General features: G+C 34.8%; 3 protein-coding genes across 3 annotated transcripts in view; all 3 read right to left on the bottom strand.

The window, feature by feature from the left end:
• Nucleotides 1-34,040: 34,040 nt before the first annotated feature.
• On the bottom strand, nt 34,041-54,911 carry LOC131952503 (ankyrin-3-like). Its single transcript, XM_059315190.1, has 4 exons — nt 54,716-54,911; nt 51,817-53,817; nt 50,417-51,459; nt 34,041-34,154 (listed from the first exon to the last, which is right to left on the bottom strand). The coding sequence occupies exons 1-4, from the start codon at nt 54,909-54,911 to the stop codon at nt 34,041-34,043; spliced, it is 3,354 nt and encodes a 1,117-aa protein (XP_059171173.1).
• A 160-nt stretch (nt 54,912-55,071) lies between these two features.
• On the bottom strand, nt 55,072-57,964 carry LOC131952502 (putative ankyrin repeat protein RF_0381). Its single transcript, XM_059315189.1, has 2 exons — nt 57,799-57,964; nt 55,072-55,889 (listed from the first exon to the last, which is right to left on the bottom strand). The coding sequence occupies exon 2, from the start codon at nt 55,879-55,881 to the stop codon at nt 55,072-55,074; it is 810 nt and encodes a 269-aa protein (XP_059171172.1). The 5' UTR covers nt 55,882-55,889; nt 57,799-57,964.
• A 13,690-nt stretch (nt 57,965-71,654) lies between these two features.
• The window catches only part of LOC131952501 (ankyrin-3-like), a 5,810-nt gene continuing 5,375 nt past the window's right edge, over nt 71,655-72,089 (bottom strand). Inside the window, exon 3 of the mRNA XM_059315188.1 lies at nt 71,655-72,089. This exon is cut by the window's right edge and continues 74 nt beyond it. Coding sequence (XP_059171171.1) covers nt 71,655-72,089 — 435 coding nt within the window.

Here is a 72,089-nt window from a genome sequence, read left to right as displayed (position 1 = left end):
TGGCTTCTTTAATTCTTTGTTTTTTCTCTTCTTCTGTTATTTTTCTTTGTTTAAACAATTCGTGTATCTCCTTGAACTTTGTTTTTGCAACTTTAGATTGTTCGTTATCTTCCTGTTCAATTTCCGAGGACTTTGAAGTTATGAGAGCTGTACCATACTCTAAGACAGCGTCCAGCTGTTCAAATCTCTCAACAGATAATTTATTACCTATTTCAATTCCAAAGTTAATTAGCGTTGGGTTAAATTTTTTACACGTGTCGTTAAGTATTGTATACAGTCTGATTACTTGATGAGGCTTTAAAGTACTCAGCAAATCTCGATCGTTCAATAAAATTATGTTCAGCCTTTCAAGGTTCTCGCGAATTATTTCTTTCTTTTCCATTAGCGCTTTCTCAGAGTAGAATCGATACAATGTTAGTGTTTCTTTAAATTTTGATTGATTATTCTCATTGTCTAGAATGTACATTTTTTCATCCTCAGTTACTTGGACAAAAGCTATTGCATTAAGTATAAGAACATCTGCAATGTTTAGCTTTGAATCACCACATATTTTTATTTTTTCAAATGAGCTGCTATAGTGTAAAATATGTTGAATGTCTTTAACAAAATAAGCGTTGCCAAGATCTTCACGAAGCTCGCCAGTCACTTCTTTGTAGCCTGTCAACAGTGCATCAAAAACATCCTCGTTTACTTGTGTACGTAAATTGTTGATAATATTAGAAACAAAATCTGAGTTTATCAAATGCTGCAGGAACAACAATCTCACCAGTTTTTGGGTAGGTTGCCAGGAATTACTTAAGTCCTTACAGGTTATATTTTCAAAACACTTTTTTAGTTCATCAACAGTAGGTGCGTTTTTATCTTCGCAGACAAGATCCATAGAAATAAAATTATAGTTCTCATTTACGTTACCAACGCGAAAGCAAATATTTGTTTTATTTTTGTTTCCGTTATTACAGTGATAAGCCGCAAATCCACCACAAATATAAACATCATCAGTATCATCCCATTTATCGTGTACTTGCATGTTTTGGTCCAAAAAATAATTAGCCTGTTCTGATAACTTTTTAAAACGAAACAGTGGTGTCAAAAAAGCTTTGTTAGAATTCTCATCCAGTCTTTCATACCTACAAATTAATGACACACACACTGCTTCACGAGATTCGTTTTTATATGTCATAAATTTCAAAACAATATTTTCAAGCGATTCTTTCTCATCTTCAGTATATATAATTTTTGTGTCTGCAAAAATTGAAAATGCTAACTGATCACACAAAATACTTATGGAATCTTTGCATACTTTCCATCCTTCACTGTTTTCCTCCAAATATTTTACAATATCATTTATATTTTTCCAGCCATTATTATTAGTTGCCATTTTATCAAAAGTAATTTTTTTGGAAAATACCGAAAATATTTTCTTACTTTTAAATTTAGATGCGCATGTTTCTTTTCACAAAATTGTGCATATAATTTAAACAACCGGATCAAACCACCAGCTATGGTCAGCAGGAATTCCTTCAGGCCGTGTTAGTTGATCGTCTGTGTGTGTAGCATAGTTTAAAAAATCTTCTGAGCCCTTTTTGTTTTTCCAGCTTTCCATACAGTCAGTAAAATATTGAACAGTTTCTTTAAATTCAGAGCATTCATCAAAATATTCACACTGCAATGATTTAAAATCATCAATCATAAACTGAAGTCCAGATCTGAGAATTAGGTACTTTGGACCATGATCAACACAAAACGTATCGCCGTGATAGTAAATACAGGATTGGATAGAACCGATGCATTCTTCAGCTAGTGGTTCCAGCTCTTGTTGTTGTGTTTGGTGTAATTTAATTTTTCTGTCTCTAAGTTCAAAAGCTGCCTTCAGAATATCCTCTGCTAAATGCCGTTTGTGATGTAATGATGTCTTTTTGTCATTGTTTCTTATGTAATCACATAAAATATGTAGTCGGTTACTTAGACGGTTATAAGCATTATCTGAAAATAAAAATGTAAGAGGTTTTTGATATATAATAAATGTTATTAATAAATACAAATTATACATAGCATTCAAAAACAAATGTTGTTTTCTTTTGTATTATTTAAATAGATAATTTCGTAGAAATATAACATTTCTGGACAGCTTTACACATTTTAAAAAGATTATAATTCCCATTTTGGATTAGAATATGAGCAAAACATTGCGAAATTTACTTAGCTTTACTAATTATTAAAGAAACGCTGTTATTTAAATTAAGCTCCTTAATTTTATTTTATTTGATTTTGCATCTCATTTGAAATGGGTGCAATTTCAAAAATATTAACGACTATGCCGATGCTAAATATTACAACCATGGAATTACTAGTCATAAATTATGTTCTATCTCTTCCGTTGTCCACAATTAGTCTTTTTTTTTCTTGTATTTATCCTACATTTTATCTCACTTAAATAAAGCTGGAATGATCTCCCTTAAAAAAAAACATTCTGAGGCTATTTCCGATAACACACATAAAGGTAAAACTTTCTTAAAATATATTTTATGAAAATATGACACTCAAATTTTAAAGTTCTAATTGGGATTTGAGAAATCGAAAATATAATAAAGTACTTGTTATTACGCACAAATAGATAGAATCTACGTAAAGTAATTAATAGTTATTTAAGAAATATCGTCTATCTAACTGAAAGGTTACTAAAGTTACGTTTTCTTATAGGAAATCGCTTAAAGGTTTAGAGAAAACTACCAATTAGATATAATTTTTGTATTTGAAATATGATAAACTTAACTGAAACGGTTTTTGAGTTATCGTGTTAACACACTCTCTAACACATACACACAAACTCCTGCACACACAAACACAGGTAAAGAGACAAAATTGCAAAACTAAGTTTTTCTCTAACTTAGGACAGTGTAAAACTTTAAAATTTTATAAAGCCTTAATTTCGATAAAAAAATGTATTAATATTATCATTAAAAAAACTTAATGTGATAATCAACTACCTAGAAACATTATTGAGATCATCCGCTTTATAATAATAAGCCATAAGAGCAGTGCTGTTATTGACAGCATACACACAACACACATCAACAGAGTATCAGAGACGACAGAAAGAAACCTTAAAACTCCACTTTTACAAAACAATCCTTATAAGTACTGCTGGTTGTTTACTAATGTAGAATGAAGCCAAACGTATATTACATCTACATGTATCAGACTTGTTTAACAGTAGTAGATAAAACTCGCTATTATATTGCCATTAAAGAAGCTAATAATCGTCACTTATATTAATATTTTGGATTTCGTTTGTGCTTTCATTCGAAAATTCATTGATAATGTCTAATTTTCACTTTCCTTAGAAAGGATATTGTTTATTAACAGAAAAAAAGAAAATATTTGTAATACCATACTTACAAATGATTTATGTTTATGTTTGACAATCTAAGAACGATCGCGTATTTGCTGCAACCCTGAGCTAGGACTTCATTTTATGTATAAATATGTTCTACGTAATTTTCATTCAAATAGGTTTATACACTTGAAACAAAATCCATGAATGCATTATAAAAATGGGCATATACATACACACACACATACACATACACATGCACATGCACATGCACATGCACACACACACACGCACACACACAAACACGCACACACACAGACACAAACACACGCATGCACACACATATGCACATACACATGCGCATACACATGCACGTACCAATGCATATACACGTACACGTACTCGTACTCGTACACGTACACGTACTCGTACACGTACACGTACACGTACACGTACACGTACACGTACACGTACACGTACACGTACACGTACACGTACACGTACACGTACACGTACACGTACTCGTACACGTACACGTACACGTACACGTACACGTACACGTACACGTACACGTACACGTACACGTACACGTACACGTACACGTACACGTACACGTACACGTACATTCAAATTGTGTATTTTTATTTAATTTCTGAATGTAAAGAACGCGGACTTTATATTCTGAGCTGGTTTGTCATCACTAACGTCCAGACGCCCCATTGCATTAAGTATTAAAATCTTTAATCATGTTACGTAATAGCGATAAATACACCTTTTGGAGAACGAGAAGTGTCAAGGGCGTCTCGGCGCACTAGGTTGCCATGGCTTACACTACCGTGCCTCTGTCGTATGGTGCTGTATAAAATAAAAGAGTCGCCAAATTACCACCTGTTGGGCGCCGCCCCTTCAAAAAATTAAGTCCGCAGAAACTCCCATGATGTATTCTAAACAACTTTCCAAGGGAAGAGTAATATATATACAAGACACACAGATAAAAAGACATACATTCAGTTTTATATGTATAGACACATTTAGAAATGCAACTTTTCTGGCGAAACTGAAGATTTATATTTAATGTATCAGGAATCATCATGTTTAGAACAGTGGGCCCATTCCACTTTTTGAATAGAATTCGTATGGACAAAGGAAAATAACCAACGTATTATTTTTTAAAAGTCAAACCATGTAAAGGCTATATATATATATATATATATATATATATATATATATATATATATATATATATATATATATATATATATATATATATATATTAGGTACTTTTAATTAACAAAATCAACAAATAATTTGCTAAATTTTTACCTATGGATAAGCACTCAGGAGCATTTTCAGGGCTTGTTTCACTATAATCTGGATTGAACGAATGTGAAATGTCTGTCTGATCACTTAAAGAAACATTTCGCGCCACAGACTCTCGGCCAATGGGCCAGTAATGCAGTAAAGGCTGAGGTCTCGGCACGGTTTCATAAACCAAAAGAGCAACGCGTAGTTGAATGTCAGGCCATTTACTGACAGGAATAAATGACACTGGAGTTTGGAACATCAAAAGTTGTTTGAGTTCATTAGCTAATTCGATCTGTGCGAGTCTTTTTTCTCGCTCTGGACATTCTCCTAACATTGTTGACACCGTGATGAAAGCAAGTTTTAAAAGTGGCCATGGTTGAGAAACCGCTTCGTGAATTAGAGTTTGAATATCGTCATTTGAAGAAAGGTGTTGTTTGCGTTCTCCAACAAGCAAATCACTTAAATCTTGTGGAGACTTGTCAAACTGACGAAGTTGTCTCAGATCATTTACTGTCACACAGCCAGTTGTTAAAAGATATTTTGTTACGTCCACTCTCCGATACATTATAGACAACATTAGACTGGTCATTTGGACATTTTTATGTAATGTTATTTCCCGTGTTTTGTATTTTAGAACTATTCCGTTACAAACCAGCAACCGTAAATATTCAAAATGTCCTTTGGAGAAAATTATTTCAAGTTCGGTTTCTTTCAAGATCTCTGACTCACCAGTGTTTAAAATCTGAAGGTCTGACAAATATTGTCTATATTTTTTATCTAACAATGGATTAACACCTAATTTCAATAAAAGCTCTGTATTGTTTATCTGTTTCTTTGATACACAATAGGTTAGAGCAGAAGCATTATAACTGTCTAGAGCGTTGATGTCTATTATATTTTTTACCAAATAATCTACTAAATATGTACGAGTTGTTCGAGATAAGTATTTGCTACAAGAAACTTTATGTAGTACGTTCCTCCCAAATTTACTTTTCATATTAATATCCGCACCTACGTCACACAATATTTTAAAAACATCCGTACTTCTAGCTAACATCAAAGGCGTTTCTCCATCGTTTGTCTGCTCATTAACATCAGCTCCAGCGTGTATTAAATGTTCTATTATTTTTGTACAAGATCCCTCTGCTGCGATATGTAACGCAGTGTAGCCTTTTTCATTACAGATATTCACATCAGCTTTATGTTGTAACAACATGTAAACTACGTCCGTATTTTGATCTTTTACAGCAATCATCAAAGGCGTTTCTCCATTGTTTGTCGGCTCATTAACATCAGCTCCAGCATGTATTAAATGTTCTATTATTTTAGTGCAAGATCGTTCTGCTGCGATATGTAAAGCAGTGTAGCCTTTTTCATTACAGATATTCACATCAGCTTTATGTTGTAACAACATGTAAACTACGTCCGTATTTTGATATTTTACAGCAATTTTCAATGGTGTTTCTCCATTGTTTGTCGGCTCATTAACATCAGCTCCAGCGTGTATTAAATGTTCTATTGTTTTAGTGCAAGATCCCTCTGCTGCGATATGTAACGCAGTGTAGCCTTTTTCATTACAGATATTCACATCAGCTTTATGTTGTAACAACATGTAAAGTACGTCCGTATTTTGATATTTTACAGCAATCATCAAAGCAGTCGCAGCTTCAGCAATTGTCCTATAGTTTCCGTTTTTATTTGCCTTCATATCAATGACATGCACAACTTCTTTAGAATTTAAAAGATTCGTCATAAAAAGAATGCACTTATTTTTAGCAGCCTTGTGGAATACAGTTTTACCCTTAATGTTTTTGACAGTAACATCAGCCCCTGCATCAACTAAACGTTGAAATATCTCAATTTTCCGACTTTGTACAGCGTAATGTAATGCTGTATTACCTTTTGTATCACGTATATTCAATTGAGTTTTTGGAGTTATCATAGACAAACAAATGTTTGTAACCTTTTCAATGATTTCTTGTAGATCACCTTGATCAAGGGAATTAATGCGAGAAACATCACGATGTAATCGAACAGCTAAGTGCAAAGGTGTCTGAAGATCTGCATCTTGTAAATTAACATCATCACCAGCTTCAGCCATTACTTGAAGTAGGTTTAGATCCATAAATTGAATAAAATTGTGTAAATCCTGTTTTGATAATTTTCGGACATCAACATCTTTATAAAATGAAGAATTACTGCTTGTACTTATTGTATTTACTGACCTACATGTATCTAATTTTCCGCCTTCGAAATCTTTATAAAATACAAAACCTCTGTTTATATTTAAGGTATTTATTGAGCTAACAGCAACTGTTGATTTTAGTTTACCAATTTTGGGAGCATCGTAGAAGAGTTTTTCGTCATGTAAGGAATGTATTGCTTTGTCTGCAAACACTTTGGTATCCATGGAAAGTGAATAGGGAATTCTTCCACGCGTTGTAGTGATCCGTGTGTGAGCGTTAGTTACCATTTGAATAGGCCTATCAGTGGATTCTTTGAGACCACTGATATCTGGTTCTGAATACGTTCCTGTGATTTTAGAGATTATAGGAGGCATTTTGCCTCTTGGTTGAATCGTTCCCTTTACATTTTCCCTGAAAAAATCTTCAGTGTCTTTAGCAATTGTTAATTTTAAATTACCACTATCTTGAACATCTTGAAAGGCTTGTTCGTTATTCATGGAATGTATTCTTTTGTCTGAAATTCCTTCGGTATCGCTAGAATGAGAATAAGGTATTTTTCCACTTGATACTGTATACTGTTTGTGAACTTTAGGTATTTCCCTGAATTGAGTATTAGTTGATTCATCAAACACGCTGATATCAGGTGTTTCATAGAAGTTAGCAGCTATTCCAGTGACATTAGAGGCGATAGGAAGTGTGTCGTTGTTTACTTGCGTCGTTCCTTCTTGTTTTTCCCTCAAGAAAAAGTCAGTGGCTTTTGATGGACCCCCGTGGTCAGTTACTTGATTGATCTTAGCCACGTTTAAAATTGTCACATTTTTATAAAGATCCTCATCTGCCATGGCGCTTGTACACTTCAATATTTACCAACCTGTTTTGGGTTTACGAATAAACGCTAAGTTTCAAGAGCTTTTACTTTTCCTTTCCTTCACCTCCACCACAATCTATGTTCTGCAATATATATATATATATATATATATATATATATATATATATATATATATATATATATATATATATATATATATATATATATGCACACATGTGTATGCAGATAAATAAATAAATAATAGTTTTGTAACCATATTGACTACGTTATAGTTTGACATGTTCTCATATAGTTTTTATCACATATCGTCACCAATATTATAGATGCACGGGCTTTACACTTCAAAAAATTAACTGTGTTTACCTTACGGTCCCTAGAGCAATAACAGAACTTTGGTAAGGAAAAAACATGTGTTCATTGCTTTACCTTAAGCCGAGCGATTCAAAGCGTGTATAAAGGTAATTATTATATATGAATACACACTGGTATGTTTTTCAAACGGCTATATAACACAGCGAATATATATATATATTCACAAATTGCTATGTAGATATAAAGGTCTTGCAACTGTATAGGCTAGATTATAATGTAATATATTCTCATTATTTTACTCTTTGAGTACGATTCTTTCTCTCATACACACACAAACACACCTTTTATATATATATATATATATATATATATATATATATATATATATATATATATATATATATATATAAGGTAGATCTTGCACATTTAACTATTTCATTTAACTATTTATAAATAAGAATGACAAATTGTCTCTGTAAAATAGTAATCTGATGGGTTTGATCTAACTTTATCAGATAATACATTTTTATAAGCTTTCATTTAACTTGCTTTCTCTGTCTAGATCAAAACGCCCGAGCGAAATTTCGGACACTTCTAACTGACAAATCCGGTTTAAAGTTGGCACGTGAATCAAGACATAAAGACAATGCAATCTGACATTAAATTTAATTTAATTGGAAGCCTAACTAATTTTATATAAAATAATTAAAAATCTCATCCAACTATTGCGCACTATTATACACGCGTTATCACGTTCATTAGTTGTTCAGCGGCTGTTTTAGTCATGCAACTCTATTGTAAAGGGAAAAATATGAAAATACTGAAAAAAAACGTTGTAATAATAAGATTTTATGTTGAAATGCACTAACAAGTAGAAAATAAATTATACACAACTATTTAAATAACTATAACGATAAGCGTGGGTCACTTTAGTATCTATTGGATACCTTTACTCATACTTAGGAAGAGACCCACGCTTTTCTTTATAGTTATTTAAATAGTAGTGTATAATTTATTCCCCACGTGTTAGTGCATTATTACATAAAAGCTTGTTATTAAGAAAAATATGAATTTTTTTGCCATTATCATCATCTTTCCCGCTTGTGCCCAAGCCACATCAGGCATATGAAGAAGAGTTATTCTGTTTCAGAGATCTCGGCATATGAAGGGATAGTGTGGTCAGCACTATGCCAGCAGCCATTGTTTTCCCTATGATGCGTTATATACCTATCAGAGATGCATGAAATCAAGGATATTCCAATTACTTCCTTCCTTATACAGAAACCGGCTCAGAAGGTTCACTTCCATTAGCCAGGCAGGCCTCAATGTAGCAAACTCCGACCACTAGAGTTTCCCACACATCGGTCGCTACTTCCGTCGGTTCTCACCGGGCTTTCCTTCCCCACCCACCAGACGCGGGACGTCGTCCTACCGCCTGGTACCCAGCTTGATCGTGGGGGGCATTCCGTCAGATCAAAACCCTCTAGCGGCTGTTATCTGCCACCGGCCATTCCGCATCCACTTAATATGGGTTTGGTCGGACCAGTGGCATTATTCCGAAGCCCCGTTAAGGCCGCCGCTTAAAGTCAAAAGCGAGATCTGGCGACGGGCTCTTTTGGTTCCCGGCAGTCTTGCACCTCTCCTCCCCCACGCTATTATGTAGGGGACTTGGGAGACCGACGTACCAGGCAATTCGGAAAGAGCCAAACGCATACAGCAGTTCCACTCGACAAGATCGAAAACCCTCTAGCTGCTGTTCACTACCACCAGCCATCCCGCACTCACTAGGGGGCTCATGGGTTTGGTCCGACTAGTTGAGTTCTTCCGAAGCTGTGTGAAGGCCGCAGCTTAAACAATATAATATTCCAATGACTTGAACCCGGATTCGAACTCGAGACTTTCGGATTTGGAGCCTAGCTCTCTCATTTTCGGTATAATTAGTAAAACTGAAATTAAACAAGGGCCATAGTATCATTTCTAAAGATTTTTCTTAAATTTAAGCGTTTATAATGCTTCACAATACTTAAATCATCTAAATAATCTACATGTGAAAAAAGTCTTAAAAATATTTTTATTCTAGTGCATGTAGATTACATCGCTCTATTTATTTTAAAATGGTTATAACCACTAAAAATTGTTATAACCACTAATAATATAATAATATAATATTTTCTCTGTAAATATCGATATGCATCAGAGTATGACGAGCGATTTCACAGCAACATTAACGGATGTGATACTTCTCATGTAACCAGAATATACATAATTCAAATACGATAATACTATTTTTATCACACTTCTTCACCAACATGATAGCGGTACGTGCTTTATTTACAAACCTAACACTTCGCCGCGAGTACACTTCAAAAGATTAACCTTGTTTACCTTACAGTCCCTAGAGCGATAACAGAACTTTGGTAATGAAAAAAATGTTCATTGCTTTAAGCACAGCGATTTAATGCGTCTTCGTGATAAATGGTACATAAGCAAACACGTTAGTATGCCATGTTTTTCGATCGATTATATCAAAAGATAACTCAGGATAAAACACCGCAAAGCTAAAAATAAATGAGTAAAATATGGTCTGACAACTTCAACTGTACTTGAAGACATAATTATAACACGATTCATGTCTTTTTATTGAATTTTATTTTCCATTAAATTGTGAGCTTGTCTTACTATTTGTGTATATGTCTATTCGTAATGTCATTCTCGCAGATAATTTTGTCTAAGGTATGTTATACCAGTGGCGTAGCGAGGTCGGGTGTCACCCGGTGCGGCACTTAATGGTGTCACCCCCCCAGAGGCATAGAGACCCTTCCCAGGGACAAACTTTCAAATTTTCGATTTGCACCCCCCCCCCCCTCAAACTTTCGATTTGCACCCCCCCCCTCGAGCTTCCGATTTGCACCCCCCCCCCCTTCAAACTTTCGATTTGCACCCCCCCCCCTCGAGTTTTTCTCTATATATTTTGCTATTTTTTGCCTTGGTGTCACCCCCCTAAATGGTGTCACCCAGTGCGGTCCGCACCCCCCGCCCCCCCCTTGCTACGCCCCTGCTGTTATACTTAGTATATCCTTAAGATTAGATACTTCTCTGTGGGAAGATTTCTCTTGGTATATTTCGTACGTCTATAAAATATTCAGTTAAGCGATTTTATGTCGAGACATTTCTTTCTTTAGATATATTTTTCATACATAATGTCTGAGTTATCTTGCTATGTATTATGAATAGCATGAGCGAATTTATAAATAAACACCTCAGTTCGAAACACTGTAGAAATATAATAAACTTATACATGATAATAATTCTACATTTATCTAATTGTGCCCTAATAGGACATTTGTCATGAAATATTTATATGTGTTTTGCATATCAGTATGAAAGCGCCTTGTATTAACGTATTCATATAACAAACTAGCGTCTTACAAAATATATAAGAAGCATTGCATCAATACGTTACCAATCATATGTTCTTAGACGTTTAAATTTAGATATAAAAAATGCCTGTACTTGGGTCATATTTATCCGGGCACGGGTTTACCTTCCGAATGAAATCTTTGAGTGCACGTTTATCACTGACCGTAATGGTGAGGTAGAACACACTTTGGTGATCGCTCAGGTGTCACGGACTTAGAGGTGCGTTCTCGAGAGCCCCGGTTAAACTAACCTCGCGCGACTCGTACGTTCCCTGGCTGTTTAAAACTAACGTAAGCGCTCTGGTGCTCACAAGATAACACAGAGCGCCAAATAGCACCCTGAAACAATGATGCAGATTACGTCATTCGCTAAAGTGACAAAAATCTTTAACACGTAGAAAAATATTATACGTGTTATAATCATTAGTGTAACTGATGCAATTTGGATCGTCTAAAAGTAGATCCTAATTGAATCATTCGCAATGTGACGAAACTGTACAAAAGGATTTCCTCGCGTTACAAAATTATTTTTATAAGTGTGACTTTTTTTAGATTTCAGTTGCCCTCCGATACTTAATTAATTTTTTGGGGGAAATAGTTTCATTATTTCGACAACTGTCGGCTTTGGAATTGTTTAAAAAAAATTTTTGTGGACAAAAGAAAACAACCCAGTTCATTATCTAACCTTGGTTAGTTTATCTGATTATTCAAACATTTTTAATACAGGAATCTCAGCGGCCCATGTGAGCCTTTTGGGGCCCTAAATTGATATTTTTTTTTTGCAGTCGAATCGCACCCTACCAGGGCGCCGGCGGACACGCCTTACTCAATTTAGTAAGCGACTGTAACGCTCCATCTGATCCATTGTCTTTCGCACTGTTTAGATCGAACGTAGGCGCCATTGCGCTTACGAGAAAGCCCAGGGCGCCAAATCGAACCATGCAGGGCGCCGGGGGACGCGCCAAGTTCGATATAGTCTACAATTGGTGTTGCCAATCGTGTCTTTAGTGAATTGCGTTTTTTTTTAAATGAACGTAGGTGCCATAGTGCTCGAAGTGGAGCCCGGGGCGCTTTGTATCGTGCAATCTATGGGGCGCCGGCGTCTGCACCTTTTGAAGTTTTAATGCTGAATATAGTAGTACACCTTACCCGCTATGCATGACGCACAATTACCGGATGTCAAGTACTAACATAGATGCTCTGGAACACTGGGCGCCAAGTTGTGTATTGACGAAAATCGAAAATATTGACGAGGCGCCCTTATCAAATTTTTAATATTTTATTTACATCAATTCTACAAGGTTTTTTGGCACTCGGATTAACGGTGTCGAACCGCACCCGACTTTTATTTATTTTATATACCGTAAAATAGAGAAAAATCGCAACCTCCCTGGCCGCCGCCCTTGCGAATTAAAAAAAAATACTCATTTCAGAACCCTTTCCTGTATCTTTCTAATTAACTCCCCAAAGTTTCATTGCGATCGGGTGAACGCTGTGAAACCGCAATCAACTTTAATTTTTATACTGTATATAGAGAAAAACAAATCGCTTTCTGCCGGGGCGCCACCCCTACAAATTTGAATTTTCTTCCGCAGAAGTATGTTGAACAACTTCATAACGTTTCATGGTGATGTGATGAAAGGTTTAGTAATGCATAAAAGACGGAAAAACAAATAAACAGAAACACATACAATGCATTTTATATAGATAATAGTAATTTTTAGAGAACGTAGAATGAATATTAAACGTCAATGTTATTAAAATTTGATATCTGACGCCATTTCTCGCAAAATAACTTGACGAACCACACCGTGTCACATGATATCCACCATTTATTGATTTTAAGGTGTAATAGAAGCGACAATTGCTTAAAGTTACATTTTTGTGAAAATCGGACCAGACAATGATGATCATTATTCTTTTGATATGACTTTAGCTTATTTTCAAATATTAATAATGAAGGAATTTTTAAGTGCTTCATTTGAACAAACAAATAAAACCAAAACGATATGTTTTATCTCAGATTAACATTTTAAAACTTATTCATCACAAAATGCTTTTGTGCCTTAAGTACTTTAGCACTTAGTTCTTCAAATGGAAAATACACTTTAAATGTAAATAAAAAGTTAATCATTTTAAAACATGCTATTATTCATACCTTCTGACAACGCAAGGTAAGTTTTAGACATAAAAAATGTCAATTGTATATCAGCAATATTATATAAAATTATAAAATAATACTTACTCTGTTGGCCTACACACTTTCTGGTGAAATGTTTTTAGAGAACTAAATTTACGTTATGTAATATATAATTTATAATCTAGCCTACTAGTCAGTAATCTTTCTACAATAGTAATATTAGATCTATAAACAGAAAAAAAAACGTATACTCACACATAAATCAGAATTAGCTTTTATCGAACAGGTTTTATAATACTTGTTTCATATTGAAATTTTTTTCGTAATTCAGTAACGTAGGTGTCAAAGAAAGAAATGTTTGAGTTTTATATTTGTTTCGCACCTAGTCATACATTGTGTTATGATGACGTGTTATCTGCTGAAATACTGATAAGAGTTAGTCAGCGAGACACACCGTGTAGCGATGTACTTGGCCATTGTTAAATCAGCTACTCGACCAAAGCAAATACCAAATTATCACATTATTGATAACCAATGCTGTCATATGTATCTTGCTACCATGAGTTACCGTACTGATAACATAGTACATAACTTGTTTTGGTGTTTATGGAACATGGAATGCCTGGTAAGGTGCCACGCACTCAGCCATATGTACAATTAGACTGATTCAGCGTTGTAGAACAATTTTGGGTTAATTTAGCGTGGTAGGATAATTTTAGACTGATTCAGCCTGGTAGAATCATTTTGGAATGATTCAGCGTGGTTTTGGATTTGAATGTGTCATGTTTATACGGAAAGTCCCAGATCATACTCAGTGGAAAAATAGTCTACTGGCTATTTTATTGCCGTTGTAAACAAGCGTTGTAATTTTACAATTATTTATATAGGCCTATGTATTGCCATTAAGTATTGTTTATAATAATTGCTAACAACCTTCAGTTAATAAAGCAGAGTTAATTCTAATGGTATATTACTTTACAATGTTTTGATTTTCGCCTACCATGGTAATTGCACATTTCATGATGCCTATTTGGAAATATTAGTGACATATATATTACGACAATTCACGTTCTGTTTTACCTGTCCTTTTGTATGCATGATTTTTTTCTTGATCCTCTGGAAATAGCGTTACCATGATTTTTTAGCGTGGAGAGTGGATGTGATGGTAAACTATACCGATCTTTTGCCTAGGAACCTACCAGCTACATGTCTTTCAGAGTTTCTTCCAGGCATCTCTTCGGGGAAAGGGAGGGGGTAAAGCCTCCCCCTCCCCAAAGAAACTACCGTCCTCCCCCCCCCCCCCCAAACGAAATGGAATTTACATAGAAAGTATGTACTTTTAACAGTCTCCACTCACCCCCCCTCGGAAGTTTTAGTCCGCACCCACCTCCACTAAAATTTTAAGTACCCCCCCCCCCCCCCCCCCCCCCGGAGAAAAAAAATCTGGAAGAAACACTGATGTTAATTTTGTCCATGCTAAAAAAATGATAAACAATTTTAGTGTTTTGACATAAATTAATGCGAGAGTAACCTCCCCCAATACCGTCATGTAATGATGACCGTCGAAAATGTCGATTCGTTTCCGTTTTTAACAGATTACATGGTCGTTTCATCAACAACAACATAGGCCTAGTTATAAGTGTTTTTTTTGTGTGCTATTGAAGAATGCCGATGTAGTTTTAACAATGTGAGATAAGTGTTTGATCCAAGCGTGTTTGTTCCTGTTTGTTTTTTTTTTTTTTTTTTTTTCTATTTTTTTTTTTTTTTACATTAGTTTTTAGCCAAATAGCTGAGAATTTTGAGTAGAACATTTGAGAAAAAACGGTAATTACTGCATTCAATACCCATGTGTCCCACACTCAAACTTGTTTTGACATATAGAAAATAATAAAGCTATTTTTTTTTAATTTAAAAAAATTTGTCAAGTTAAAAAAAGAATTTAAAAATAACATGATCGAGACAACAGACAACTCAGCCCGCCCATTTAGCCCGTCGTGTATTGGAGTGGAAGAACTCTAGCAGACGACACATTTCTACTGAGCGGTTAATCGCGTCACAACAACACTCTTTAAAAACTAATCACCGTATCAGTAGTAGCATCCAGGGGCGGAACTACAGTGCCGCCAGACCCCGCAATGCGGGTGGGGCCACGCCATTTAGGGGCCCACAGCCGACCATAATCAATTTTTATAGTTACAAAAATTAAATTTCTTGCATTTTCGACTGTATGGTTTTTTTGTAAAAAGAATACTGCAGCTGCGGTTGGATTATCTTTATTCTATAGACACCATCCCACCCTCTTGTAAATTCTTTTTTCCATTTGTTTTTAAACCATAAGCTGTAGTGTATAAGATAGGCTAACGTTCAAAACACTTCCATGACTTACTTCCCTTTTTTAAATAGTTAAATAGGTGTGCTCATAAGCTTCTTTTAATAGGTTTGTACTAAACAAATTAAAAAACAATTACTTCTCTTAATTATTTTTAAAAAAATATCTAATAAAGAATGACATAGTATAAAAAGGAAATGTATTTAAAATTAATAATATACATACCAAAAAAACATAAAATAAAACACTAAAAAACGAGAACACGAAAACCATTACACATACAAAGCTTTCACGTTTTATATTCTGAAGAATTACAGCAAACAAAATAAAACAGATTTTCAAAACAGACTACTTCAAATCACACACATAGTTTTTTTTTTTTAATTTTTTTTTTATAATATAAAAAAAAAAAAAAAAAAAAAAAAAAATCACACACATAGTGTTGTAATTTGACTTTTTCGATAGCTTTAATCATGTAAAATTTATTTCAGAACTTTTAAATATTTAAGTTGCTAATATAGGAAGATACAGAAATGACACTTTTTAATTGATAGGAACCACATTGTTTTAATAACCATATGGATAAAGAATAATACATGATTATTATATACAGAAACTAGCTTGAGATGACGAACCTAAGAACATTCATATAGGTTAACCAATCTATTTCCTTTCGTTAATTATATATCGATTAGGCTACCTCTTCTTCTTCTTCTTCGTTCTTAATTTTTAGTGTTGAAGGGGATTGAGATTTATCTGCCAGTGGGTTTGAACTCGAGACTGTTCGAATTTATCAACCATGAGCTTTTTGCCGACTCGACCACGACTCCAACACAATTAAGCGTTACGTGTCAACTGGTTATGCGCCATTGAGGCCATTGACTCCGATTTCAGCCTGCTTTTCTTTTTGGATTTGCTTTCATAGCCTTTGTCCAACCAAGAACAAACTACAAGGCAGCAGTTGTTTTAATTTTGGAGTTGTCTCTCCTAGATAAGTGGTGTCCCTAGCTAACGAGCCTCATCTGCCCGAGGGTTCGAACTCGAGACTTTTCGGTTTAGCAACCATGAGCTTTACCGACTCAACCACGCCGACCCTCTAGGCTACCTCAAAAAAGATTCTATTAACCACTCTCGGAAAAGAACTATGTACGGAGACTCAAATAAAGGCGATCTGCAACTGCAGGCATTTGTTCCCCCGAGGCTGCACGGGATTAAAAAAATGTGCAGACTTACATCGGTTCATGTGGGTTCTCTGATAAATCAAATGATGGAAAGAAAAAGTACAGTACCGACTCGCTTAATTTTATTGTATTCTAAGCGTATTTTGTGTATTTTCCTATAAAGCAAAAAAAGAAAAAAGATTACAATTTTAAAAAATTCACTGTTTAATGTTTTTCAAGGCTTAAGGAATTTTATGGTTTGTTTGCTTTTACATTTACACAGTTTTCCATAAGTGATGGAGTAAAGTTAAATGCATGAATTTGTTTCGTAGTTTTCTGTTCCTCAATATTGCTTTGAAAATATATTTTTTTCCATTTGGTATACATATTCTAAATTTCATACTTATGGACAATATTGTGACGGTAAAGTTATTGCACCGCCAGTTTTCCAATGACCCTCCCCCATCTACTACCAGCTACATTCATTCCTCTCTTCCCCCGACCCGTGTTTCTCTAACTAATTCATCTGAATGCTCATTATATCACAGCATAGGATGACGGGACATGTGTACTGAAGGCTAGTTTCCAGTCAGAATGGCTAGATTGTCTACTAGACACACTGCGAATAAACGCATAAAGTGGGGAGGCAAAACCCTTGCAAAGATAAGAAGTCTTTAAACTTGGCTATTGGTACTGCCTGCAGCTACTAGCTACTGAAATTCTACTATTATTTGTAAATCTAATCCTGTCCGTGATTAGTTTCATTTGGCAGTTGATAGTTACTAGATCTGTTTTACTTTACTTGATCGGCTTAGATTGTCCTACCGGTTGAATTAGTTATTTTATTAATTATTATTAGCAATTATTTTATTTTCCGTTGACACATATTTTTATTCAAAATATCATATTTTCATTCAAAATATCATATTTTCACAAACTACAGATTGATTTGAACTTAACATATTATTTACCTAAAGGCCAGCAATTTAATGAATATTCAGGTCCTGCTTCGTCAACAACAGGATCAAAAAACTGAAAATTTGGACCACTAACAAACAGGAAGAAATGCAACTGGAGATTGGAATTTCAAATGTTGTTTTAGTTTTGGTGAGATATTAATTCCAGACAGCCTTTTATCTCGCTCTGGACCTTCTCCCAACATTGTTGACACTGTGATGAAAGCGAGTTTGACCAGTGGCCAGGGTTGAGAAACAACCTCATTTATTAGACTTTGAAGATCACAGGTTGAAACAGTAGGATGTTTTACTATTTCACAAAGTATGTTATGTAATTCTTTATGATATTTTTCAAACTGTCGAGGTTGTCTCAGATCTCCTACCGTTAAATAGCCAGTTGCTAGAAGATATTTTGCTAAATCAACGTGTCAATATATATATATATATATATATATATATATATATATATATATATATATATATATATATATATATATATATATTTCTACTGCATAACTTATTATCACATAAAAACGACATCAAAAAATCAATTTTAAAACCAAAAACTTTTAATTGAGAAGTGATAGTAAAATAACAAAATTAGTTTACCACAACGACATTTTAATAAAAATCGACAAATTTATTTTTTTACAAATTATTTAATAAACACATAATATGAAAATAATTAAAAACGAAATAGCATGAATATTGTTCTAAAATTAAATTTTCAAACAGTTATATTTTTGTAGGCCTACATGATGTCAAAATGAAAGGTACAGTAGAGTTCACCTTTTTTGTTAGTTCGAGGAGTAAAAGATGTCGTATCGTACAGCCCTATGTCCAGTCGTACATTGAATAATGTACCCATAAGCATTGTGTTGTTTGAGCGAGAACTCTCTGACACGTATCTAAATTATACTCGAAACATATTAATTCGTCAACTAAACTAAATGGTAACATAGTGCACATAAAAGTGCTCATTTTAATTTTTAAAGCGCAATGCTTTTATACATGTTTCTTAGTGATGCTCTAAATAAAGTGGTAATTTAAATCAACATTCAATTATAGCCACATTATACAATAACTCTTGGATCGTTATAGTTTAATGACAAATGATCTGTCATTACCAATAATATGTTCATTTTCTGTTCAATCAATCATAAATATAGAGATGTCGAATATGCATGTAAAACGTCCATCTAATTTTATAATACATTGATTTAGTTACATCGTCAAGTAGGCTATATACAACTAACTAGATACCCTCGTATATCAACACCCTAGCTCTGGTTGTGAAAACTTGTAAATGTTAATTGGTATTTTTTCTTGGGATTGATTAGATTTTGGTGGTCGGCGTGGTTGAGCTGGTAAAGGGCAATCAAATGCAAAACACAAAACAGAGAAATGTCTAAATAAAATACTTTCTACACAGCGACAATAATTATTAAAAATGTCAAATAATTTATTGATATTAAGATTCATTACTGTGATGATCAATATACATGAATCAGTAAACAAGTAATTTCTACTCAAGTAAACGATATTATTTAAAATTAAATAACCATACAATGTGTAAATTAAATTAATTCACTTTGTTATTAAAGTATTGTTAAAATTATTTTTTTCTTTTGGAATCTTGTTGATGTATGACAAGAGTTATTGTTTGGCCAGTCAATAATTATTATGATGAGCAATCTAAAGAAAAAAATGATTGAAGAATCAAGTATCAGTAAAGTATCTACGAGTATATCTACTATGAGGCAAAAAATTGTAAGTGTTTGCTGTACTTTTTGCCTAGACCTACTAACATGTACCCAGTCCAAGCTACCAGCTTCTTGCTGTAGATTTACCTACGATGTAATGATGGTTTTTAAAATAGTACCACAATTAGGGTAAAATTGTATTATGTTTAAACACATAAACATTTAAGAGCATATTAGAATTTAATTAATCTTGTTTGAAATATAAATACACATTTCTACAGCTTTTATTACAGGTATTTTAAGTAATGTATTTATATACTTAACAATGGAAAAATATTAAGCGTATCTATGTACAGGCCTACATTTTAAAAAAAAAAGGTTGTTTATAAACTGCAACTAAGAATATACATTTATTGATATTTTCTTTAAAAAAATAGTTCAATAGACTCATAAAGGAAGTTTAAGTAATGCGTCGAAAACAAATGTAATTTAACAAAAAGATATTTTGTTTCCAATAAATAATTTTAATTGATATGCCAAAATAAGAAGCAGTCGTTATAAACGTTTGTAAAAAAAGTGTGAGCAAACATATTTTAAAATATTTAACAATTTAACGGTACAACAATGATTAGTTTTTGTAAAAGTCATACAGTATCATACACTCTTTAATAAAACTCATTGTAATTATTGAGCCATTATTAAAAAGGAGTTATAGTACTCAGTAAATAGACAGAAATGCAAAAATGATTTATCATAAAACAACATTAATATTCATCTTGGTTTATGCATTTAAATATTACTATATTTAAATATGAATTCATTTAAATATTAATTCATTTAAATATTAATTCATTTAAATATTAATTCATTTAAATAAACTCATTTGCGTTACATGCAATAAATAACAAACATGAAAAGGTGTTGCGGTTTTGGTGTAAGTGATCATGCAAATACAGTATATTATGTTTTATGACATTAAACGTTGCAAGAGATCCCTTAGTGTACACAAATATTCTAGGAACCCCAACCACCTAACAAAACCGTAATGAGACTTGACAGGCCTACAACAACAAATATTTTTACAATCATTTTTTAAAATGTTCCTGTTTTGTAAATATTATAAACTAAATATTTATAACCTAAATAAATGTACAGCTTGAGTTGAATTTGATAACAAATTGTGCTATGTTGGTTGTAAAGAAAAATGGTAAACTAGATTACGCATTTGAAAATGTACAGCTGTGTAAAATGAAATGTATTGAGAAGTTTAATTATATACAGATAAAACTAAAAACGGTTCATTACGTCCCTGTTGCTGACATTAGCCACATGAATCTTAAATTTAAAAACCTTACATAATGTAAGGATATAACGTTTCAGCCGAGCTAAAAGTAAGAAGCTGATGAAGAAAAATATATGCAAACATTTTAAAAGTTCAATAGTTATTTTATTAAATAACAACATAAGAACCTGTGCATTATAATGTATATACTACATTAATAGTTAAGGTGAAAACACAATAGTTATCGAGGAAAAAATAATATATCCATCTTCAAGCAAAGAAAATCCTGCTATTGCATGTAGGATTTCGTTTATTGTTTTTTTTTTTTCTTTCCTTGTTAGGCTTTATATAAAACGTAGTTGCAATATAAGAGACTCCATTAGATTTTTCGTATCTAATTCCTGTAAGATTTTGCTCTTTATCAATTACTAAAAAACGTTGACTAGAACCGTCTTGACTCCAAGTAAAGGCAATGCTGGATCTTGACGTTAGACTTCTTGCTAATTCGATATATTCTTCAAACGTTTTAGGAATATTTTCTTTGAGTATATGCTTTGCAAAATGGGATGCAGCAGTCATTGAACAGCAAAAATTTAAGGGGTCATTATCGCAAAATTCTTCATACTCTGTCATAAGCTTTTTGAATTCACTCTCTAATGAAAGTATATTGTTTTCTTTTAAAAAATCTTCTTTAACTTTGGTGATATATGTATCCAACTCTTGCGGCGATTCATCCTCTAATAATTTAATCTCACTCCATATATTATCGCCATCGAGCTTTATAACCGCATACTCTAAAGCTGCAGAAAACTCATCAATATTTTCACACTTCATTCTCATTGCAAATTCGACTCCGAGATCAATATAAGTAGGATCAAACGCGTGACATGAATGAAACATAACACTATAGAGATTATCTATCTTAAACCGCAGTAGGCCTACATCTTTAAAAATATATTTACCGTTTAAAGTAAACTCATCTATATTTTGAATGTTCAAGCTATTGCACACTTCTTTTTCGTGTTTTATACTTTCAGATTCCAATGAAAAGCGATAATGTTTAAGCTGTGAGTCTGTAAAATTTGGTTGGCTAAGAAAAACGAGTTCAAGTTGTGTGGGAGTTAATTGAATTAAAGCTTTGGCATGTAATATAAGACCATTGGGTATTAAATAAAGCAAGTTTCCATCCGAATGTTTTATATCTTTAAGTCTTTTATTCTGGATGAAATTTCTTAATATATCTCTTATAAAGTAAGCATTGCCAAGGTATTCTCTGGTATATCCAGTTATTTCCGTAAAGCCATTGTGCAACATATCCAAAACCTCACTTGTTGGATTATTATTTTTTAAAAATGAAAGCAAGGATGAAGTTGTTTCACTTTGAATGACTTTCGTATATAATGCCATGCTCAGTGTCTTCTTGAAATGTTCACAATTCAATCCTTCAGCCTGAAAGTAATCTTCTAAAGAATTCATTATATTGATTGCATTACATATAATATTTTTAAAACTTACCATATTGAAATTAAAATGCTTTAGTTCTACATTTGAAAATGTTACTTGGTTCTCATTAGCATCGGTCCTAGAATCATGATAATATAAGTCATTTTTATCAGAGTAAGTTCCATTCTGAGGCAAGGCAATTGCATATCCTTTCCAACTATTCTCACTTTTGAAATTTTCCCATGTCTCATAAAATTTTCCATTGTGATCTATAAAATGAAAGTCTGCTCCTTCTGGCTTTCGAAACCTAATAAGTGGCACTAGAGCGCATTTGTCTTCATCTAGATGTACATAGGTGCATATCAAAGAAACACGCAACCAATTTAACCGTTCTGATTTGTATTTCAAGCACATTTCTGTTATTTTAGTAATTTTAGTTTCCTCATCTTTAGAAAGTATTAGTTTTTCGTCATTAGTTAGCACAAAGGTTAAATGATCAAACAACGTATCTTCAACGGCCAAATATAAAGAAAAATCCCATTCTTGGTTTTTAAGCAGTGTGCACAAATGGTTTTGAACGGATTTAGCTTGTTCTTTCCAGCCGCTTGCCATTTTGTAATGTATTTAAGTAATATTTCATCACTGACAAGAAATAAATTACTGTGCTAAAAAATGAAACCAGAACTATGTCATATTATGTCAGCATAATTTTCTGAAATAACGAAAAATATTACTGCTTGAAAACAACGACACAACAATAAACAAAAATACAATATTTAAAATTGGTTTTATACTGGTTACAAAATTACTTAAAATACATTATGTGTTTTTTTTAAAAGCTAAACGTAAACATCGTTTGTTGGTACGATACCCACGGTCGCCATGCATCATTCCGGATAAACATTATAAACAAGTTTGTCTATTTTCAAATACACATCATCGAACATAAACTTTAGGCTATAATTTTTCTAAAGTGTTTCCCGAACCTACACAATAAAACCACCAGGTGTGGGTTTTCGGTAATTCTATTGGTAGTGTTAAATCCTCGTCTTCATGAACAATATTGTCATAGCTTAAAATATGTATATTATTCTTCCAACGTCTAAGACTTTTGTCAAGAATTTTGACATATGTATGTGTCTTAGAATTTTTAAAAACTGTTTCTAAAGTTTCATTATCTCCTGCAGGGAAATCCTTATAATCGTCCAGCATAATCTGCAGCCCAGATCGCAAGGTTAAAAAATATGGACCATGGTCAATATCAAAATTTGATGCATTATAAAAAATACAAGCATCTATTTGTTCAATACATTTCTTTACTAATGGTCCTATTTCAGCTTTTTCTGCTTCAGAAATATTTTCTTTGGCTACTGCAATATCATAAACTGCCTCCAAAACGTTTTCGGCTAGCCTGTGATCATGCTTAATGTTTGATTTCGATGTAAAGTCGGTTAAACTCTTCAGGCTAATTATTAGCTCTTTAACATAATTGTTTTCATCAGAAATAGCAGCTTCTGTAATAAAAGAAATAAACAACCCATTAAAATAATACTACAAATATAATATTAGCTGTTATTTTAATATATAATTGAACTTTACACGTCTAATATCTTATTTATTTATCTATATATATATATGTATATATATATATATATATATATATATATATATATATATATATATATATATATATATATATATATATATATACATACTATTTAGCGCCCCGGGCTTTCCTACTATAGTTTTAAATAGTGCGATAAACTGTGGATAGGGTATTATGTTCGTTATTGAATCAGGTCCGTTAGTTTTAAAGACCAAACTATAAGATTGACACGGTGGCATACGACGTTCGATGATTAAACCTCGCCAAGGGCCCTGCGGTAACCTAACTGGGGGCTCCCTAGACGATCTTTACGTCCTTGACACCTGGGCAGTGGCCGAAAGATGTTCAACCTCACCTTAGCATTATTGCGTCAGACTTTCTTTTGAGATCACGTCAAAGCAAGGGTACGGACACACTAGTATGAATAAATTGTATTTAACCCAGTTGTTTAATATTTTTTTTTGTTTTTCATGATTTTTTTTTAAGTCGAATACATCCTACGTCTCTTTTAATAGACACCTAGTTACATTTTTCTCAAAGATGGCACCTTATATATATATATAAGTATATAATATATATATATATATATATATATATATATATATATATATATATATATATATATATATATATATATATATATATATATATATATATAATTTAACTTAATTTAATGGTTGATTAGAGTGAGGTAAATGGTCTTTTAAGAGCGAAGTGGACCAATGCCGAAACGGCAGGAGGGGGGGGGATGACACCAAGACGTAAACCTGCTAATAATAAAGAAATCTTACAACATCCAGCAGAATATATAAATAAATATAGATACAAATCGTTAGTATTATCTGAGCACAGTTTAAAGCAATCACCGTGGGGGTGACTGGGGGGGGGGGAGTTACATCAACTCAACGTTACAATATATATACCTGAGGAAAACGGTTTGGTTTAGAATCGTAATAACTTATATGTTAATCCATATATGGGGTGGGAATGGGGGTAAAAAAATACATCCAGAAGAATTAAAACTTGAATACATATACATATGCGTATACACATACTTACAAGTGTATATGGAATATATATATATATATATATATATATATATATATATATATATATATATATATATATATATATATATATATATATATATATATATATATATATATTTATATATATATATATATATATATATATATATTTATTTTTTTCTTCTTACGGGGGGATGACACCATTAGGTGCCGCACAGGGTGACACCCGTCGTGGCTACGCCTCTGATATATATATATATATATATATATATATATATATATATATATATATATATATATATATATATATATATATATAATTCATATGTATTAACATTTTCTTTTCGGGCAAACAACTTTCGGGCATTTGTCGCATTCGTGCAATTGCCCATTCCTTGAACATACAATTAAATTGACTAACACTTAGACTGTTAGAACGAAACCCTATTGTATACTTTATGCCTGTAGATTCATAAGGAAGAAATAGATTGATGAGACAAGAGATTGATGAGCTGTACAGATTTTTTTGGGATTTCGTTCAACCCTCAAGAAATGTTTTTGTTGTATTATTTTTGTTTGTTTTTATAATGTACTAGAATACCCGTCATCCGTTGGATAACTGTGGGTTTCGGGGGTCATCCATCAAAAAACATCACGTCTGTCACTCAGAGGCATAGCGACCCTTCGCGGCGCCCGGGTACAAACTTTTCGATTTTAACCCCCCCCCCTAAGATTTCGATTTGCACCCCCCCCCCCCCCCCCCCCCACTCAAACTTTCGATTTGAACCCCCCTCAACCTTTCAATTTATTTTTCCAAACCATTTTGGCGCCCCAACATATGTCCCCCCGCCTCCCCCCTTCCCGCTCCACCTCCCCCCGCCTCCCCTTCCCCCCCCCCCCGCCTCCCCTCCCCCCCCCCTCCCGCCTCCCCTCCCGCCCCCCCCCCCCTCCTCGCTACGCTACTGCAGTGTCACTTATCGTCACAAAAAACAGACCCCACATTCAAAAATATGTTTCTTATCTTTTAAAAACACCGAAAACACCGATTTCGGACTATCCCTTCATATACTGACGTCACATGTGACCTACTCAACTCTACTTCACCTGCCCAGTGTCCCGCCAAGTCTCAGACAACATGTTTTTATCGTTTAAAAAACGATTCCAGCCGAGCATGTATCTGACCACACTATCCTTTCATATGCTTAGGACAAAGAAACAGATGAACTCTACTTCACCTGCCCTGTATCCTGCCAAGTTCAGATAGGCAACTTTATCATTCACATCTAAAAAAAAAAAATTGAAAAAAAAATATCATTGACATATTGGTCTAGAACCTGTGCCACCCGCATGAGAGCGGACTACGCTACCAACATAGCTATTTACTCGTGACGTCACAAATGCATTTTTATACTATACTTTGAGTCTTGATTTACGCGCATAGATCTAGATCTAAGTCTAGTAGTAGTAACTTTCAAATTAAATTTTATCTTAAATTAGCCAAACAAAGATTTATATAAAATAATTAAGACCTGAAATAGATTCTAGATGTATTAAGGCCTGAAATAGATTCTAGATGTAGAATTTACATTAAGTCTAGATCTAGAATTTACATTGAGTCTAGTGACCTAGATCTATGCTAGATCTAGATCTAGGCTAGTTTCATAACTTTCCTTCGACAGCTGATCTTTAGATCTAGAGAAATTTATTGTAAAACTAAATGAAAAAAGACAGTTTAAAATTGATATAAGTGTTGGAACGTAATAAATACAGCAAACGGACGTATTGTTAAAGTTATGACCGACAGAAAATTAGATTTAGAACGCGTTAAACTTTTGAATGGGAACACAATTTTCTTCGATAGACGCCGCCATTTTATTGTACTAAAGAGTAAACAAAAACCTGTGACGTCACTATTCCCACAAAGTTTAGTCAATGTTTTAACATTTTAAAAAAAATGGGTTACTCTACGTATGAATAAATCAATAAATTAATTAACGTCTTTAAATAAATGTGTGATTAACAGTCTGTCTGCATTAAAAAATTATTCTCTACCTACATACTATTTTACAGCTCTCCAGATAGAGTAGAAAATATCACAATTTTCGATCGGACAAACAAAAAAACAAACAAAAAAAACAAATAAATATTCAAACATGTAAACAAACTTGACTTTTAGTAGTATATAGATAGTAAGAGGCAAATAAAAACAAAGCGATAAAAAAATAAAAACTTAATAATATATGCCTCGGCGCTCCAGCATAGCAGGGTATAGCGGCATGGTAGGTCCACCCATAACGTTATTGCGTCTCTATAATCAAAAACTGGTAAACTAAAAATTATTGATAGCAGCGTTAATAACGGTTTTAAAACTCGAACGATGTTACACATCTTGTGACGTACAACTTTTATTTGTTATAGTAATATTAGGTGGATTTAATTTTTAAGAAAAAAATACATCATTTTAAACAAACTTACATTCCTGTAAAAACTCAAATTTCTCTAACTTTTATTTAAATAAATAAAATGGTTTGATTTCAATTGGATAATTGTAGCAGAACGTAATAAGTTAATTATTTCCATTAATAGACATGATCTTGGATAAAATAACACATAATTAACTCCACAATATATACTCTAAATAATCCAAAATACGTAATTAATTAGCTAAACATTTACCTAAAGGCAAGCACTTTAAAGAATATTCAGGAGTTGCATCATCCAACGCTGTTTCTAAAAACTGTGGAGTATTTGACCCTTCACTCAAAGTGATATGCGCCGCTGGAGTCTCGAGACCAATCGGCCAGTAATAAAGTAAAGGTCGAGGTCGTGGCAAGGTTTCATAAACAGCAGGGTCAAAGCAAAGTTGAATTTTGGACCATTCACTAACAGGTAGAAATGAAAATGGAGATTCGAAATTTAAAAGTCGTTTGAGTTTAGGCGGTAAATTGGTCTTTGACAGCCTTTTATCACGCTCTGGACCTTCACCCAACATTGTTGAAACTGTTATAAAAGCGAGTTTCACTAGTGGCCAGGGTTGAGAAACAGCCTCGTGTATTAGGCTTTGAAGATCATAGGTTGAAACAGGAGGATGTGTGTCTATTTCACACAGTATGTTATGTAATTCTTTGGGAGATTTGTCAAACTGTCGAAGTTGCCTCAGATCTCCTACCGTCATATAGCAAGTTGCTAGCAGATATTTTGCTAAATCAACGTGTCTATATATTATTGCTAGTATTAGGCTGGTTAATAATATTGTTTTCCTTTCATGTGTTTTACTTCTTAACACTATTCCATTGAACACAAGCATTTGTAAAATTTCAAAATGCCCTTTTTTGAAAAAGCTCTCAACTAATTTAGTATTAGAAAATAGATTTCTAAAGTTTCCCTCTATTACATGAAACGCACTGTTTTTTAATAAAACACCTGCTTGGTCAAACTGTTCATTTGATAAACAATAATAAAGAAATGAAGTACTCACTTCAGCGCCATGATTTATTAACTTTATCAGAATTGCATCATGTTTGCTTTGATCAACAGTGTCAGATTTGCAGTAATTTTCTCGAAGATTATAAACCTTAACAGCTCTGTGTAAAGGACTCTCTAAAGCATTATTTGTTTGGTTTACATTAGCCCCAGCTTTAATCAGAATGTCCACAAGTTCACAACGGTTAATCATAAGTTTCGTATCGTCTGTGTAAACATAATTATCAAGAAATTGCATAGAACGTTTCCCCCTCATTGAATCTAAATATTGTTCTTCTTGAATAAAAAAATGAGACATATATTTAATAGACGTCACTTCAGCATACCCAAAAGAAATAGCGACATGTAATGATGTATTTCCATCTCTATCAGTTTTATTTACATCAGCTCCATGTGTAATCATCTTTTTGACAAGTTCCACATCATCTAACATAACAGCCATTGCTAAAGCAGGAAGATGTCCATCAAAGAACACGTCAATATCAGCGCCACTACCAGCTAGAAACATTGCTATATTTTTACTATTTCCTTTAAGGGCAATCGTCAAAAGAGTATTGTTTTTTTTATCACAAGCCTTTATATCTGCTCCGTGATTTACAAAGTGTTTTAATAGTTCAACATTATCAAATTGCAATATGTCAACAATTGGTAAGACACCATCTTTATTTGGTACATTAACGCTAGTACCAACTTCTACAAGATATTTTATCTTTTCAATGCTTTTGCTTTCTATAGCTTTTGAAAGCGCTGAGTTTCCGTTTTTATCTAGAGCATTAACTGATGCGGCCGCTGTAACTAAATGTTTTAAAGAATCGATTTCACCACTTCTTGCTGCAATATGCAAAGGAGTCTCCCCATACTCGAATGAAGTATTAATATCTGGCCCAATGTCTTTCAATATGCGTTTCCTGTTATATCTATATTGTAGAACTGTATAATGCAACTGGGATTCATCATCAACACCCTCAGACATATAGCTAGTATTGACACTACCTTCATTACTCAATATACCTTGGCTTTCTCTTCCAATGATTTTAATCTCAGTGTCAGATTTAACTTTTGATTCAGTTTCCTGTATTTCGGCATTAACATCAGCTCCATAATCTATCAATATTTTGACAATATCCTCCGGTCCACTGGCTGCCAGATGCAAAGCTGTCTGTTTATTTCGTCCTTTCAAATTAACGTCAGTTTTAAATTTAATAAGCAATTTTACTAGCTCTTTGTGGCGTACTGCCATAAATAGAGGACTCTCAAGTTTATCATTTAATAGGTTAACAGATACACCTGCTTTAATCAATAAATCTACCATTTCAGACTGTTTTTTGGCAACAGTAATTTTTTCTAACCCCTCTTTTTTGTAGGATCGCAATGTCTTGTGTTTACTAACATCATCTGAATTGTATGACGCCAGAGCAACATGTAACGCTGTGTTTCCATCTCTGTCAGTTTGTGTTACATCTGCTCCATGTTTTATCATCATTTTGATCAGTTCCTCGTCATTTAACATAACGGCCATTGATAAAGCAGGAACAAGTCCATCAAACAACACGTTAACATCAGCGCCGCTCTCAACTAGAAACATTGCTGTCTCCTTACATTTTCTGTATAAGGCTATCGTTAAAACAGAATTTTTCTCTTCACCACAAGCAGTTAGATCAGCTCCATGATTTACAAATTCTTTCACTAGTTCAAAGCTGTCAAATTGCAATATGTCCACAATGGGAAAGACTCCGTGTTTATTTCGTAAACTAACATTAGCACCAGCTTTTAAGAGATGCATTATCGTTCCAATACTTTTGCTTTCTATGGATTTTAACCGCGCAGATTTTTTGTTCCTCTCTAGAGCACTGACTGATGCACCCACTGTAACTACATGCTTGAAAAAACTAGTTTCACCATCCCTAGCTGCCAAATGTAGAGGTGTTTCACCTTCACATGTTTCAGCGTTGACGTCAGCACAAGCATCTATTAACATTTGCACTATTTCATCATTCTGCCTTTCTGCCGCGAAATGCAATGGCGTCCATTTTTTTTCGTCGACAAAATTTACATTAACTTTTAATTCAAGTAAAATGTCGACACATGTTGGACTGTCGAAAACAATTGCCATAACTAATGCAGTTTTTTCTTTGAAAACAATGTTGATATCAATTCCATCATTTATCAACTGCTGCAATAAAACCTTGTTGTTGTTTCTAAAGGTGTATGTTGATTCGTGCATTAGCGATATGTAGCTTCCTGCTGTAACCAGATTCTTTACCAAGTCTAATCGATTTTTTTTAAATGCCTGGAAAACTCCCGTTTTTCCATCCATTATTATTTCCTTATTTTGTTTAATTAGTAATTCCTCTCCCTTGACAACAGCATCCAAAAAGCCATTTTTTATGGCCATATCTAAAGCCACAATGCCCTTTTCGCAAGAAAGGAAAGCGCCATGTTGAAGCAATTCTCGTACAGCAGTTGTGTGCCTTTGGCCAACAGCGAAGGACAGAACTGTGTAGCTGCCATCAGATGACCTAAGATTTAAATCAGCGCCAGCTCCAAGTAGAGCTCTTATAGCTTGGAGGTTGTTATTTTGTACTGCCTGCATCAACGCAATGTAGCCCTTTTCATCTGTGACATCATAATCGGATAATTGCTTGCCTAAATCTGCTGCCTCATAGATGTCCTCAACAGTATAGACAACTATAGAAGAAGGTAGTTTGGAAGAAGCCATAGTCCTAGTTCTGAAATTATATACACAGATATACAAATGCTTATATGTTTTAAACAGAACCTCTGTTGAACTTGTTGGATGCATACCTCGGTTTATCATAGATGTCTTGCCAATACAAATTATCTAATTTAATATAGCAAAATAACCGGGATTATTATAATTTACGAGAAATTGTATAACAGTGGCAAGTTAAATAAAAGGAGGGGCGGACTGTTAGTGTCTGAAGAGTAGTTATAATAGAGTTGGGGATGATCATGGTGAGAGTTCAATTTATTCAATAATGGTAGGCCTTTTTCAAATTAACCGTTTAAAAAAAAAATAATAATAATAACATAACAACAGCATTTTAATAAAAAGCAAATGAGTAGTAAAGACAAAGTTTGGAAAATATAAATTGAGCTTAATCCTTATACAATTTAAAATTTTCATCAAACCCGAACATGACAAATTGGCCATTAATTTTTAACCCTAACACTAACTTGTTATTAACATTAGCACCAGGGGCGGAACTACAACGCTGCAAGACTCCGCAATGCATGGGGGGGGGGGGATTGTCAGGCCGTTTATGGGGACCACACTCAATCATAATAATTTTTTAAAGTTCCTTTCTCAACCCCCCCCCCCCCCTCACCCCACTCTTAGCCCTACAATTAGCGAATAGATAAATGAATCGTTTTCAAACTTTCTAGCGCTGTACATTCTCCATTTCTCACATTTTATCAGACTAGTCAGCGGATATTAATTAAATATTATATTATTAATTAGTTTGATGAATCTTATTCATAAAATATGGAAGTTAAGACTATTTTTATATTATTAGTACATGAATTCATTGAACAATTATAATCAATTAATATTAATAAATTATGTCATATAGAAAAGATTGTCTGGCCTTTTGTGAGTCGTCAAAAAAAAACATGACGTCATTTATTGATGTCCCTTAAATCAGCTTTTCTTCCGCGTGAGGGGCATATACAGTTGTGTATGCAAACATCGTGTGTCGTTCTTTTACGTATTACTACACACTTCATGCTATCGCAATGAAAATTTGCGAAATTTTGGAGTACACTCCCGCAAACGTTTATGTCATAGGCCTGACATTTGTTTAACATATTGGAGTGACAGCTAGCTATGGGTATATGTTGTTTAGCGCCTCGAGATCCCCAGTGGCACAAGGGATCCGCTTATTGGGTGTCCTGCATAGGGGGCTAGGTGTACTAGGAGAGAAATCAGTCTCATGGAAATAGGGGCCTTCACTGGGAAACATGTCCCAAGAGAACCGTGACGCCTCTGACACCATAGCCGTCGACAAGGGGTGTTTCTTTCATCATTAGCGTAAACCGGGGCGTGTATGTGGTAGTGTGGACAAACTAGCGCCCCAAAAACTAAGAGCCAAAAAATAAAGTACCGATATTGTTTACATTTAATTACCACTATTCTAGGAAACAAGGCAAACGTCTAGAATAAATACACGACTGGTATTTTGTTAGTGAAAATATCATTACAAAGGCTGCGTCACTTGGATACATTTATGTGACCAGCTAACATAAAAACAAAAGAGAACATGTATCCATAAGCACTCGAATAAAAAAAATGAGCTTCACTTTAAAAATGTTTTCCATTAAAAACAAATGAAAGTATGATAAAATTCTATGTACATTTTTAGTGATAAACATTTATCATTAAATTGTGTACTTTTAGACTTGTGATTTTATATTCTGATTGGATCATGTAAAAAAAGATGGAGATTGCGTCATTCTGAAAGTGACAAAACTCTAGAGGAGTTTTACACAGGAGTTAAAAACAGGAGTTTTTAATAGACGTTTTATAAACCACATATTGACTGACGTAATCTGATAGCTAATGGTGTATTTTTAGTGGCATCTGAAAATAGACGCAGATTGCATCATTTGCAAAGTAAAAACTCTACAGAATAGTTTCAAAAAGTTATTTTTAGAAGTGTGACCTGGTTTTCGAAAAGTGCGTTTTATTGTAAACAATGTTGGGGCTAAATTTTATGGATCCTAGTTGTATGAAAGACTTGAGTGTACGTTAATCACCCTTCGTATTATGTCAGGGGCTTTAAGGGACGCTCTCGAGAGCTACCTGTTACCCTTCCGCAGGGGCGCCGTGGCACGGGCCATGGCTGAGATTAATCTCGAATATCGTGTGTATCATAAAAAAAGTTCAGGAGATCTCTTCCAGATGTACGTGTCAAGAGAGGAGCTGATGTTGCTTCAGACCATCACTTACTTGTTGCTAAAATAAAACTCAAACTGAAGAAAAACATGTTGGAAAAAACTAAAAACGTATTCACATCAACATGCGAAGAAGTGCTAGGCCCTATCAAAAGACAAACTAAGAAATGGATTTCAGCATATACTATGTAAGTTATTGAAGAAAAAAAAAGAAAGAAGGCAACATTAAACAACAGTCGTACACGGGCTGCTAAATTAAAAGCACTGGAAGAATAAACCGAAGGCAAACAAAAATATCAAGAAATGCATAAGGAAAGACAAACGGAGTTATTTATAACTGCTGGCAAGTTAAGCGGAAGAAGCACTGTACCATGGTAATATTAGGGACTTGTACAGTACAATTAAGAAGTACAGTAGGCCATAGAGGCCAGTGAAGACCAAAGATGGAAAGATAATACCTAATGCGGAAGGACAGAGGAAGAGATGGGCAGACAATTTTGAAGAACTATTGAATAGACCAACACCAGATAGCACGCAAGACATACCACCAGCTGTAAGAGATCTTCCTATAGAAGGCAACCCACCTTCAAAAGAAGAGATACATAAAGCTATAAAGCAGCTAAAAACTGGATGGCTCCAGGAATAGATGGTATACTACCAGAAGCACTGACAGCAGATATAGAAACTAGCACCACACTACTACACATATTCTTCAAGAAAATCTGGGAAGATGAACAAATACCAGTTGAATCATGAAGTATCCTTGACCATGTAGGAGCCCAATCACCGAAGCACATGCACACAGGCAGCCGATATAGTCATCGATTTTAGTAGCCAGCAGAGTCCCTAGTGTATGGCGCTCATTAAAACAAATATATGGTCTGTAGTACTCAAAAGAGAGCCTGGGGTGCATTTGGTCACATGAGTGCGAGGGAGCTGGCTCATGTGCCTGTGCAGTTTGACCATCTAATCAAGTAATAACAATGACCAGCTGTGCAGGACGGACCGCTTTACCACAGGGGCGCCGCTCTCCGACGTAAAATAAAAAATAAAAGCTGAAAACTTTGAAGGAGTCAGAGTTTCTTTCAGAAAAAATGTTCTATAAACAAAAACCACTCCCATGAGTATAATCAACGACTTCCTAAATATATATATATATATATATATATATATATATATATATATATATATATATATATATATATATATATATATCGATGGTCTCGGTCGCAAACCGTCTAACTCAAAAAAATTCGATTTTCTTTTTTTTACATAAATCAAAAGCCAGTATGATTCCCCATAATGCCTGAAAATTTTATAGAAATCTGTACAATGATTATCGAGATATAATCATTTGAACAAACCGCCTATTATTTCTAGCGCTAAAAATCTCGGCGCAAAACGAATATCGCTATATTTGTCAGTACACTTTTGATCGGGAACGCAGTCGCACGCCGTAATCACACAATTTTACAGCACAGCAGTCACAGTACTTATAGGTAAGGATATTTGATTAATTATGTTCAACTATTCTATTACATTTTATCATTTTAAAGAATAATAAACAAATAGTATTTGTTTAATGTAGCCTATTTCCAGATTTCCAATAACCAAACTGATTTCTTTACAATTTCTTAGGCTAACACAATGCTTTGAAACTAGATCTTCATTCTAGAATCTAAATATCAATCAAAACAATATAATTCGAATTATATTTCCACAATAATGTGCAATGAATTTAATAATAGTTAATTCACTACTAGCTTTAGATTGAGGGTTTAGATACGTGTTAAGAAATGTTTATATGGTAGGTTACAAAATGTTTGGCGTACATGTTCAACGACATGGTTAGTTGTCTTTAGTAAATGCTTTTATGATTAATTTTTCAACAGACAAGCCTATCTCAACATACCAGATTCTCTCAACAGATCAGCCTCTCTCAACATACCAGCCTCTCTCAACATACCAGCCTCTCTCAGCAGACCAGCCTCTCAACGTATCAGCCTCTCTCAACAGACCAGACTTACCACATAACAGACCAGCCTCTCTCAAAAGACCAGTCTCTTTCAACAGACCAGCCTCTCTTATCAGACCAGCCACTCTCAACAGACAAGCCTCTCTTAACAGATCAGCCTCTCTCAACAGACCAGCCTCTCGACATACCAGCCTCTCTCAACAGATTAGCCTCTCTAAAAGACTAGCCTCTCTCAACATATCAGTCTCTCTCAATAGACCAGCATCTCTTAACAGATCAGCCTCTCTTAACAGACCAGCCTCTCTCAACATACCAGCCTCACTCGACAGACCAGCCTCTCTCAACATAGCAGCTTCTCTCAACAGACCAGCCTCTCAACATATCAGTCTCTCTCAACAGACCAGCCTCTCTCAACAGACCAGCCTCTCTCAACAGACCAGCCTCTCTCAACATACCAGCCTCTCTCAACAGACCAGTCTCTATCAACAGATCAGCCTCTCTCAACAGACCAGCCTCTTAACATATCAGTCTCTCTCAACAGACCAACCTCTCTCAACAGACCAGCCTCTCTCGACAGACCAGCCTCTCTCAACATACCAGCCTCTCTCAACAGACCAGTCTCTATCAACAGACCAGCCTCTCTCAACAGATCAGCCTCTCTCAACAGACCAGCCTCTTAACATATCAGCCTCTCTCAACAGACCAGTCTTACCATACAAGACACCAGCATCTGTCAACTGACAAACCGTAAAGGCACCAGCATCTCTCAACAGACCAGCCTTTCACAACAGATCAGTCGTAACATTAAGGCACCAGTAACTCACAAGAGACCAGTCTCTCTTAGCAGACCAGTCGTAATAAGATCAATCTTTCTCAACTGACCAATCTTACCCTCCAAGATACCAGCCTCTCTCAACAGACCATTCTTACCATACAAGAGACCAGCCTCTCTCAAAAGATTAGTCTTATCCTACAATAGACACGCCTCTCTCAACACACCAGTCTTACCATATAAGACACCAGCCTTTCTCAACAGATCAGCCTCACATTAGACACCAACCACTATCAAAAAGACCAGCCTTACCATACAAGAGACCAGCCGATCTCAAAATACCAGTCAGACCTATCAAGAATTCAAAGCGACAGATATTCGTGCACTGCAGTACAAGCCTGATGCTACTGTCTACTTCAAAGTGAATTAGCAGATAGCTGGCAATTGCTAAGCTAGGGTCGTAAGATTATGATCTCATCTGTACCCCTGTCAAGTTGTACAAGAGCAGAAGATAAAAGCTGTCATATTTGAGCACCTAAATGCAAGTCATAAACACACCTTTTTATGATGATTTCCCTGATTTTAAAAATATGTTGCCATTTTAATTTTTCTTTATTTGACGTTTATTTAAAGAATAAATTTTAAAAATAAACACATTTTTTTGTGTTACATTTTTGTAAAATAAGTAAACATTAAGTCAGTATTAATGTGATTAGTGTTATGTCTCATTCATAGTATATCTGACAATACGGTTTCTGTTTTTACTATTATCATTCTACAAACCCAGCACCCACCAGATTTAGTAAAATAAACTGTGAGAATAGAAAGATGTAATAAATAAAGCATAACCTTCAATAGTTAACAAGTCTAGTGCTAAATACAGACATCATGAATACAGTCGAAAGCGATAAAGCCATACTAAAACATCTCTACTAAAAATTAAACTGACACCATAATGTAGAATAAACTCAAATAATTAAAATATGAGCCCAAAACTATAATCTAAATATTATGAAGTGATAATTATAACTTAAAAACATAAAAATAACTAAATCACGTTCATTGGACAAAACGAACGAACGCGACTGAGACCGAAATTCTCGGCTCAAAACAGCCAAGTCTGCGCGCGCACAGATAGACGGTTTGCAGCGAGAATTTTAGACCGAGAAAACCGTCTATCTTTTAAAACCTGCTATAATTTTGTAAATATTAACAAAACTCATTTTAAAACGCTACAGTATAGTCGGTAGAGAGTTTCTTCGCACATATGATTAAAAATAGTTTGTATTAAAGCGATCAACAAAGAAATAATCAGTTTTTTGTCTCTCCTGTAAAATTTACATTTTTGGAGTTAGACGGTTTGCGACCGAGACCATCGGTATATGTGTGTGTGTGTGTGTGTGTGTGTGTGTGTGTGTTTGTGGATTTGTGTTTTATGCATTACTACACATTTTATTCGATCGCCATGAATCTTTGAGAAGTTGTTGATAATACTCCTGGGCGGAGGGGGGAGTTCTGCGAAAATAAATGCATTTTCACAGAGTCTGCGCCCCGACATGTTGCGATTTGACGCCCCATTATTTCCCAAGATCGCAATCGCTTTCAACAGTGCGATAGACTATGGATAAGAAGGGGGATTAAAGTTGTTCACTAAATTAAATAGGCGCATCCCCGGCGCGATTTAGCACCCAGTGTTATCTGAAAAACATACTTTTGTATATCATTTTTGTATCGTGTTCTGGGTACGATTTAGCGCCCCGGTCTATAGCGATTACGTTAGTTTTCAACAGAGCCATAGGCTATCTATAAGATGGCGTAGGCATACTTTAGTTGTTAAGTAAATTCCGGCGCCCCGACAGGTTGCGATTTGGCTACCCGGGTATTTTGTGAACACTATGGTGCATACGATTGTTTTAGAGAGTTCAATATTCTATGGATACGATGGGTTACAATAGTTGTTCACTAAATCGAATCAAGCATTCGCAGGCGCCAATGGAGAGCGCTATTTCGCCTACGTTCGTTTTAAACAGTTAAATAGAGTATGGATAAAATGAGGTAAGTTGAATCAGGCGCGTGCGCCGGCGCCTCGACATGGTGCGATTTAGCGCCCAGGGTTATCTAATAAACAAACTGTCGTCTGTCATTTATGTATCGTGTTCTAAGAAGGTAGACAAATAGGTAAATCATATCGTCACCTGGGCGCTGTAAATACATTCCGTTATCGGATAATGGGTGTGTCTAAGCAGAATACTAAAGGGTATTATAAAGCGGTAACAGCCAAGCAATACTAGTGTCGATATGCGAAACAGTCCACTCTATTCTGTCTTACGACTGGATAAATTACATGGGTTAAAACGGTTTTATAAGCTTATAAACTAATTCAATCTAAGGGGTCGTCCATAAATGACGTCACACTCGCAGGAGGGAAGGGGGGGGGGTTCGTAATTTTGTGACGGTGTGTGATGCGGGGAGGGGTCAGATGGTGTGTCCTAAGACTTTGCATAATAAACAAGCAATGTTAGAAAATGAGTTTTAGCCGCTATTTCGCGTTTTTAAAAACTGTTTTAATAAACTGTAATCGGAACTGATTAAAATACTCTATAATGACATAGTTCAGACATGATTTTGAAAACAAATCGATGTTTTAAGAAAAATTCAACTGCAATTTTGCAGGGATAGAAGTGTGAGATGTGACGTCATTTTAGGGGGGTGGGTTTGTGTAATTTTTAGAATTGGCATAATTCTTGAACATATTCAAAATAAAAATCTAGATGTAGATGTAGACAAAAAAAACATACAACACTCGTAATCGATCTACTTGTTAAGTTGAAAGAAAATATTCCGCATGTCTGAATAAAAAAAAAACCAAAAGCATGAAACCAAAAAATGTCTTGCAAATTGTGTCTTACTATTTGCCCGAAATATTCAAATTTGAACTCCAATTTTACCACCTCACCATTTCGCGTCTTGCACCTTCCCATGACCTAATATTAAGAGCCTTGTGACCTTGTGAATACAATTTGGAATATTTTTTTATATGCCTATACTTTGGATGTCAGTTGCGACATCTTTCAAAGGCTTCTTGCACAGATGCACATATTTTAAAGTGGATTGTGTTAAAAACTTTATGCAAATAAAAGGGAGCGGGGGGGGGGGGGGCGGCGAGGGAACAAACTGAATAAACGCTCCTGTAAAAATATATTCTCATACATTTTCGACTACGTTAGTATGAGTCAAGATGGGCAGCACGTACACGTATACTTATCAAACATATACTTAATTAAATACCTGAAAGAAAAAAAAAACTGTCTTCAAATTTTTGCGTCCCACATTTTCTTCTCCTATTTTACCACCTCGACATTGAGTGTCTTGTATTTTCCCACGAACAAAAATTAACAGCCTTGCGCCCGTTGAAATTTTTCCTCAACGGGAAAAAACCAACTTATAAGATACATTTCATTTTTATACCTATATCCAATTCTCAATTTCTGGCAGAAAAATAATATTGTAAATTGTAAATAAGAATGATACATTTTTAATTACCTTTACTTGTGGGATGCTGCTTGCAAACAAGAGCAGATCTCGTACATTATGAAGCCACGTTTAAACTAAACCCGACAAACTACCCAATGCTACCTTGATGGAGGATGTCTCGCAGATGCTATGGACACGTGACACAACCTAGCCAATCGACATTCAGGAGGTCTGAGTCATCTGACTAAAGTGTTGCGCAGTGTACACATTTTACCTGAACTGCTGTCGTCTAGATCGATACCCAGGAAGTAATATGTGCCACGCTACATTGTTAATTAATATATATTGTAGGAAGCTAGTACATTTTATTGCCCTGCAGGTGTCTTGATGCAAATAAGATGAAATTTTGTAAGTTATCTAGCCGGATTCTTACAGGAAGTGAAATTTTTAAAATATTATTTTGACCAAACTAACGTAGTAACATATGTTTAGAGAGCAAAAACAATACACAAAGTTGCAATATGAATTTTAAAATCGCCTTTTCGGTTGCATAACAGGAAGATAATTAAAGCTCATTATAAAAAAATTGCAACCAGTGACCAGTGACCTATCTGCTTATGTAAAAGAAAATATTCCAATACAAAAGCAATATTTATTAAAATATCTTGTGTTAACCAACTGAATGGATGGATAGTTGGGTGGACGAAAGAAAGGAACAGACAGACAGACAGACAGGCAGACACACACATATATAAATATATAGATATATACACGTAGGATTTTGTATACTATACATAAAAAACTGCACTTTCTTAGCACTTAACAAGTACCAGCTCAATCTAAAAATGCGATGGATGTTTACAGGCAACAAGCAACAAAATCAATAGATGGTTTTTTTTTTACCCTGATGTTTTTATCCAATTGTGCAACTTGAAACGTTAAAAAGGCTGTCGATCAATATATATATTGTAACAGGTGTGTCTAGTGTAACCTGGTGTCTAGTGTAGCCTGGTGTGTCTAGTCTGGTGTGTCTAGTGTAGCTTGGTGTGTCTAGTGTAGCCTGGTGTGTCTAGTGTAGCCTGGTGTGTCTAGTGTAGCCTGGTGTGTCTAGTGTAGCCTGGTGTGTCTAGTGTAGCCTGGTGTGTCTAGTGTAGCCTGGTGTGTCTAGTGTAGCCTGGTGTGTCTAGTGTAGCCTGGTGTGTCTAGTGTAGCCTGGTGTGTCTAGTGTAGCCTGGTGTGTCTAGTATAGTCTGGTGTGTCTAGTGTAACCTGGTGTCTAGTGTAGCCTGGTGTGTCTAGTGTAGCCTGGTGTGTCTAGTATAGTCTGGTGTGTCTAGTGTAACCTGGTGTCTAGTGTAGTCTGGTGTGTCTAGTGTAGCCTGATGTGTCTAGTGTAGCTTGGTGTGTCTAGTGAAGCCTGGTGTGTCTAGTGTAGCTTGGTGTGTCTAGTGTAACCTGGTGTCTAGTGTAGCCTGGTGTGTCTAGTGTAGCCTGGTGTGTCTAGTGTAGCCTGGTGTGTCTAGTGTAGCCTGGTGTGTCTAGTGTAGCCTGGTGTGTCTAGTGTAGCCTGGTGTGTCTAGTGTAGCCTGATGTGTCTAGTGTAGCCTGGTGTGTCTAGTGTAGCCTGGTGTGTCTAGTGTAGCCTGGTGTGTCTAGTGTAGCCTGGTGTGTCTAGTGTAACCTGGTGTCTAGTGTAGCCTGGTGTGTCTAGTCTGGTGTGTCTAGTGTAGCCTGGTGTGTCTAGTCTGGTGTGTCTAGTGTAGTCTGGTGTGTCTAGTGTAGCCTGGTGTGTCTAGTGTAGCCTGGTGTGTCTAGTGTAGCCTGGTGTGTCTAGTGTAGCCTGGTGTGTCTAGTGTAGCCTGATGTGTCTAGTGTAGCCTGGTGTGTCTAGTGTAGCCTGGTGTGTCTAGTGTAGCCTGGTGTGTCTAGTGTAGCCTGGTGTGTCTAGTGTAACCTGGTGTCTAGTGTAGCCTGGTGTGTCTAGTCTGGTGTGTCTAGTGTAGCCTGGTGTGTCTAGTCTGGTGTGTCTAGTGTAGCCTGGTGTGTCTAGTGTAGCCTGGTGTGTCTAGTGTAGCCTGGTGTGTCTAGTGTAACCTGGTGTCTAGTGTAGCCTGGTGTGTCTAGTCTGGTGTGTCTAGTGTAGCCTGGTGTGTCTAGTCTGGTGTGTCTAGTGTAGCCTGGAGTGTCTAGTGTAGCCTGGTGTTTCTAGTGTAGCCTGGTGTGTCTAGTGTAGCCTAGTGTGTCTAGTCTGGTGTGTCTAGTGTAGCCTGGTGTGTCTAGTCTGGTGTGTCTAGTGTAGCCTGGTGTGTCTAGTGTAGCCTGGTGTGTCTAGTGTAGCCTGGTGTGTCTAGTGTAGCCTGGTGTGTCTAGTGTAGCCTAGTGTGTCTAGTGGAGCCTGATGTGTCTAGTGTAGCCTGGTGTCTAGTGTAGCCTGGTGTGTCTAGTCTGGTGTGTCTAGTGTAGCCTGGTGTGTCTAGTCTGGTGTGTCTAGTGTAGTCTGGTGTGTCTAGTGTAGAGTGGTGTGTCTAGTGTAGTCTGGTGTGTCTAGTGTAGTCTGGTGTGTCTAGTGTAGCCTGGTGTGTCTAGTGTAGCTTGGTGTGTCCAGTGTAGCCTGGTGTGTTTAGTGTAGCCTGGTGTGTCTAGCCTGGTGTGTCTAGTGTAGCCTGGAGTGTCTAGTGTAGCCTGGTGTTTCTAGTGTAGCCTGGTGTGTCTAGTGTAGCCTGGTGTGTCTAGTGTAGCCTGGTGTGTCTAGTGTAGCCTGGTGTGTCTAGTGTAGCCTGGTGTGTCTAGTGTAGCCTGGTGTGTCTAGTGTAGCCTGGTGTGTCTAGTGTAGTTATATATCTAGTATAGCCTGGTGAGATTTTTAGAATTCGCTTATTTCTTGAGTATAAAAAAAAACAAGAACTATAAAAACAAACACATACAACTTTCGTAATTCATCTACTTGTTAAGTTGAAAACTGTTGTTCCGCACATCTTTAGAAAATAAACCGGGAGTGATCTCCCCTAAACTTTCTCGAATATTCTAATATAAAACTACGAGGGATGGCAACTCAGGACATAGACAATATTTGAAAACCATTTTTAATTACTGAAACTTTTTATAATAGAATGGAATCTCATAAAAAAAAAGAATTGCACACCAAGTGAACGCCTAATAAAATGTGCATAATAGTGCGCAATATTATGAGTACTTTATAAATTTCATGCGTTTTTTGAGAAATCGGAAATAGCGTAAATTACTACTTCCGTTCAACGGAAATTACTCAAAATTTGATAGAAGGTAGAGAATTAGATATTTTACTTACATGTGACATTTCATTTATCTCTCTGAAATAGTACTCAAATTATAGGCTTTTTAAAAATTCAAAGTAGGAAAGGTACCACTTCCGGTTATCGGAAATCGCTCAAAAGTTGATCAGGATCTACGATTTTGATAAAATTCTTATATATGAAATTTCATCAACCTATCTGTAACTGTACTCAAGTTATCGTGTTTACACACAGATAGACAGACAAACACACAGACAGACACACAGACATACGGACAAGATTGCAGAATTATGTATTTCCGCATCAGTGAGATGTAAAACGTCGAGATTTGTAAAATCTCGATTTTTTTTTTGCACGATTACAAGACTTTCTCTATACTTCGTATATACGAGAAAGTAAAAAAGTATGAAACATAAAAAAATGACTTGCAAATTATGCCGCAGGCAAGTCTCAAACTTTTTTCTCACATTATACCACCTCGCAATTTCGCGTTTCGCATTTTCCCGAGACCAAAAATTTACAGCCTTGCGCCCGTTGAAATTTTTCCTCAACGGGCTAAACCAGTTTATGAGATAATGTTTATTTCCTTTTAACATTATCCAATAATCAATTTCTTGCAGCAAAAAAATATGGTTAAATATAAATTAGAATAATAAATTTGAATTACCTTTACAAGCGGAGTGTTGATTACAAACAATAGTAGATTTTGTTCATACTGAATACAAGTTTGAGATCAACCCGACAAAACACCCAATGATATCTTGATGAAGGAAGTCTCGCAGATGCTATGAACACGTGACGCGACCCAGCCAATCAACATCGATGAGGTCTGAGTCATCTGACTCAAGTGTTGCGAATTCTACAAGTTGTTACTTTAGCTGCTATGGTTTAGATCAGGGGTCTCCAAACTTTTCTGCCTGAGGGCCGCGTTATCTAACAAATATCAGTTCGGGGGCCAGAGTTTCTTTAAGGCATCGCTTCAGGGTCATGCCCCCTCCCCAAAGAACGTCTACCGCCCCTCCCCCCCCCCCCCCCCCCCCAACGAAATATAATTTATATAGAAATATATAAAAATTTCAAGTTGACGCATCCGGCTCGTAGTTTGGGGACCCCTCGATGCGCGGAATGTAAAATATGCCACGTCTCAAGGCAACAATTATTAATCTATAATATAAGCGGGCTGATAGTGTGTCAGTACTCGTGTCGTCTCTATAGATTTTGGAACCATAAAAGTAAACACAGCACACGTCGTAATTTTTAATTCCATCGCAGTGTCTTTTCAAAATAAATAGAGTCAAGTTTGTTTATATAACGACTTAAATTTACTTTATAGTTGCTGCAGTTTTTACCCATTTGATAACGTATAGAAAATATTAAATACACGGAAATTGCTAAAACATATTAAACGGATCAATGTCAAATATCATTTTTGTTTTAATTCATAGAAAAAGTGGATACATTTTAATAATAGTAGGGTTGAATTAATTAATGAATGAATTAAACTGTTTTGTAATTTTGCCAAGGGAGGTAATTAAAAAATAAATTCAACTCACGCTAATACAAAAGTGTGAATGCAAAAATCTCAAAGAGGGAATTATTGTTGGAATAATATAATTAGCAAAATGTGAATGCAAATTTGTAGAGGACAATATTTTTTAGAGAACATTACTGTTGGAATATCATAATTAGCATGGATTGATATAAGGCTATCTTTTATTTATTTTATTCATTAAACGTCCTGTTTACTAATTATAATTTTTAATCAACTATTCCGCACTCTTATAGATGCGTCATCACTTTCATTAGGTACGCAATGGTTTTAGTCATGAAACTTTTGTAAATTAAAAAAAATTAAAGTCCTGAAAAAAATGCTTGAATTGCACGGGCTAAAGTGTGAGCGCAATGCGTTTATGTTTGCATTTAAGTTGAGTTTATGCTTTGATTGTTGTGTTTTTTTTTTGTTAGTGTTATTTTTTTGCGTTTGTGTTTGCATTGTGTTTGTGTTTTCATTTGTGTTTTTATTTCCGTTTGTCTTTTCTTTTTGTGTTTGAGTGTTGCATTTGTGTTTTAGTTTTGGTTTGCATTGTGTTTGTGTTTTCTTTTGTGGTTGTGTTGTGTTTGTATTTTTGTGTGTGTTTATGTTGTGTTTAGTTTTGTTCCGTTCCCAAGTTGGTACATTAAAAAAAGATTTACCGTGGCGGAGCACGGGTATGCAGCTAGATAATATATAAGAGAAGAATCTAGTATATTTACATGTCCTACATGTGTCTTGATGAAAAGAAGATGGAATTTTGTAAGTTTCCTGACAGGAAGTGAAATGATTAAAATATTATTTTGATTATGCTTACATAATATGACCAGAGAACGTTCAAATACACAGCTCTGCTGTCTGAATTTTAAACATGGAAACAACGGTAGACCAAAAGTAAGTTAATTAATTATAAGGCATATAAATTCAAGGACCTTGACAATTTTTTAACAGAAAAAGGCATATGTTGAATGGATGGATGGATTTTGCTCATCCACCACCCTCTACCTGCGACAATACTCCCCTTAGCCCTGTTCACCTATATACCAGGGCACAATCAGCGACGGGGTGAAGCTGCGATTGTGAAATTCCTGTGTCTAAAAGGCTTATGGGATAAAAATGGAATGTAACTCAGAAAACTGTCTCTTCCAGCTCTGAGTTCACAAGGTTTGTCGCAAATGGAGTTGAAGCCGTCGTCCCGACCCCCACGCGCTGTGTTTGGTTTTACTTAGTTTTTTCTTATTGTTACTATACCAGTTTTGATATTTATGAAATTTTATTGTCATTGTATCAAGTAATTTCAGTAAATCCCATATGTATTATCTTGCTGTTACGCATTATTACTTATATAACTAAAAAACTACTTCACTCAGGTCAAATTAATGCATACAGACGGATAGAGAAATGGATTCTGAATAAAATAACATTCACCATACAACAATATTCGAAAAAAAACGATTTTTCAATTATTCTGGGTGTACCTGCCCCCTTAAACTGTTGCCCTGTTCGTGACAGTCGATAATTTTACCTGATTTACTTAACTAACTAAACTTTACACTGCCCGTGTCATTACACTGCCAGTGTCATCGCACATGGGGTAATTGAATTCTTATTTGATTTCAACTATTCCTCTCTGTGACGTAATTCTACATCACGTCCACGTGGCAGATGAGTGTACATTTCAGTTACCTACTACATTACATTCATCTTGCATGTGCATCAGCCACGGAGCAGTAGATACAATATTATCATATGCTGCATAATTTTATATAATAATTTAATAATTATTTTTTATTTACCCTTGCTAGAGTCAAGTGATCTTCGGACCTGGTAAAAAATCATTATCATTTTAATAAGGCTCTAAACTTTGTGCATTGAATTGACACTTAGCCTTTAGACCTTAATGATAGTACGTCTAGTTATACTGTACAATATTCCCGGTAGAGAAGTGGCACAAACCCTCCTACAGGTTTAAATTAGAAATTTTACTGCTTGTTTCTAGTTATTATGGTATCATAATTATTTTTCACCCATGTCGATGGGGCAAATGTTAATATTACTTACAAACAAGTAACACAGCTCTACATGTCTGTGTAAAGAATGAAGAATTGTTGAAGGACGCTTCAGCAGATGTTAATGCACTTGAATCTCATCATGATACTCAATTGATAGCAGCTGCACGCTTATAAATATACATTCATTAAAATACACATTTTAGGTTGTGATTCAGATTATAGTATTGTCTTGAAAATAAAAATAAAAACACGTGTTACTATTTCTTATTTCATAAGAACGGTAACACTGCTCTTCACTGCACACAGTTGTGGCAAGTGGATATAAGTCAGCGTTTAGTTGATGAAGGCGTCAAAGCTAAAAAACGGAATATAAATGGACAAACAGCTTTACATTGCGCTTGTGAAGCACTGCAGCAATGATACAAGACGCATTGTTTTAATTATGAAGATTGTACTAAATGTAATTGAAGGAAATAATTTGAAGCGTTTAAAGATAAGAACTTTGGAATAATTAACAATAACTTTTGAAATCGTCATCTTAAGCATATGGGAAAGAATGTTATAGGCGATACGGTGTTAATGTTTGATATAGAAAATATAACTGACGACGGGGCCCATGAGGTAAAGTTTACCGGTTTCAGTGACCTCGTAGTATGAAGGGATAGTGTGGTCAGCACTATACCCAGCCGCCTTTATTTTCCCTAATGTGAGCTGGGTGGACTCAGGAAAATTTTATTGACACAAACTCGGGATTTAAACTCAAGTTATTTAGGTTAGCAGTCGACTATCATATTTTCCTTTTTGTGCTCAAGACACATTGGGTCAATACGGTAGGCTCCCTCCACTCTTGTCGTCACCAGCAATTTTCCTGGCCGTCCCCCATGACAATCCTGCCTCTGTCAGCTGCTTCCCCGATATGCGCTTTTAGGTCTCACTTGGTCTTCGTGTTTTCTTTTTCCTTTAGGCGTCTAGTTTGACGCAACAACTGCGATGTTACTTCAATGCTAATACCACGCGGCCAGTACACAGTACTGCCAAAAAGTACCAATAAGTAGTACAATAATAAATACTTAAATAAATACTCAACCTAACTAGTGTGCAATTTGCAGCACTAGCAGGAATACACAAATAAGTATTCTAACAATAAACATAATTTATATAACCACATTACCTTCATTAGATCTACATTGGTATGTCTACCTCTAGGTACCGTCACCCTCCGTGTCCACAGACAACAGCCGTGAGTGTGACCGACACGGCTATGCAAGAACTAACCATAGTCCCATGTCACATGACATGGGACACAGGTAAAATCTCTCACAGAAGAGCATGCAAAACAACTACATCAACAGGGCTACGGTCCCATAGGGGCCGCAACTCAATGAATTAAAACTTTATTCTTATCCCCCCTTGGCTGGTAATCATATGTGTTACACACACACACATATATATATATATATATATATATATATATATATATATATATATATATATATATATATATATATATGTATGTATATATGTATATATATATATATATATATATATATATATATATATATATATATATATATATATATATATAAAATTAAAAAACGAAGATTATTACTTAATTGCACCATAAAAAAATGTGTCACCTTCAAATAGTTAACAAATTATAGTTTTGCTTATATTTATATCTAGTAAACAATTAATTTTAACAGCCACATCCCTGAATCAGGAATATAAAAAATAAGGTAATTTTGTTTGAAATACAGAATTTTAAGAATAGCAAAAATATTTAGGTTATGACAAGACTTATAAATAAATTTTTAAGCCTTCGGGTGTATGATAAATAGGTGTTTAACTAAAATCAATAATTACGCGATATATTTCAAATGATAAATGATTGATCAATTTATTTTTCTATCGTTACATATTTTTACTAACCGTTGCATAATGTAGCGCAATTGCTACATACTGTTATTTTGCAAAATAAACATTAGTTGATAAAACAATTCAATTTCCTCAATATTTATACTCTCTACACACAACACCCTACACTGTAAGATTTCTCAAAATGCTTTCACAAAATTAATTAATGCAATGAACTGTTAAGTACGCAAAATCTTTTCTTAAGCAGTTTTAACTTTGTCAATTACATTATGCAGCTAAATATTAGTTTTAAATATGAAAAAGGACCAGATGTTACAAAAATCAATCCAAAGCCTCTCTATATTTGCGTCATTTAATTTCAAAAGCTGCAAAATACTTTATGCGTGAATTCATGCATTGATTTTTATAGGTATTTTATGAATAAAATAAAATGTAACTCCAAGCTGCTCTCTTATAAACTTAACATTAGATATTCCAATATCGATCAGATAATCTGAAAGTCTTTAGAATGTTGTATATAATTAATTTTTTTTAAATGTTCCGTTTTATTCAGCTAAAAAAATGGTAATAAGTACTGTTTAGTCCATTTTTATTTTCCACACTATACACGTTCCCCTACAATTTACTACAAGCTATAACTGTGGATTAAAAATACATAAATACACGGAGTTAAAATCAACTCACACAAAAAAAAAAAAAACGATTTAATCAGTTCTATTTCTGTTTTATTCTATTCTAACCTAGCCTTCAAAAGACCCATATAAAATATGTTCCGCACAAATTTCGGGCTAAATGTGTTCAGGTGTTATGTTGGTCGATTGAGTAGTTGTGCTTCAGTACGTGCTACTCCTTTAGCATAAAGTGTTTTTGTATCATGGTGCAACTAATATAGCCGTGTGTGTCTTGTTGTTTTTTTATTTGATTTTAGTAAGGTGTTTCAGTTGTACATAACTGGTGCTCCGGTTGACTACAATGCATTTGTTTTTGTTGTTATTTTTTCAAAAATATGTTTTTTTAATAAATTAATGATTTATATACAACTTTTACGGTGTTCAAAACATTGAAATATTCTAATTAAGATGAAACAATCGAGCTTTTATATTCAGATTTGAGTTATTATGGGCATATAATTTTTTTTATTTCATATAGTTGTGTAAAGAAATGTATTATCAAAAAAAAATCTTGAGGTGAGTAAATGGATTTTAAAAATCATTTAAAAGCTTTATATGTTTCTGTTGCATATCATTAATAAAAATATTTTTTGTTTGAACTTTTATACATGGTTAAGTTGTGAGCCGAGCGTTTTCCCGAAAGGCACTTGCCCAAATGAGAGCGTTGATACGATCTTAAAGAGAGAAAGTAAAAATGCAACCAAAGTTTGTTTGTAATCAATTACTCTTTTTTATTTCAGTAATTTCAGCGCACAAAACATCCTTTAAATTTAGACAGATCTTGCAGTTAAACATTTCAGATTCATTATATTTCTTCTCTCTCATAGAACTAAAAGATATGGACATATCATAAACACTATAAGACAGAAATTATTTGATCTTTCTCAATGACTTTAAATTTACATAAGAAGCCGAGTGTAACATCTTCACTGTACTTTTCTAAATTTACTATATTTGTGTATTGCTAGAAAGGTAAGCTGCGGACTTTGAATTGTTCCGTAGTTTACTTGCCGGCTGTAAACCCTTGCAAAGACAAGAGGTCTATAAACTAGCTATGTTTACTGTTTGCTGTTACTACCTACTGAAATTCTACTTTACTTGTGAATCTATTCCTGTCCGTGATTTAGTTTTACTTGGAAGTAGATAGTTACTAGATATGTTTTACTTTACTTGATTACCGGTAGATAAAAGGCTTAGACTTTCCTACGGGTTGAATAGGATTTGTTTCGCTAATATTTATCCGTCTATACTATATAATGTGCAATTATTTTATTTTACATTTGCAAATATTTTTATTCTGGATATGATGTTTTATATAAAAAAAATACAGATTGATATAAACTAAACATATTATTTATTATTTACACAGAGGCCAGCTTTTTAACGAATATTCATGTCCTACTTCGTCAACAACAGGATCAAAGAACAATGTAAATTTGGACCACTCACAAACTGGAAGATATGCAACTGGAGATTGGAATTTCAAATGTTGTTTTAGTTTTGGTGAGATATTATTTCCAGAGAGTCTTTTTTCTCGCTCTGGACCTTCACCCAACATTGTTGACACCGTGATGAAAGCGAGTCTGGCCAGTGGCCAGGGTTGAGTTACCACTTTATGTATTAGGCTTTGAAGCTCACAGGTTGAAACAGTAGGTTGTTTGTCTATTTCACAAAGTATGTTATGTAATTCTTCAGGATATTTATCAAACTGTCGAAGTTGCCTCAGATCCGCTACAGTCATATAACCAGTTGCTAGAAGATATTTTGCTAAATCAACGTGGCTATATATTATCGCTAGCATTAGGCTGGTTAATGAGATTGTTTTCCCTGAAACACTTACATGTGTTTTACTTCTTAACACTATTCCATTGTACACAAGCATTTGTAAAATTTCAAAATGGCTTTTTTTGAAAATGCTCCCAACTTGTGATAACTGAATATTAGACATCTGATTTCTAAATTTTTCGTCTAATATATGACACGTACTGTTTTTTAATAAACGTCCAGCTTGTTCAAACTGTTCATTTGATAAACAATAATAAAGAATTGAACTTCTCACTTTAGCACCATGATTTATTAACGTTGTCAGAATTGCATCATATTTGCTAAGATCATCAGTGTCATATTTGCAGTACTTTCCTCGAAGACTATAAACCTTAACAGCTATGTGTAACGGACTCTCTAAAGCATTATTTGTTTGGTTTATATTAGCCCCAGCTTCAATCAGAATCTCAACAAATTCACAACGGTTTCTCATAATTATTGTAGCGTCTGTGTAATCATAAGATTCCTTTAAAATATATTTAATAGAAATCACTTCATCATACCCAAAAGTAAGAGCGAGCTGTAATGATGTATTCCCATCTCTATCAGTTTTATTTACATCAGCTCCATGTGTAATCATCTTTTTGACAAGCTCCACATCATCTGACATAACAGCCATTGCTAAAGCAGGAAGATGTCCACAGAGTTTCTTCCAGGCATCTCTTCGGGGGGGCTAAGCCTCCCCCCCCCCCCCCCCCCGAAAATTTTTTACCGCCCCTCCCCCCCGAACGAAATGAAATTTATATGATTTATATAGAAAATATATACTTTTAACAGTGTCCGCCCCCCCGAAGAAAGTTTACCGCCCCCCCCCGAAGATTTCAAGTGCCCCCCCCCCCCCCCGGAGAAAATAGTCTGGAAGAAACACTGGATGTCCATCAAACAACACGTTAACATCAGCACCGCTCTCAACTAAACACATTGCAATCTCCTTATATTTTCTGTATAAGGCAATCGTTAACACAGAATTTGTCCTACCCTCACAAGCGGTTAAGGCTGCTCCATCAAATTGTACAAAATATTTTATCTTTTCATTAATATTGCATTCGATTGCTTTCAACAGCGCAGAGTTTCCGTTTTTATCCAAAGCATTGACTGATGCACCCGCAGTAACTAAATGTTTTAAAGAATCGATTTCGCCACTTCTTGCTGCAATATGAAGAGGAGTCTCGCCATACTCGAATGAGGTAGTATTTTTAGGACCAGTGTCTTTGAAAAGTTGTTTCTTAGAATATCGATAGCGTCGGACTCGGGAATCTGAAAGGGATTCATCGACAGTGTCGTCACTATCCCTATCAACAAAATAGCTGTCAAATAAACTACCACTATGACTCAAATAATCAAGGTTTTCTCTTCCAATTACTTTAATGTCAGTATCGGATTCATCTGTTGAGTCTGTTTCTTGTATTTCAGCATTAACATCAGCCCCAGCATTTATCAACATTTGGACAATTTCCGCCGGTCCACTGGCTGCCAAATGTAATGCTGTCTGTTTATTTCGTCCTGTCAAATTGACATCTGCTTTAGATTTAATAAGCAATTCTATTAGCTTTTTGTGTCGTATTGCCAAACACAGAGGACCCTCAAGTTGATTATTTAATTGGTTAACAGATACACCTGCTTTAATCAACATATCAACAATTTCAGACTGGTTTTTGACAACATTAGTGCTTTTGAACATCTCCTCTTTGTCGAATGGCAATGGCTTGTATTTACTTACAGCATCTAAATCGTAAAAATGTTTATTGAAAAAATATTCATCATTTTCGTCATAGGAATATCCGCCTCTCTCCTTGTATGATCTGAGAACAACATGTAATGCTGTGTTTCCATCTTTGTCTTTTTGTGTAACATCTGCCCCACGTTTTATCATATTTCTTACAAGTTCCACATCATATAACGCTACAGCCTTAGATAAAGCAGGAAAATGTCTTTCAAACAAAGCGTTAACATCAGCGCCGCTCTCTACTAGAAACATTGCTATTTCATTACATTTTCTATTTAAGGCAATCGTTAACACAGAACTTTTCTTTCCATCACAAGCGGTTAGATCGGCTCCATGATTTACAAAATGTTCAACTAGTTCAATGCTGTCAAATTGCAATAAGTCACCAATTGGTAAGACACCATCTTTATTTGGTACATTAACGTTAGCACCGACTTCTACCAGATATTTGATCTTTTCAATACTTTTGCTTTCTATTGCTTTTGACAGCGCAGAGTTTCCTTGTTTATCTAGAGAATTGACTGACGCACCCGCTGTAACTAAATGTTTTAAAGAATCGATTTCACCACTTCTCGCTGCAATATGCAGAGGAGTCTCAGCATACTCGAATGAGGTATTAATATATGGACCACTATCTTTGATTAGATGTTCATTGTAAAAACTCTTTTGTTGAAATTGGAAATCTGAAAGTGAGTAATCTTCGGTGCCAATATCCCTATTACACAAATAGCTATTAAATAAACTATATTTATGGCTAAAAAATCCTTGGCTTTCTCTTCCTGTAGCTTCAATGTCAGTATCAGATTCAATAGTTGAATCAGTTTCCTGTATTTCAGCATTAACATCAGCCCCAGCATCTATCAACATTTTGACAATTTCCTCCGGTCCACTGGCTGCCAAATGTAATGCTGTCTGTTTATTTCGTCCTGTCAAATTGACATCTGCTTTAGATTTAATAAGCAATTCTATTAGCTTTTTGTGTCGTATGGCCAAGCACAATGGACTCTCTAGGTCATTGTTTACTTGGTTCACATTGAAACCTGTTTTAAGAAGAATCTTAAAAATGTTAAGACGCGTTTCAATATTAATAGCCTCTTTGTATGTGTAGTACTCAAGTGATTGTAAACATGCGTGTCTTTCAATTGTTGCAGTAAAACATTTAGCACTTGGGTTATACGCAAAAACATTGTCTATAAAGTGTTCTGCACATTCTAATAACTGCTGATTTAAAATGTCTTCCTTGTCAGTTCCAGCTGAAGGTAATTGAGTCGGGTTACTTTTATTTTTTATATCTTTAATATGTTTGTCTTTAACAAAAATGTTTTGCGCTATTGCTATATGCAATGGGCTCTCTAGTTTATTATTTACTTGGTTTATATTAGAGCCTGCTCGGATAAGAACATTTACTATCTCTAAACGTGCAGCAATATTTACATTGTCTTCTTGTATGGTATTCTCAAGGGATTGTAAATAAACGTGCCGTTTTATTGCTATATAATCATACGTTTTACGACACGTAGAGTGACTGATATCATTGTGTATTGGAAACGGTTTTAGAGTTTGATTAGATACAATATCCCTGACAGTATAATGAAGTGGCGTGTTCCCGTTGTTGTCAGTTTTTGTTACATCAGCTCCCATTTCTAGCATTTTTTAGACAAGTTCAACGTAACCTAACCGTACTGCCATAGCTAATACAGTTGTCTCTTTATCAAACATACAATTAACATCAGCTCCTTTTAACACAAGTAGATTAGCGATTTCTTTTTTTCGGTTCCATACAGCGAGAGACAAAATAGAACGGCCCTTAGAATCACAACTATTTACATCTGCTCCGTGTTTTAAAAAAAAATTCTACTAATTCTGGGCTGTCAAAGTCTAAAATGTTCACAATTGGTGGTTGGATTCTAGATTCACTTGATATTTTAACATCTGCGCCAGCTTCGATTAGAATCTTTACGAGCGCACAACATTTCTCCATACCAAAACTAGGGCATTCTTGTGGAATTATTGGATTTGAATTTATATTGCGCGGTGTTAAGTGTAGCTTACAAACACATATAAATTGGTCTCTGTTTTCCAAACAAAACTTCTACGATTGACGAAACTTTAATTCATCAACAGCAACATGTAGTGGTGTATTCCCATTACTATCAGCTTTAGTTACATCAGCTTTTTTTTCCAGCAGCGTTTTTACAACTTCAACATCTCCTAACTTTACGGCCATAACAAGCAGTGGGACTTTCTGATTAAACATAAAATTAACATCAGCGCCCTTATGTAAAAGTAGATTGGCTATTTCTCTTTTTTTTCTCCATATGGCTAGAGACAAAATAGAACGTTCCATTGAATCACACGCATTTACGTTTGCTCCATGTTTTATAAACAACTGCATTAATTCAAGGCTGTCGAAGTCCACAATATTTACAATCGGCTGTACGCCAAACTTGTTTGGTAAATTTACATTAGCCTTTGATTCCAAAAGGTATTCACATATTTCTTTTACATTAGACAGAATCTCCATTTTTATCTTGGCTGTCGACTAATCCACCAGCTTCCTTAAGACGTTGAATTGTTTTAATATCACCTGTGCTAGCTGCCAAATGTAGAGATGTTTCACCTTCACATGTCTTAGCGTTGACGTCAGCTTTACCCTTTATCAATAATCCTACAATTTGTTCGTTTTTACTGGCAGCCATATGCAATGGCGTCCATTTGTTTTTGTTTATAAAATTTACATCGATTTTTGATTCAATTAAAATATCTACACATGGTGGACTGTTCTTGGATATTGCTAATGTTAAGGCTGTTTTATCTATGTAACTTCCTGCAGTAATCAGATCTTTAACTAAATCAAGCCGATTATTTTTAAATGACTGAAAGACGCCAGTATTCTCATTTAAAGTTTGCTCTTTGTTTTGTCGAATTAGATATTCCTCTCCATTGACAACAGCACGGAAAAAGCCATTTTCTCTGGCCATATCTAAAGCCTCAATGCCCTTCTCACAAGAAAGGAAAGCGCCATGTTGAAGCAGTTCTCGTACAGCAGTTGTGTGCCCCTTGTCAACAGCAAGAGACAAAGCTGTGTAGCTGCCATCAGAAGATCTGCTGACATTCACATCAGCGCCAGCTTCAAGTAGAGCTCTCAGAACTTGGAGGTTCTCACGTTCTACTGCCAGCATTAACGCTGTGTAGCCTTCCCTGTTTTTGGCATTGATTTCCTTGTCATTTATTTTTGATCCTGTTTGTGCGGCCTTGAAGAGTTTTTCAATGACGTCACTTGATTGACGATTAAAACTACAAGTGCTTGCTTCCATTTTAAGGGCTTAAAAACATTAATATTGATTTAATTGAAAATATAATATTTTGCACATTAAGTTGATCATACGATCGGATAAAGCCATTGTGATGTGTATTTCTTTCGACAAACAATAGTAATCTATATAACAATGTGAACTATTGTTCAGAAATAATTTAAATACAGAAATAGCTCCTGCTTCTATGAATGCAACGCTTAATTTTTCTTAGTCAACTCGGATGTATTTTTCATTCTGCTACTTCTAATACAAATCTATTGATTACTTTTTTCCCTTACTGCTAACACAAAACGTAAAACAAGCCCACCTCATCACAAACATCTATACTTTATAATAAATAGAAGAAAATTAAAACTAAAATATAAACAAATGTAATTGTTTTTCGTGTATGTCATTAATTATGGAAAGGGCCTACAATGCTGCTTATAATTTATTTTTGCAAAGTATTTTAGTTCAACAATTTTTTTTAGGAATAGTTGAAGTAAATCAGTGTAAAACAATAGTAATACATTTGTTGATAATTTGCAAACGTTTAACAAAACGAAATTCTTAAAATAAAATATTACTTAACAAATAAATATTCAGTTCCAGTTCTAGTTCTAGTTCTAGTTCTAGTTCTAGTTCTAGTTCTAGTTCTAGTTCTAGTTCTAGTTCTAGTTCTAGTTCCAGTTCCAGTTCCAGTTCCAGTTCTAGTTCCAGATCTAGATCTAGTTCTAGAAGAAATCAGACTGCTTCTTGGCATTACGAACTTATTTAATTGTTTGTGTGCTACCAATATAAAAATGCAGTGATTGCTATAAAGTGCCCCGACCTTTCAAATGAGCGGATGGAGGGGGGGGTGCGCTTTTTTACCAACGCGAATAACTAATAATTTAGTTATTGATAGTTCGGAACGGGCGCCGAAATAGATTGCTACGTCCCAGGCAATTCTTCATCAAATTACGTTTTGTCTTTCAAATGCTCCAGTTCTAAAGATTCAGCCTTCAAGATATTTGTTTTTCGAACGACTATCTACATAACTTTGTCATACCGCAATGTTTCTTACTTGCACCACAGCACCTGCCTTGTGGTGTTATTAAATGTATCTTATAAAAAATGAATAAAAATTTTTTTAAAAAGTTTCAACTAGAACTAGAACAAGAACTAGAATTCGAATTAGAATTAGAATTAGAATTATAATTAGAGCTAGAATTATAATTCGAACTAGAACTAGAACCAGAACTAGAACTAGAACCAGAACCAGAACCAGAACTAGAGCTACAACTACAACTACAACTACAACTACAACTACAACTACAACTACAACTACAACTACAACTACAACTACAACTACAACTACAACTACAACTACAACTAGATGTAGATCTAGAAGTAGATCTAGAAGTAGATCTAGAAGTAGATCTAGAAGTAGATCTAGAAGTAGAAGTAGAAGTCGATGTAGAAGTAGAAGTCGATGTAGAAGTAGATGTGAAAGTAGATGTAGAAGTAGAAGTAGAAGTAGAAGTAGAAGTAGAAGTAGAAGTAGAAGTAGAACTAGTACTAGTACTAGAACTAGAACTAGTACTAGAACTAGAACAAGGACTAGGACTAGAACTAGAACTAGAACTAGAACTAGAACTAGAACTAGAACTAGAACTAGAACTAGAACTAGAACTAGAACTAGAACTAGAACTAGAACTAGAACTAGAACTAGAACTAGAACTAGAACTAGAACTAGAACTAGAACTAGAACTAGAACTAGAACTAGAACTAGAACTAGAACTAGAACTAGAACTACAACTAGAACTAGAACTATGTAGAAGTTAAATTAGATATTTTTTTTCGGTTTCAACTTAGAGGAAAAGAAAACATTATCAACGGGCAAATTATCTAGTATAATAAATAATAATGCCACATGTATTACAAAAATGTATTTACCTTGAAAATTTGACGACTTTAGCTGACGGATGATGCTGGTGTAGGTGCAGGATGGAGGAGATAAGCGGATGGGCTACACTTCGTTATCTTTCTCACTGTTAATGCTTTGCTCTTTCGGTCACTTCAGTTCACTTACTCGTGACGTCTCAGCGCTACACTGTCTCGCTAAACTAAACGGAACTTAACCCTTTAACTCAGACTGTCGCGTTTTCGCGACATACTGATTTAGCATATGCGCATAGGTACATTTATCCTACTGCTGCCGGTCGTTGTGTATTGGGTACATCCAGGCAGTTGTATCGGTACCAACGGTCACGTTGTCAAGTCGAAATTTATGACGTCACACTCTCTTGACTCACGCGCATCGTAATTTTTGTGACTTCGTGAATTCGGCCTACTTACATTGATTATTATTACTAAATAGGTGATCCGTTTTTGCTACAAAAAAATACTAATATCTTTATTATTCACTCTTTTATGTATATAAACAGTACAAATCACATATGAGAATAATTTTGGAAGTTATCTGCTGTCTCGTTTTCGTGACATCCGGCAATAAGACATAAAATTGAACTTGGGTGCCAAGCAGGTATAACAAAAGACGATGCATCGCTATGTTGTCATTTATTCAAGTATGATTATAAATAAGTAAAGGATTTACAATATAGTCTTCGCTTGTATATAAAACTGCACTTTAGAACGTTAAGGTCCATGTAGTAGGTGAAGTAGAGTTCATCTGTTACAGTGACATTGGCATATGGAGAGAGAGAGCGATGCTGGAAAATGCTGCTGGATACAATATAACAAATTTAACTTTGAAATAGCATTGTAAAATATTAGGAGAACATAAAAAAAATAGACAACAGGAACTGAGGTGGTGCACCACTATCCTGGATACTATCAAAGAAAGGTCCTCACAGTGACCTTGACAATAATAACACTGATCATAGACCTACATCTCGTAATAAATACAGTAAGGTTGAATACTGACAAAAATACCCTTTGCAGTGCTATTGAATACCCTTATTAGTGGCATTATACTGGTATTTAGTACCGACAGCAATGATACTGAGTACCCACATCTTCAGCACTAAGTACCAACATCAGTGACACTGAGCAACCACAGTTTGAGCACTCAGCACTCATAGCAGTGATACTGAGTACCCACTGCTAAGGCTGAGTAACCATAGCACGTTATCGATTTCCAACAGCTTCAGCGCTGAGTACTCACAGCAGTGACACCAAGAACCAACTGCAGTAACACTGAGTATAACAATAACAGTGAGTACCCACACCAGTGGCACTGAGTACCCAAGGCAGCAGCATTGAGCATGGAAGGATATACAACGGCTGAACACTGTCATTTAGGACAGTATTTATTCACGTGCTTTGTGTGTATAGCAAAAATAGGTCAAATGAGAAATATGCGTCTTTATTAGACGACTTTTAATAAGAGTTCATGAAAATGACGTAACCGGGGACAGTATATTAAGAGAAAATCAGCACAAATAATTTTTTAAACGCTTGGAACATAATTCAGGCATTAAGGGGTTAACAGCTGAACAATTTAAAAACCGGCTGTAAAACTTAACAACACCTAATAAGGAAAAAGGGAGCAGTCATGCTGTGATCACGTGCTTTGCAACTTGACACAACCAGTCGTTTTCCAGATACCTCAAGTGCTCTTCTTCACTTTTTACTTTCCCGTTTAGGAACTAGAGAGGCAGTATTGTAATCGTGCAAAAAATAGAGATTTTTTAAAAATCTCGACTTTTTACATATCCCCGATCCGGGAAATTTGCAATTGTGTCTGTATGTTTGCGTTTCTGTCTGTGTGTCTATGAACACGATAACTTGACAGCCGCTTCAGATAGTATTGATTAAATGTCATGTATTGTTATTGTATAAGGTATGTAGCTCTGTTTCAACTTGTATACGATTTCCGATAACCGGAAGTGGTAATTTACACTATTTCTGCGTGAAGACTATATTTTAGATAGTGTTTTATGAAATTTCAGAAATAAGTATAGTATCTTATTTTTTTGTTACTTCAATTTTTGAGTAATCTTCTATAAATAGAAGTGGTACATTTTTACTGGTTTTAAATACCAATATCTTTAGTATAGTTTTAGTAAAGAGGACACATTTTAAACATAGATAAAAAAAAACTTTATCATTGATTTCCTTAAAAGGAAGTGTTGCTTTACACAATGTCCGATTTTTAAATAAAGATTACTTCTACCAGAACCAGAACCAGAAAAAGAACCAGAACTAGAACTAGAACTAGAACTAGAACTAGAACTAGAACTAGAACTAGAACTAGAACTAGAACTAGAACTAGAACTAGAACTAGAACTAGAACTAGAACTAGAACTAGAACTAGAACTAGAACTAGAACTAGAACTAGAACTAGAACTAGAACTAGAACTAGAACTAGAACTAGAACTAGAACTAGAACTAGAACTAGAACTAGAACTAGAACTAGAACTAGAACTAGAACTAGAACTAGAACTAGAACTAGAACTAGAACTAGAACTAGAACTAGAACTAGAACTAGAACTAGAACTAGAACTAGAACTAGAACTAGAACTAGAACTAGAACTAGAACTAGAACTAGAACTAGAACTAGAACTAGAACTAGAACTAGAACTAGAACTAGAACTAGAACTAGAACTAGAACTAGAACTAGAACTAGAACTAGAACTAGAACTAGAACTAGAACTAGAACTAGAACTAGAACTAGAACTAGAACTAGAACTAGAACTAGAACTAGAACTAGAACTAGAACTAGAACTAGAACTAGAAATAACACCACACCCTTATTCGAATATAACCTAAATTTGTTATAAGTTGTCAGTTAGTTTGCCATTGTATGAGTTTTCTGAAAACTAAGTGTTTGCGGATGCAACGTGAACCAACGTGGCGCGCTATTATTACCAGTTTGGGAACGTGCTTGATGATAAGGCAATGCCGAAAAGTGGAGGCAATTATGAAACAAGGATGTTAGCACTTGTATATTGGACGAACGCGCATTTATTTAGTTCACAATAGTTGTATGTGCATGTGTTACACATCTTGAAACACAATGTTTAGTCTTTTTAATGCAGCGTTTTGTTTAAACTGTTCATATAGGTTGGGGAACTGGGGACGGGGTGGGGGGGGGGGGCGGTGGCGTGGCGTGGGAAAGCACATGGTTTCTAAAACCAAAAAGTTCCGAGTTTGAATCCCCTAGCAGATCAGGCCCGGTAACAGGAGAAAAAAAAGACCATCTAGGAAAAAATATAACAACTCCAAAATCAAATACTTTTTGCCTTGTAGTTTACGCTTGAATTCTTCGGGTAGTGGCGAACCCCACCCTCGCGTAAGAACGTCTAAGCCGCCCCCCCCCCCCCAATTCAAAAGAAATGTCATCGATACTCTATAATAAAATTACTTCCTAATTAATGTGCATAATCTAAAAAGTGGTTTCCTTGCAGAGTTTCTTTCAAGCGAAGCCCATTTAACTCACCCCCCCCCGGTAGAACGTCTAATCCCTCCCCCTAATAAACGAAATATAATTTATATAGGAAATATATTATACTTTTACCAGTGTCGGGCTCCCCCGCCCAGGGTAATTTTATTCGCCTCTGCAAAAATTCAAGTGCCCCTCCCCCAGAAAATATCTAAAAAAAATGTCTGCGAGAATGAGGTTTATCGAGGTCTAAATTATAGAAGTAGGCTCTACCTTTAGTCTGTATGATCAACACATAAGATCAGTGTTGCTTTCAGACTTTTTCCTCGACTGAGGGGGGAAGGGGTTACTTGAAATTTTCGGGGGTGCGTGTGGACTAAATTTTCTGGCAGGGGGCGTACACTGCTAAAGTATATTTTCTATTTAAATTCTATGTCGTTGAATGGGACGGTAGATGTGCTTTGAGGTGTGTGTGTGGGGGGGGGGGGGCAAGTAGAGTCGCCTAAAAGAAACTCTAAATTCGACTTTTGTCATGATTGAGATAGGTTGCAAGGTTTAGGAGTATGGCTGCATCTATATTTTGTATCAATGTGCAGAATTACGTAGAGATTAAGCTTAAATCCTATTAAAGTACCGATTCTGGATAAAAATCCGTTTTCAATGTCATTTTTTGTTACCGGTTAAATTGAATTAAGGTGGTGGTTTTGGTTTTGGTTTTAGCTTAGAGAAAAGAGACAGCACTATCAACCTAGCGCCCGTGGTATCCTTCCTCAACGGGCTATTTTTCTCGTAAACAATAGTTACGGAAGCAAATACCGAAAAAAAGCAGGATATGCACGGAGAAAATTGGCCATTTGGCGAATAACATGTTAACACTTAATACTTGTGTTGAAGGAAATCACTTCAATATTACAAGTAAATAGGTAGAAATATATATATATATATATATATATATATATATATATATATATATATATATATATATATATATATATCGATTGTATCGTCCTCTTCTAGACTATATAAACATTAGTAATTTGGTGGAAAACGATGACTATTTTTAAAACAAAATTCAGGGTACTTTGACTTTGTACACCTGGCTCAATTTTTTTCCGTAGACCAAGGTAAATAAATGGGCGATTTGGAAAAAACTACCTATTTTGTTCTACTCACATGGCGAGGGCTAAAATAGACCTATAGTAAAATTCTGCTTATTTGAGTTATATCGAAAAAAAAACTTTTCCCGAACGATAAAATGGGTCTACGACAAATTCCCGAAAGACACTCTGCCCGAATGCCGTTTGCCCGAAGGCCGAATTCCCGAATGCGACAAATGCCCGAATGGACACTTGCCCGAATGTGACAAATTCCCGAATGGACACTTGCCCGAATGGGACAAATGCCCGAATGTACACTTGCCCGAATGAATGCCCGAATGGACACTTGCCCGAATGGACAAATGCCCGAATGTACACTTGCCCGAATGAATGCCTAAATGTTCACTTGTCCGAATGCGACAAATGCCCGAATGCCACTTGACCGAAGGCCGTTTGCCCAGAAAAAAATTTAACATTTATATATTACAAAATAATCATTCATAATCAATTTAAATTTGAAAAGTTGATAAACAAAACATATTTACGCAAAAAGAAAGAACAGAAATAATATTATATTATTATATTACCCCTTAGACATTCTTAATTAATTTGTATTTGCTGTATAAAGTGTCTTTCGGGAAAACGTCCGGCTCCCGATAAAATCCCCTATTAACGTTTGATTTGTCCAGAATCCGTATTTTCTTATTTAAGCATTGCTACTGTTTGTGAAAAAAGTAAACAAAGACTAAGTCAATCGGTTTATTTACAAGCGAGGTAACTTTCTAATGTAATTAGTTTTCAATTAATTTTATGCTATTTTAAACTAAAACAGAAATCAACAAGGTATATCATTCATCGGAGTAAGAATTTCGTTATAAATTAAGATTTGTATTCTACATAAATTGTAGAAATTAACTACAAAAGTAAACAACATATAATCTTTGAGTTACACTACAAGGAAGCCTCTCTGGTTTTTAAATTACATTGCAATTTATAAGTTTGATAATATTCACCATCTCTCATTCACATGAAATTACTGTTTAAACTTAAGCGTTTCACACAAAAAGAATTATTATTACTATTTTAAATGTTTTAAATAAATAAAATAATTTAAAAAAAAACACCGCGGAAGGACTGCAATAGATAAAAATGTTTGAAAGGGAAAAATTTTTGATTTGATGTGTCTCAGTGTAATCAACATAACTTTTCTGGTTGCTTAAAATTTGTATCATTTTAATTTTCTGTAATCCCAAAATCTCTATTTAAAAGCCTAAACCCCCGCAGCTCACCACGCCGATGGGAAAAAAATAACTTGAATCATCATTTAATTACACATTTGCATTTTCAGGTTTTGTTTTTTTTACAATAAAATTGTAATTAGACGTTTTGTACTAGATTTATGTATAAGAAAACCATCTTAAATGAATGAAAGTAGGCCACAAATAAGAAAGAAGTATTACTATTGTAAATCTGTATCAGTCCTCAAAAGCTGATAACGAAAACTGTAATACTAAAGTGAACATGCAAGGCAAACTGACGCTGTAAAGACATGTCTGAAGTGGTACCCCTACCCCCCCCCCCCAAAAAAAAACAACAAAAAAAACCCCAGCCAATCAACAATTAATTAATCAGTCAAATTCTCAAATGTCTTTTGAAAACCTAAGCGAAACTAGGCAGTATGCCTAGTTTGTTCTAATGCAGTAAGAAATGTTAATGCAAAATTTTGCGGCATCTATAAATCAAACAAAATATTTTTAAAACAAGAAATAAATGTGTTCAAACGTTGGCATGTCTAGCGACAAACGTTAACCTCTGAAATGAAACTCGATACAGAGGTTCATGTGTCTTGAAATGTTGATGCCGCAGTGCGATTAAGCTAAATGTTAACAATAAATAAAACTAAATAACAACTGTAAAACAAAGAAAGCCATTGTGAAAAATCATCATCGTATCGAAATACAGGTGCTGCTGTAACCTGTCCAGCTGAATGAAGTAAACTGTGAAGTTAATTTCAAGTAATCGAATATTAAAACACACTTTTCGTTATAAAAGCTCCGCCAACCCCTTTAAATGGCATAAACAAATTATAATAAATAAACCTGTCAAATTCTTTTAGAAAATACTCTACACCAAAATCTCAACACTCTAACATTTATCACTAGCTCCGCGTTTGAGTGGTAGTCACACGTTGTTCCACTGCACCACTCAGCGATGTACAGCAATTGATAATTTTAACTAGTAATAGTCATAATAATAATTTTAATATTTTCCGATTACATTTAACGATTGCTTGTTCTAAATTAAAATGTTTTATGCAACAAAAATAGATTTAGGTGAAAATGAAAAAGAAAGCAATTATACTTTTTTTGACTTGACTTAATCCACTTTACTTTGCCACACTTGTAACATTCCATTTTGTCCGGTCACTAGCTGTTAATTTTGCAGCCTCAAAAGACATCCTTGCTGCCTTCAGTTCTAGACTCTGCATTCAGGTCCGTCTTGGGCGCTCGCTCTTGGGCTCCCATCGCATGGCGTGTCACATTAGAGTCAGTAGGAGCGGATTAAGCTTGGGCGGGATCCCGGCTGAATCATTTTTGATCTCATATATATATATATATATATATATATATATATATATATATATATATATATATATATATATGTATATATATATATATATATATATATATATGGAAGCGAGATAATAATGGATTATTATAACTTATAGGAATATTCTTCACCGATATTTACAAACCTGCTAATTTAAAAAGCTGTCGTTTATGTTAAATGAGCAGCAAATTGGATACAAAAAGGCTAACCAATATGTACTTATTTTTAGCAAGATTATAATTTTGTAGCCCCCACCCACTACCATCATCGCCGCACACACGCACTCACAAAACACAGAGAAGCGAGATCCGCCTACGTCAACAGTACCCATTAAATGGCTGTTCACTTTATGCCTAAAGAAGTCTTCTAACATACATTGGTTAACCTAGGCTCAACTAAACACCGTAAGCACGCCATACGCGTAAAAAAAGCACAAATACACTTCAATCCTCTTAGGTGTCATCCATTTAGGAGGCCCACAAAAATTGATTTCGATAGACGTCCATTTAAAGAACGCCATCCCTGGCCTCTACACCCGAAACAAACGTTCACTAAAAGTAAAGGCGTAATAGTGTTTGTAAAAGTTTAAGTCACAGAATGTCCACAATGGATTCATTTCGCTTATTTCTATTTAAGCCTAATTTAGGCCTAATAGTCGATTACCTTATTATATGGCCTAAAATAGATCTGCGTGACATAGTTGCCTATTAAGTTGTGTTAAAATAACTAAAATAACACGGGTACTGCCGTATTCGGTTTCACATTGTTTATGCAGATTTTTTTTGTATAAACAATGCAGTGTATGATTGCGATGTCCATATAGACCCTTACTCTTCCCCCCCCCCCCCCCCCCCCCGATTCGCGGTCCACACTTAACCACATTTGTCAAAAATGCTAGTTCCATAAATTGATGATTTCTTATATTCTCCGGATATATTTATCTTAGTCACAAAATAAATTACAAGCTGGTTAATTAGGCCTTAAGGTTTGTGACCAATTATGATTTTTTTTTAAATTTAAGGCTACGAGTTTACAATAGGGGGTAGAACGCAAGACTGCTGACCCAAAAAGTCCTGAACTTTGATCTCAGGCTTAAATTCGAGAACACATAAATCAGATGGGTTCCTATATCATATTTTTAAAAGTAAAAGAGGCTAGGCATCAATCTAGAACTGATCAGAATATCTCCTCATTTGCTGAGGACAACTAAGTATGTGAACTCTTCCTAATATTCCATATGATCACCAGGTCCGAATGGGCAACTACGAAATGCATCGAAGGAGTTTTAATAAAAAATAACAAAATCTAGATATCCTGCACGTAAAAAAATGACTATCCGAAACCTCTATTCTAATAACAAAATGTGAAGCATCTTTCATAACTTTATTGGTAGTGTAGCGAGTAAGCAAAGACGGTCAGGCAGCTTTAATGATTACTGGGTTAGTCTATACTGTTGCTGGTCTGAATTAGAGTGAGAGTTAATTCACATTGTAGACCTTATGACTAACATTTGTATTATCTTATTTTTTAAATTACCACTTCACTACATGATCTGACGCTATCTGACTAAATAACGTTCAAGTGCTGTGCATTTTTAAAAAGGCATCAATCAACTTATTTTTCATAATTCGGCCCGTTTGAATTCAGATTTTGTTTAATTAAAATTTAAAAAAAAAAACATAACCTAATATTTTAATATTTTTCCTATTCCTAACAATCTGTATTTAAAAAAATCACTGTAATTTTATATTCCGGGATAAGGGATGTTGCTGTGTAAAATGAATTCTTAATAGATATAACTATAGTATAGTTAATTCCCTTTATTTGTCGTTTATATGTAAATACCACCTGATATTCAACAACTACTTAACTTTTTTCCCAGTAGCGTATGCGCAGGGGAGCGGGGGGGGGGGGGGGGGGGGGCGGGGGTAGCGGCCGATCCCCCCACGACCATTTTAAAGATGGCGGCGCATTTTTAAGGGATTAATTAAATAAAATTTAAAACTAGTTCCGCAACAAATAAAACGACACCAAAAAACCAACAACAACAAAAGCAAACACATTATTGAAACTACGAATTAAAAACTATCATATGTACCCAAAATATCACATTTTTAACAACTCATCGCAATTAGATTTATAGCCTACTTCTTGACTTACTTATCGGCGCCTAGCTCAGCGCCAAGCATGTGCGAGAAGTTTTTTTGTCACAAGGTCTGGCCACTTTAGCTGTTATCCCTGGTGCATTTTGACCGTCAACCACCTACATATCGATCTCAATCCTTAAATTTAGTCTTTGCTTGAGTTGACAGGCTCAATTTTAAGATCAGTCTAGAAACGTAGGGTAATTGTTTACCTAAAGTGTGCCCCGTAGAATATGATTTTGCTTATCTTTGATATGTAAATACCAGCGCGAAATGAAACTGCGTGTTCCCTACCTGTCAACTGATCTAGAGCATTTTCAAAAGGCATCTATCCAGATGCTTATATTTTTAGGTGGATTGTGTTAAAAACTCTATGAAATTACATGTGTGTTTGGGGGTGGGGGTGGGGGTGGGAGGGGGAGGAAGAGGTAAAAGGAGGAAGGAAGCTGTATACATGTACAGAAAAAAAACGCATTACCACATAACTTCAAAACGTTAGTATGAGCCAAGATTATCAACACATACAGATGTACTTAAAGAACATATACTGAAATACTTCGGCTAAAGTTAGGTAAAACAATATAAATACATTGTGGACAAGAGTAAAACTGCTCCAAAAATGAATAAGCAAACTTCACGTTGTTTATTTTACAATCAGAATCACAGATTTTGAAAAACTTGTTTTTGCAGTTACCAGTAAAGAGGTGTGTAAGCAATATAGTGATCCAACCCATGCCTTATCATGATGTTAAAATCTATTCATTAAAGAACACAAAAAGCAGAAGCTAATTAATTTTTTTTTAAATGTACATTTTAAATATGCAAAACTAATAGTTTAATTAAAATTAAATATACTGTGGGCTATTATTCAGAATGTTGCACCTACTAGATTTGTTAAATTATAGATTTAAAGAACACTTTTATACTAACTCGACTTTTACAAAGTTTCTTTCTGCTGTGATGTTTTAGTTTGTTTAATGATATATATATATATATACATATATATATATATATATATATATATATATATATATATATATATATATATATATATATATATATATATATATATATATACGTACCGGCTAAGTCCTGCACTGGCCTATCTGTAAAGAACTTTGATTTTTTAGTAATCAGCATACACCCGGCATTGCCCACCATAACCACAACCAACCAAACCATAACACAAAAAAAAACCGCAAACATAACACAAACACAAATCAAAACTAAAACACAAAAACAAACCCAAATTCAAACACAAACCCAACCACAAACCCAAACCCAAAGAAAACACAAACTTAAACGCAAGTGCTCAAGGTCTAGCTAGGAGCGCCAAATCGCACCATGCTGAGGATCCAGCTGAACCGCGTGATTCAACTTAGTAAACGACTCTATAGTATCCCAACTTATTCTTAGTCTTATGCGCTCACTTCAACGAACGTAGGCGCCATAGTGTACACAGGAAGGCCCTGTGCACCAAATAGCACCCTCTTGGAGTGCCGGAATACGCCCGGATTAGATTCAGTTAAAGACTCTAGTAACCTTTCTAACCCATAGTCTATCGGACTGTTTAAAACAAAATTATGCACCATAGCGCTCACAGGATAGCCCACGGTGCCAAATCGAACCCTGCCGGGGCGACGGGGAAGCGTCTGATTTAATTTAGCGAACAATTACAATACGCCATGCTTATCCGCAAACGGAAAGAAGTAAACATAGAGAACGTTTAGAAGCTGGCTTCTTAACTGTTATAGATTTAAAAACATTATCGGTGTAAAGCAATGTCATCTGATGGAAACTTTGAAGCTACTAAACATAAACAAAGCTCTTAAAAGAAATTATTTCTTCAATCTTGCCTTTACAATCATACGTTGTAAAACTTTACACTGCTAAATGTACTATTAAAACGCCTGCTTAAAAAATGGTACGCTCTACGATCAGGTAAAAACAAGACGACGTTTATCATGTTTGGTGCGACATACAACAGCGAATTCCCATTCGTGCGCAAAAACAAAGCAAGACACAATAACCTGCTGGAATTCCCTTTCCGAATAAAGATGTCTTTTATTTACGTAAAATGTCTTTGATCAAATATAATAATTAGTAAACAGAACGTTAAGTGTATAAAAGAAATAAAAGGCAGTATTTAAAATATATGTGTTTTATTTACCAAATTGCATTTGATCAATCAACGCTTAATATGTAATTACTTTTTTTCCCAACACCAAAACAAAGTAATAAAAAGTAAAAAAATATTCCCCTGATGTAATGTTTTTTAAAGGGAATTAAGTGTGTTTTCCTAATTTATCAAGAGACATAATGAGTACTAAAAGTTCACACACTTAGAATGTGTGTGAAGGGTGATACATTTTGTTAAAATTTGTTTTATGTAGGCTACATGCCGTCTATTAACACATTAAGTTTGGAAAATAAAATTTGCTTTATAATACCTCAAGATTAATTTTTTATATCATTAATTTAGATGATGAGCACTTTAGATGTAGTCACGGGTCCGCTGCCTGTCTGCTGTCAAATACATACAGAATTCAACTTTATATATTAGACTAGCCGTCCTGGCCAGGCCATGCACTGGCCTCTCTGACAAACCTATCTGTAAACGACCAAGACGTGTGTTTAATAATAAGCATATACCGGGCATTGTTCGGGTTTAGGAACTATATTACTTTTAGAATTAACCAAAATCAAACACAAGAAAACGCAAATATAACACAAACGCAAACACATATACAAACAAAAACGCAAACCGAACCACAAACGCATTTTTTAAAATCTAGTTTAAAAACTAAATTGTACATATTCATTTAAATATAATATAAAAACTAACCAAAGATAGTACTTGTTTAAAAATATCAAATGTTACGTTAATGTATACATTTTTCCTATGGGAGTTCGCATTTTCTGATTACCAAAGATAGTCATATTTTTATCATGTTTAAAAATATATTAGATGTTTTTACATTTCATCCCGTTTGTTTAATGTGCATTTATATTTTAGCTGATATTTTATTACTAATTTACAAAAAAAAAAAGAATAACAAATTTACTGTAGGAACATTTACCTACTTTTTAACCACACTAGGCTAACTAACATATAGTGGAGGATTAGAAAAATCCATAATGGCAAAAGCATATTCCTGTTAGTTATCTTAAAATAATACGGTAATGGTGATCAGCACTGCAAAGGAAGTAGAGTTCACCTGTTTCTATGACATCTGCACAACGTGAGCCAGGAACACTTAAACGCTGAGTGTAGTAATGGACGTCTTTTGTTCTCTAACCCATGTTAGTTCTATAAATATAAATATAACTTAAAAAGATATTATTAACATTAGGTGCTATTATTAGGTGCTTTGACCACAGGTGCTTTGACAATAGGGGGTTTGACCATAATATATAGATTTTTAAAAAAATAGTAATTCTTATTTTATTTAAATTTATGATACAATTGATACGATTTTATACTTGTTTCCTGAGAGTCCATTAATAGAAATTAACATGTACTAAAAAATAGCCAAGAACGATATTTTAGTCTCCACACAAAGGCTGGTATTAGGCTTCATAGATTTATTTTAAATATAAATGGAACAAAAATAATGCGACATATAACAAGTTTTACAAATAAATAATGTAGATGCACTTGAAAAATACATAAATATAAAGGATAACAAAGGATAAAAAAAACATGCCAACAGTATAGTCAAAGAAGTAATACTTGTTAAATTTAGATGACTTGTATTTAAAACATGATGAATTAACATATTATTACATCCTGCCGCAATTTAAAATATAATTACACAACTTTTAAAGTTAATCCTTACAATTTTAGGACAAAGCGCTTGTTATCAAACGCCAGCATTGGACGAACCTCCTGTGATCAAAGACCCTATATGAACAAAAAAACTGTGATCAAAGACCCTACAAGGACAAACCACCTATGGTCAAAGGCGGACACAGCGCTTGTGATCATACACCCGTTGATCAAAGACCCTCTGCTGAGAAAACAGCTGTGGTCAAACCCCCTATGGTCAAAGCCCCGTTATGGTCAAACCCCCCTATGGTCAAACCCCAAATGGTCAAAGCACCTGTGGTCAAAGGTCCGCGCAGCATAAATAAAAACGTGGCGTTTGGCGATACATATTCTAAACAGCATGTTCAAAAATGTACCCAATATCATATACATAATGTTATTAGTATTATTTATAAGTTAAATAAAACATTCTTGAGGATTTACAGTATGATATTCATCAATAAATTACAGTATAGTTTAACATAATTTTAAACTACAGATTAAGACAACTTTTACGTAAATGTGTCTTTCTACGACATGTTGTAACACATACTTGAAGCAAAATTTAAATCAAAATGATAAAATCATAAAATTAAAATTATCTTAAACACATACACACATCAGAGTAATAATTGCGTGTCTATTATCCATTATTTTTTTTAAAAAGAATGCTTCCGCATCAGTTGCATTTATTTTCTTCATAACTTGGCAGTTTTTTTCTTAACAATTTAGGCAAAGAAAATTGTTTACAAGTCCTTCTCAAACCACCACGTATGATGAGTAGGTATTCCTTTTGGCCGTCTTAGTTCCTCAGCTGTGTAGGTGAAAAATTCAAAATCTCCAGTGTCACTAAAATCACGTTTCCAGCTATTTAAGCGTCCATCAAATTGCTCAACAGACATCTTAAAAGCTGAAGTCTGATTAGAGTTTCCAGATTGCAGAAATTTAAAGTCTTCTACCATAAACTGAATTCCAGATCGTAAAATCAAGTACCTTGGGCCATGCTTAACATCAAAATTGTTAGCATTAAATAGAATGCAATCATTTATAAAACCAATGCAAGCTTTAAATAATGGACCCATTTTCTGCAGTTTCAAGTCGTTTAGATTTTCTTTCTTATTTCTAAAATCAAAAGCTGCTTTTAATACATCTTCAGGTAATTCTCGATAGAAATTTTCTGA

The sequence above is a fragment of the Physella acuta genome, unplaced genomic scaffold (genome assembly GCF_028476545.2).
Source record: "Physella acuta isolate Inbredline_101_S28 unplaced genomic scaffold, ASM2847654v3 ptg000875l, whole genome shotgun sequence".
NCBI lineage: Eukaryota > Metazoa > Mollusca > Gastropoda > Physidae > Physella > Physella acuta.
This window is presented reverse-complemented; position numbering and strand designations above follow the sequence as displayed.

Coding starts and splice junctions, on each gene's coding strand:
- LOC131952503 (XM_059315190.1), bottom strand. CDS start 54,911: ATGGAACGTTCTATTTTGTCTCTAGCCATATGGAGAAAAAAAAGAGAA. Junction 51,460..51,816: donor AGCCTTAACCGCTTGTGAGG/GTAGGACAAATT, acceptor TTCCTGCTTTAG/CAATGGCTGTTATGTCAGAT. Junction 34,155..50,416: donor TTGATCCTGTTGTTGACGAA/GTAGGACATGAA, acceptor TCATCTTCCCAG/ATTTTCTTGAAGAATATGTG.
- LOC131952502 (XM_059315189.1), bottom strand. CDS start 55,881: ATGGAAGCAAGCACTTGTAGTTTTAATCGTCAATCAAGTGACGTCATT.